We start from the raw sequence: 65,507 nt of genomic DNA, 5'->3' as shown, positions 1-65,507 counted from the left end.
TCCCACACTCTCTCTCTGTCTCTCTTTTTATCCCTCTCTTTCCCTCTCTCTCTGCTTCTCTCTCTCTGTCTCCCTCTGTCTCCACTTTGCTTAAAAATAGTTATCCATTAAGAGTGGCTTGCATGCACTTTAATTTGTCCGACTCATGTATTATTTAGTGATAGTTTGTCCCATTGAGCATCACGGTAGATATTGTGTCTCTTTCGCTCTCTTCTGTGTCTTGGCCCTTGGTGAACTGTTACGATTATGTCACGGACTGCATTAGAGTTCAGGAAGAAAAATATTTTCATATGCTACGTGTAATTGGAGTGTCTATTTGCCTATTTGTACCAGGTGCAAATTGCAACCCGACCCAACTTAATTAAAAGCAGGTAGTGGCATCATAAAATCCTGAAATTGATATTAGTCAGAAACTAATCACATCATTCAACATGTGGCCAGCACCATGCAGTTGCTTTAGGATGTGCTGATTGCCATTTTTGATGAGGCAATAAAATGAACACTTTATGGGTGACAAGTCAGGGCAGTGATTGGTTGGTATTCATGAGAGACTGTCATTCAGTTTCCTGCCCTTGTCTCATGTCTCACTACAATGTGATGCCCTTAGAATGGATTGATAGGAGACCTTGGCGATGACTGGTGGGAGTCTGAGAGATTCTGCTGTCGGCAGTGTGGGTGCCATCCTCCTGCATCTATAAGCAGGGTAACACTAGATCAGAAAGTCATATGACTTTAGTACTATAGAATAAGTAGTAGTGAAATAATAAGTAATAACAAAATAATAATATATACCATTTAGCATGGTGTGTTAATATATTGTAGAAATAATATAATATAATTCTACAATATATTTACACACCATGCTAAATGGTATATATTATTATTTTGTTATTACTTATTATTTCACTACTACTTATTCTATAGTACTAAAGTCATATGACTTTCTGATCTAGTGTTACCCTGCTTATAGATGCAGGAGGATGGCACCCACACTGCCGACAGCAGAATCTCTCAGACTCCCACCAGTCATCGCCAAGGTCTCCTATCAATCCATTCTAAGGGCATGTTCCCTTGAGCTCATTTACTTGATTCCAGCCTTCCTCCTTTGAATTGCGTGAATGTACAACTATGGGGTCTGCTGCTGACCACAGAGGAACTTGATTCAAGTCTGTCACAATGGGGTCATCAGGAGGAGGATGTGAGGACTGATACAGATGGGGTCATCAGGAGGAGGATGTGAGGACTGATACAGATGGGGTCATCGGGAGGAGGATGTGAGGACTGATACAGATGGGGTCATCGGGAGGAGGATGTGAGGACTGATACAGATGGGGTCATCGGGAGGAGGATGTGAGGACTGATACAGATGGGGTCATCGGGAGGAGGATGTGAGGACTGATACAGATGGGGTCATCGGGAGGAGGATGTGAGGACTGATACAGATGGGGTCATCGGGAGGAGGATGTGAGGACTGATACAGATGGGGTCATCGGGAGGAGGATGTGAGGACTGATACAGATGGGGTCATCAGGAGGAGGATGTGAGGACTGATACAGATGGGGTCATCAGGAGGAGGATGTGAGGACTGATACAGATGGGGTCATCAGGAGGAGGATGTGAGGACTGATACAGATGGCATAATCCAAACGTGACTAGATCAAATCAAAGACTCTCACCTGACCAGATACACTACATAACCAAAAGTATGTGGACACCTGCTCATCGAACATCTCATTCCAAAATTATGTGCATTAATAGGGACTTTTAATACTATAACAGCCTCCATTCTTCTGGGAAGGCTTTCCACTAGATGTTGGAACATTGCTGTGGGGACTTGCTTCCATTCGGCCACAAGAGCATTAGTGAGGTGATTAAGCCTGGCTCGCAGTCGGCGTTCCAATACATCCCAAAGGTGTTCGATGGGGTTGAAGTCAGGGCTCTGTGCAGGCCAGTCAAGTTCTTCTACACCAATCTTGACAAACCATTTTCTATATGGACCTCACTTTGTGCACGGGGGCATTGTCATGCTGAAACAGGAAAGGGCCTTGCCCAAACTGTTGCTGCCACAAGTTGGAAGCACAGAATCGTCTAGAATGTCATTGTCTGCTGTATCGTTAAGATTTCCCTTCACTGGAACTAAGGGGCCTGAACCATGAAAAACAGCCCCAGACCATTATTCCTCTTCCAATGAATGAGATCACACCTCAAGTTGTGTCTGAATGAGATCACACCTCATATTGTTTCTGAATGAGATCACACCTCATATTGTGTCTGAATGAGATCACACCTCATATTGTGTCTGAATGAGATCATACCTCATATTGTGTCTGAATGAGATCACACCTCATATTGTGTCTGAATGAGATCATACCTCATATTGTGTCTGAATGAGATCATACCTCATATTGTGTCTGAATGAGATCATACCTCATATTGTGTCTGAATGAGATCATACCTCATATTGTGTCTGAATGAGATCACACCTCATATTGTGTCTGAATGAGACCACACCTCATATTGTTTCATGCGTTTCTTCTCTAGATGAAAACATAAGAAGTGGTTGATTGGAGGAACCGGTTAGCCCTGCTGTGCCAATTCAGTTGGAACTAATAGTCATACAGAAACAGTTAGAAGCTTTCCGTCTCTGATGCCTCAGCGTGTAGTCCTGACCTGTGTATATGAGTGGTTCAAGGGCTAGGTGTACCTCAGCACTTTAAACCTCATATTCAACACCAATACTTTGTCAACATATGTGAAAAAGGCTGCTACAGAACCGTTTCCAAGTATGTAAACATGCACTGGTATGGTGTTGGAGATAATAAATATTAGGCAAAAAAAAAGGGAAGTACAAAACATGCCTTCACTCACCATTGTCCTGGGCCTGTTTGCATAAAATATTTGAAATGTTTCCCTTGAGGATTTACCTTAAGTAATAATTTACCCTTACCTGAGGGAATTGTTAAAGGGCGTTGCATAGAGTCCCTCAAACATTTCCTTAGGTAAGGGCATACTTAAGGAGTTTTATGGTAGTTTGAAGGCATGTATGGCAGAAACAGTCTCTGGTTACCATGGAGATGACCTTCACTGACTGAATTTGTCATTGAAGAGATCAAAATTATTTTGTGAGATTCTAAAATAGAGAAACAAATTGATTCAGAAGATAATAAAACATGTTTCTTTTAGTAATTATTTTTCTCAAATTGTTTCTGTCACTTTCTAGTACATCAAAGCTAACTTACAGAGTAGGTAGCTAGCTAGCCAGCTAGCTTTGTAGGCATGGATTGTGTACCTTCTACTGCTTAGCTAAGTAGCTAGCTATACAGTATATCTACATTTTATAACCAGGGCAGAAGAATGAAAATTTGATAACATTTTATGCTCTTTACATTGATATCCATAGGAAGGAAATAGTCAAGGGACCTCAGGGAAATTAACTTAAGAGGTTTTATACAACCGGACCCTGGCCGTTGGAATTTTTTTTCTTCAACTTCTTAAGACTTAATGTGCTTTTAGTCATACTATCTATTTGATTTCGTTTATCCCATTCTATTTTTAAATGCATTAGTCTCTCATGTCTTCTGTTATTTTATTATTGTTTTACTATTTTAATTTGTCTCTGAGAAAACATATTGTGTTTTTATTTTTCTCACTTTTTATTATTTTATTTGTTAAGCACTTTGAAATGCATCCTCTGTAAGAAACGTGCTCTATAAATAAAGTTTGATGACGATGATGATGACGATGATGATGATGATGTACTCTCTCCTCAGGCAGAGATATACAGTACACTCCAGGGCTTTGACCTTTGTAATTCCCTGTCGGTATGTTTTTCACTGAAAACTTGCCCCAGCTTTTTAGTACTGATTTTACACTTGAATGTTTGTTTGACCCAGAACCAAGTCTGTGTAGTAACTGCTGTGAAACACATGTGAGCATACAGTATCTCGCAATCTAGAGGGTCATCCAATCAAAATGCAGACTTACTGTAGGCTATCTCTGTAGGCTATCTCTGTAGGCTATCTCTGAAGGCTATCCCTGAAGGCTATCTCTGTAGGCTATCCCTGAAGGCTATCTCTGTAGGCTATCTCTGAAGGCTATCTCTGAAGGCTATCCCTGAAGGCTATCTCTGTAGGCTATCTCTGTAGGCTATCTCTGAAGGCTATCTCTGAAGGCTATCTCTGAAGGCTATCCCTGAAGGCTATCTCTGTAGGCTATCCCTGAAGGCTATCTCTGTAGGCTATCTCTGAAGGCTATCCCTGAAGGCTATCTCTGTAGGCTATCTCTGTAGGCTATCCCTGAAGGCTATCTCTGTAGGCTATCCCTGAAGGCTATCTCTGTAGGCTATCCCTGAAGGCTATCTCTGTAGGCTATCCCTGAAGGCTATCTCTGTAGGCTATCCCTGAAGGCTATCTCTGTAGGCTATCCCTGAAGGCTATCTCTGTAGGCTATCCCTGAAGGCTATCTCTGTAGGCTATCCCTGAAGGCTATCTCTGAAGGCTATCTCTATCTTTGCATCTGTTGTGACATTCAACGATGTTATTAACACTGTCATTCATTAATTTGTTGAGAAATTGTTTACAGTGGAATTTTACTTTTTTGAATGTTTTCTGAATAGTTCATCTCACCTTTTAGATTCTGAAAAAGACAGATTTCTGGGTGCGTAATATAGCTAATTAAATTGACCTGATCTGAAGAAAGAATTTATCCTGTATGAAAATGTTTGTCATTTATCAGACACCCTTATCCAGGGAGACTTACAACCAGTTCATTCAACTAAAGTAGGTAAGAAGTCAACCACATATCACAATCTTTGCAAGTTAAATCTTTTAGGAATGATCACACCTGGAAACATGAGAGGTAACATGTTTCATGAATATTACATTTGGTAAACTACAAATACTATTTGCAACAAGCAAATTCTACATGTATATTTATGCCTACATGTCAAAACTTCCAGTGGAGAGGGAACGAGAGTAGGAAGTGCCTAAGAACAAAAAGCTATTTACAGTAACAAGAATAATCAATATGAATATTTACACAGTATCACAGCTGACTGACATGCAGTAGGGGATATGAGTGAAAAGACAAAGTGAGATGTCTGTTGTCTTATGAAATACCTCCGATCCTGACTTAATCATGTTCTAGGACAGGTGTGGCCTGACTTAATGATGTTCTAGGACAGGTGTCGCCTGACTTAATCATGTTCTAGGACAGGTGTTGCCTGACTTAATGATGTACTAGGACAGGTATAGTCTAACTTAATGATGTACTAGGACAGGTGTAGTCTAACTTAATGATGTTCTAGGACAGGTGGAGTCTAACTTAATGATGTTCTAGGACAGGTGTGGTCTAACTTAATGATGTTCTAGGACAGGTGTCGCCTGACTTAACGATGTTCTAGGACAGGTGTCGCCTGACTTAACGATGTTCTAGGACAGGTGTAGTCTAACTTAATGATGTTCTAGGACAGGTGTAGTCTAACTTAATGATGTTCTAGGACAGGTGGAGTCTAACTTAATGATGTTCTAGGACAGGTGTAGTCTGACTTAATCATGTTCTAGGACAGGTGTATTCTAACTTAATGATGTTCTAGGACAGGTGTCGCCTGACTTAACGATGTTCTAGGACAGGTGTATTCTAACTTAATGATGTTCTAGGACAGCTGTAGTCTAACTTAATGATGTTCTAGGACAGGTGTAGCCTGACTTAATCATGTTCTAGGACAGGTGTATTCTAACTTAATGATGTTCTAGGACAGGTGTCGCCTGACTTAACGATGTTCTAGGACAGGTGTAGTCTAACTTAATGATGTTCTAGGACAGGTAAAGTCTAACTTAATGATGTTCTAGGACAGGTGTTGCCTGACTTAATGATGTTCTAGGACAGGTGTAGTCTGACTTAATCATGTTCTAGGACAGGTGTATTCTAACTTAACGATGTTCTAGGACAGGTGTAGCCTGACTTAACGATGTTCTAGGACAGGTGGAGTCTAACTTAATGATGTTCTAGGACAGGTATGGTCTAACTTAATGATGTTCTAGGACAGGTGTAGCCTGACTTAACGATGTTCTAGGACAGGTGGAGTCTGATTTAATGATGTTCTAGGACAGGTGTGGTCTAACTTAATGATGTTCTAGGACAGGTGGCGCCTGACATAATGATGTTCTAGGACAAGTGGAGTCTGATTTAATGATGTTCTAGGACAGGTGTAGTCTAACTTAATGATGTTCTAGGACAGGTGTTGCCTGACTTAATGATGTTCTAGGACAGGTGTAGTCTAACTTAATGATGTTCTAGGACAGGTAGCGCCTGACATAATGATGTTCTAGGACAAGTGGAGTCTGATTTAATGATTTTCTAGGACAGGTGTAGTCTAACTTAATGATGTTCTACGACAGGTGTTGTCAAATCATTTTATCCTCCTAACTCTATTAGATTTCCCTTTATATTGTTCTTCTTTTTACCCGGAGCTAAAGGGAACAGGATGCCACTTGGGACAAAAGTACCTATTGTCTTGTTTACCCTTCCTGCCAATAATAGACCTCACCAAAATACAGAGGGCGGGTAATGCAATTGAAATAATGGGAAACTTGGCAGCCATCCCTGTAGTGAAGAAAGACTCTTCAGAAGAAGGCTATCCTGTATATAGGTGCTGCCACTCTTTTGAAAAACAACCTGCTCAGAGGAAATGCTGAGCTTGTCAGTGCATTATTACTGCTAACCTCCCCATCTAATGGATAATGTCAGAAACTCTCTAAACACCACTGGTCCTGCATCAGGGAGTAAGAGAGAGAGATTACTCATGTAGCCACTATGCATTTATCCCAGGCTGGGTTTCTGGGAAGAAAACAGAAACCAGGGTAAATCAAAGTGTGTTGTCACTGTGTGATCATTATACACCTCAGTCCATCCTCAGTCCATACTTTATCCCCTCTCTTATATACCTCAGTCCATACTTTATCCCCTCACAAAACAAAGTTACCAAAAATATCTTCTACCACTGTACTCCAACACCAGTATACCTTTTCATTGGCTAGATAACCAGTCTATCGTCATTGGTTAGATAACCAGTCTATCATCATTGGCTAGATAACCAGTCTATCGTCATTGGCTAGATAACCAGTCTATCATCATTGGTTAGATAACCAGTCTATCATCATTGGCTAGATAACCAGTCTATCATCATTGGCTAGATAACCAGTCTATCATCATTGGCTAGATAACCAGTCTATCGTCATTGGCTAGATAACCAGTCTATCATCATTGGCTAGATAACCAGTCTATCGTCATTGGCTAGATAACCAGTCTATCGTCATTGGTTAGATAACCAGTCTATCATCATTGGCTAGATAACCAGTCTATCATCATTGGCTAGATAACCAGTCTATCGTCATTGGCTAGATAACCAGTCTATCCTCATTGGCTAGATAACCAGTCTATCATCATTGGCTAGATAACCAGTCTATCATCATTGGCTAGATAACCAGTCTATCGTCATTGGCTAGATAACCAGTCTATCGTCATTGGCTAGATAACCAGTCTATCGTCATTGGCTAGATAACCAGTCTATCGTCATTGGCTAGATAACCAGTCTATCATCATTGGCTAGATAACCAGTCTATCGTCATTGGCTAGATAACCAGTCTATCGTCATTGGCTAGATAACCAGTCTATCGTCATTGGCTAGATAACCAGTCTATCGTCATTGGCTAGATAACCAGTCTATCGTCATTGGCTAGATAACCAGTCTATCGTCATTGGCTAGATAACCAGTCTATCATCATTGGCTAGATAACCAGTCTATCATCATTGGCTAGATAACCAGTCTATCATCATTGGCAAGATAACCAGTCTATCGTCATTGGCTAGATAACCAGTCTATCATCATTGGCTAGATAACCAGTCTATTGGCTAGATAACCAGTCTATCATCATTGGCATTAAGGAGACTAGGACGATTAGGATGATTTCCCCATCAGAGTAGAAGATTAAGGTGTGTGTTGATGATCTTTAGTCAACATGAAAACACTGACTGTTACCTGGTTCCCAGTTTGTGTTGTTTAACCTGGTCCCAGATCTGTTTGTTGTCTTGTTTAACCTGGTCCCAGATCTGTTAGTGCTATATTACCACTCTGAGACCAGGTTAAACAAGACAGCATAAACAGATCTGGGACCAGGCTAGACTCGGTCTGGGCTTTGGAAATTAGGTGGTCCGTCACACTGACCTGAGGTGAAATACAGCTATTTAATAGACCACCAGTTACACACACACACACACACACACACACACACACACACACACACACACACACACACACACAGACACAGACACAGACACAGACACACACACACACACACACACACACACACACACACACACACACACACACACACACACACACACACACACACACATTATAAAGCGTGCCAGACAGGAATGATAGATGGGTCCAATTTGAGCCAGTAGTGTCTTTATCCTGATGGAATGACTACAGCACAGCATTGCCTAAAGTGCCCAAAGTGAGACGACAGGGGAGTGTTTGTTTGTGTGTGTGTGTGTGTGTGTGTGTGTGTGTGTGTGTGTGTGTGTGTGTGTGTGTGTGTGTGTGTGTGTGTATTGAGACGCAGAGGAGGGATACAGTAGAGTAGACAATACAGACACAGTTTACAAATAAACGCCTGGTGTACACAGTCACCTCTTGTTTACTAGTCTACCTCTAGTTTACTAGTCTACCTCTAGTTTACTAGTCTTACCTCTAGTTTACTAGTCTACCTCTAGTTTACCAGTCTACCTCTAGTTTACTAGTCTACCTCTAGTTTACCAGTCTACCTCTAGTTTACCAGTCTACCTCTAGTTTACTAGTCTACCTCTAGTTTACTAGTCTACCTCTAGTTTACCAGTCTACCTCTAGTTTACCAGTCTACCTCTAGTTTACTAGTCTACCTCCAGTTTACTAGTCTACCTGTAGTTTACCTCTAGTTTACTAGTCTACCTCTAATTTACTAGTCTACCTCTAGTTTACTAGTCTACCTCTAGTTTACCTCTAGTTTACTAGTCTACCTCTAGTTTACTAGTCTACCTCTAGTTTACCAGTCTACCTCTAGTTTACCAGTCTACCTCTAGTTTACTAGTCTACCTCTAGTTTACCTCTAGTTTACTAGTCTACCTCTAGTTTACCAGTTTACCTCTAGTTTACTAGGCTACCTCTAGTTTATTAGTCTACCTCTAGTTTACCAGTCTACCTCTAGTTTACCAGTCTACCTCTAGTTTACCAGTCTACCTATAGTTTACTAGTCTACCTCTAGTTTACTAGTCTACCTCTAGTTTACTAGTCTACCTCTAATTTACTAGTCTACCTCTAGTTTACTAGTCTACCTCTAGTCTACTAGTCTACCTCTAGTTTACCAGTTTACCTCTAGTTTACTAGTCTACCTCTAGTTTACCAGTCTACCTCTAGTTTACTAGTCTACCTCTAGTTTACTAGTCTACCTCTAGTTTACTAGTCTACCTTCTTTACCAGTCTACCTCTAGTTTACTAGTCTACCTCTAGTTTACTAGTCTACCTCTAGTTTACCAGTCTACCTCTAGTTTGCCAGTCTACCTCTAGTTTACCAGTCTACCTCTAGTTTACCAGTCTACCTCTAGTTTACCAGTCTACCTCTAGTTTGCCAGTCTACCTCTAGTTTACCAGTCTACCTCTAGTTTACTAGTCTACCTCTAGTTTACCAGTCTACCTCTAGTTTACTAGTCTACCTCTAGTTTACCAGTCTACCTCTGGTTTACTAGTCTACCTCTAGTTTACTAGTCTACCTCTAGTTTACCAGTCTACCTCTAGTTTACTAGTCTACCTCTAGTTTACCAGTCTACCTCTAGTTTACCAGTCTACCTCTAGTTTACCAGTCTACCTCTAGTTTACCAGTCTACCTCTAGTTTACCAGTCTACCTCTAGTTTACTAGTCTACCTCTAGTTTACCAGTCTACCTCTAGTTTACCAGTCTACCTCTTGTCTACTAGTCTACCTCTTGTCTACTAGTCTACCTCTTGTTTTACACACAGCCCAGTGGTACCAGCAGTTTACTTTGTGGAAATAGCTTTGGAAAACTCTGTAGTTCAGAGCATTTGTATGCACATCAAACAACATCCAAAGAGTAGGTTCTAATATTGTGTGAAGGCTTAGAATATTCACTAGCTGGCAGCTGCAGAGGTGAGTTTAATCAATGTGAACACCTTGCTTATACATGAATACTCTCACATGAATATGCTAATGAACCAGTCAAGGCATTGACCATCTCACAATTACACACAGTAGCACCTTGGCTTCGCTCAGACACACACACACACACACACACACACACACACGCACGCACGCACTTGGAGGTATTCTGATCTGCAGTGGGGATGTACTCACATAAGGGATAAACTAACTCCCTGTGTCGAAGGCCATGAGTGTTCACATCACATTACATTACATCACATCGTCACTACTAACACAGTCTGTTGTCTGTTGAAGGAATTGTCAATCCTATACTGCTGTTCTTGTGGCTCTGTTCCAAACGGAACACTATTCCCTTTTTTCTGCACTACTTTTAACCAGAGCCAATAGAGAATGGGGTGACATTTGGGATGTAACCGCAGTAAAAGCTTTGGAGCTTGAATACCGGAACTCCTGAACGGCCACATTGGTTTAATTCTGACTGACTCGTAGCTTTGCCCAGAGAGCCTCAGATCCCATACAAACCTTCTCTGCAGGACTCCCACATGCTGCCTCATAGGGACATCCATGGGCTGTAGCAAAGTGGAACTCTGACGTCTCGATCCACTAACACCACCTGTTATGTTAGAAAGGATTTGGTTTAGTTATGGTCATTACATCCTATGTTTCCACTAGTAATAACCCTCATTTCACCATCCTTTTATTTTCCCTTTTGTACTTTAACTATTTCCACATCATTTCAACACTGTATATAGACATAATATGACATTTGAAATGTCTTTATTCTTTTGGCACTTTATGAGTGTAATATTTACTGTTCATTTTTTATTGTTTATTTCACTTTTGTTTATTATCTATTTCACTTGCTTTGCCAAGGTAAACAAGGTTTCCCATGCCAATAAAGCCCTTAAATTAACTTAAATTGAATTGATTTGAGAGAGAGAGAGAGAGAGAGAGAGAGAGAGGGAGAGGGAGAGAGAGAGAGAGAGAGAGAGAGAGAGAGAGAGAGAGAGAGAGAGAGAGAGAGAGAGAGAGAGAGAGAGAGAGAGGGAGAGGGAGAGGGAGAGAGAGAGAGAGAGAGAGAGAGAGAGGGAGAGGGAGGGGGAGGGGGAGAGAGAGAGAGAGAGAGAGAGAGAGAGAGAGAGAGAGAGGGAGAGGGGGAGAGAGATAGAGAGAGGGAGAGAGAGAGGGGGAGAGGGAGAGGGAGGGGGAGAGAGAGAGAGAGAGAGGGGAGAGAGATAGAGAGAGGGAGAGAGAGAGAGAGAGAGAGAGAATAATCACACTGGAGAGAAATGCTCTCTTAGTATTTTCACTAGAGCAGTGTCATCTATTTTGTGGGGTGTTTCCTATTCAGTAGCCCCAACACACACACACACACACACACACACACACACACACACACACACACACACACACACACACACACACACACACACACACACACACACACACACACACACACACACTCCTGCCCCCTCTCTGAACAACAGTCAAGACACTACTCTTGACTCACAGCAGGATTAATGAGCTGCATGAGCTTCATCTGTGCTGCTGTAATTGAAAAATGCATAGCCTAGTACTGAACTATTAGATTTGTAGCTGTTGCCGTGGAAACAGACATGTGTTACGCGTCCCTAAATGTGCAGCTAGGCACGGTTAGGATACGTGCATACATCATACATCATACCACTGCTTTCTCGCCACAATAGCATTTACTCAAAGGCTTTGTGTGGAGCAGGATAGTGATACATGGAGCAGGATAGTGATACATGGAACAGGATAGTGATACACGGAACAGGATAGTGATACACGGAACAGGATAGTGATACATGGAACAGGATAGTGATACACGGAACAGGATAGTGATACATGGAACAGGATAGTGATACATGGAACAGGATAGTGATACACGGAGCAGGATAGTGATACACGGAGCAGGATAGTGATACACGGAACAGGATAGTGATACATGGAACAGGATAGTGATACACGGAGCAGGATAGTGATACACGGAACAGGATAGTGATACATGGAACAGGATAGTGATACATGGAACAGGATAGTGATACATGGAACAGGATTGTGATACACGGAGCAGGATAGTGATACACGGAGCAGGATAGTGATACATGGAGCAGGATAGTGATACATGGAACAGGATAGTGATACATGGAGCAGGATAGTGATACACAGAACAGGTGAGCATCAGTGAGCATCACACTTGGAACACCCAGAACAGTGAGCATCACACCTGATCCCTGAATTAAAATATCATCCCCTAATCTGGCATCAAATTATAATCTGTAATCAAATTATTGCAAGGTATAGTATTATTCAGAAAACCTGGCTTGATCGACCAGCTCTATTTATCTCTTCCCCCCGAATCACACAAACAGGCATATGAACCCTGTGTGCTCCCTCCCTCCACACACACACACACACACACACACACACACACACACACACACACACACACACACACACACACACACACACACACACACACACACACACACACACACACACACACACACACACACACACACACACACACACACACACACACACACACACACACACACTGCTGCAGATAGCCTAGCGGTTAGAGCGTTGGGGCTTAACCCCGAAAGGTTACTGGGCGAAAACAAATCTGTCAATCTGACCTTGAGCAGGGCACTTAACCTTAATTGCTCCAAGGTCGCCGTCAATAATGGCTGATCCCTGGCCGTGGCCCCCCTCTCCGAAGGTGTCTCAGGGAGAGTGGGATGTGCAAAAGAGTACATTTCCATTTCACACAACAAACTTCTACAGGTTTACAAGACCTTCGACACACACATCCAATCCATAGCAAGAATAATGCATTTCACAGATCCTAATGACTAATCTCCATGAATTATGACGCTTCATTATACAGCCCCCGCACGCACAGAGAGAGTGACACTCTGACTGAACCAATATGTTGGTTGACTCTGGCGTATAATTCCCTGAGGATCAATATGAGTTGATAGCAGCTGAAGAATGATGGATTAAGAGGAATTATACCATGATGAAGAGTAATTACAACATACCGTTCTGACTAGTGAAGAGGAATTATTAAAACGTTTGTCGTTTAGCAGACTGTCTTATCCAGAGCAATTACAGTTTAAGCGCTTCGCTCAAGGGTACATCACCAGATTTCTAATCTATTCGGCTCGGGGATTCAAACCAGCATCCTTTCAGTTACTGGCCCAATGCTCTTATCCACTAGGCTATTTAATCTATTCGGCTCGGGGATTCAAACCAACATCCTTTCAGTTACTGGCCCAATGCTCTTATCCACTAGGCTATTTAATCTATTCGGCTAGGGGATTCAAACCAACATCCTTTCAGTTACTGGCCCAATGCTCTTATCCACTAGGCTACCAACAAGAGCTGCTAAATAGTGTATTCATTATCACACCAGTGAGTATGATTCTCAACAGGATAAAGTTTTCTGATGCTTTATGAGTTAATGCATGTAAACACTACACATCTAGTTCAGGTAGGCCTCTGCGCCTCAGCAAACAACACAAAGTGCTCAAGGTAAACAGTAAACCGGTCAGATAATAATAACAATAATAATAATACAGTTAAATACTGTGCATCCAGAAAGTATTCAGAGCCCTTGACTTTTTCCACATTTTGTTACATTACAGCTTTATTCTAAAATGTATTAATTTAATGTTTTGCCACATCAATCTACACACAATACCCCATAATGAAAAAGTGAAAACAGGTTTTCAGAATTTTTGCAAATGTATTAAAAATAAAAAACAGAAATACCTTATTTACGTAAGTATACAGACACTTTGCTATGAGACTCGAAATTGAGCTCAGGTGCTTCCTGTTTCCATTGATCATCCTTGAGATGTTTATACAACTTGATTGGAGTCCACCTGTGGTAAATTGAATTGATTGGACATGATTTGGAAAGGCACACACCTGTTTATATAAGGTCCCACAGTTGACAGTGCATGTCAGAGCAGAAACCAAGCCATGAGGTTGAAGGAATTGTCCGTAGAGCTCCAAGATAGGATTGTGATCTGGGGAAGGGTACCAAAAAATGTCTGCAGCATTGAAGGATCTGTAGCGCTGTCAGGTCAGAGTTAATTAATCTGAAGTGCTGTCAGATCAGAGTTAATTAATCTGAAGTGCTGTCAGGTCAGAGTTAATTAATCTGTAGCGCTGTCAGGTCAGAGTTAATTAATCTGAAGTGCTGTCAGATCAGAGTTAATTAATCTGAAGCGCTGTCAGGTCAGAGTTAATTAATCTGAAGCGCTGTCAGGTCAGAGTTAATTAATCTGAAGAGCTGTCAGGTCAGAGTTAATTAATCTGAAGCGCTGTCAGGTCAGAGTTAATTAATCTGAAGCGCTGTCAGGTCAGAGTTAATTAATCTGAAGCGCTGTCAGGTCAGAGTTAATTAATCTGAAGCGCTGTCAGGTCAGAGTTAATTAATCTGAAGCGCTGTCAGGTCAGAGTTCATTAATCTGAAGCGCTGTCAGGTCAGAGTTCATTAATCTGAAGCGCTGTCAGGTCAGAGTATCCATCTGGCCTGCACACCATCATAACCTTTGTCTCTGTGTTTTCTACCATCTTGTTGTTTTCGTTGCTAAACAACAAGGAAATGACAGTGATCAGAGGGGTGTACTACAGCGTAGGATCAAGGAGTAAAGCCAAATAAACAACCAGAAATATAGATTTTTCTCGTTCATTAAGAACGTTCAATGTAGGTATGTGTTTTCAGACCAGGGATGGGCAACTGGCGGACCCTGTTTTTTAGGCCCGTGGATCCGTTTCCAAAGACTAGGATGGGTCGGGGTCATAACTTACAGTTGAGAGTTAGAACAGTACAATACACAAGGTGCAATTTCCTCTTGTTATGTCAGTCACTGACAGTCCCTCAATTAGTCATGTCAGCTGACATTTTTTAGATCAGTGAGTTAGTCTTGCAGACAGCTATTTAAACCTGTAGTAATCATGGTCGAATTACCAACCCAGGGGATCGCCATTGATTTTGTTAGTCACTCTCAGTAAGGTATCATATTAAAAACAGCAAACATTTCTCTTCACCCTATGGCAAACTGTGTAGAATTGCAGGAAATTAGCTGTAAAATGGAGAGAGAGAGGGAGAGAGAGAGAGAGAGAGAGAGAGAGAGAGAGAGAGAGAGAGAGAGAGAATCAAATTCACAGCTGCTAAATAGGAAAAGGCCAACAGAGCACACCACTGCACAGTACCGTAATTTCCGGACTATTAAGCGCACCTGAATATAAGCTGCACCCACTGAATGAAATTTTTTTATTTTATTTTGAACATAAATAAGCCGCACATGTCTATAAGCCGCAGGTGCCTACCGGTACATTGAAACAAATTAACTTTACACACGCTTTAACGAAACACGGCTTGTAACAAAAATAAATAGGCTTTAACGAAACACGGCTTGTAACAAAAAATTAAAAATTTGCAGTAAGCTTTAGTTGTCTTTTTGCACTGAGTCAATTCCTCACGCTGCTGTTTCCAAGGTCTTATCATCGACTCATTAAGACCAAGCTCCCGTGCAGCAGCTCTATTTTCTTTTCCAATAGCCAGATCAATCGCCTTCAACTTGAAAGCTGCATCATATGCATTTCTCCGTGTCTTTGCCATGATGAGGGTGACAAAATGACTACCGTAATCAGAATGATGGGAAGTTTGAGCGCGCTCAATTTAATCTAAACAGTAAACAAAAAAGTTGTTTGACCTTAACCCGTTCGGCAATTTCATTGGTCTAATGAAAGCTTCATGCCGCCAAAAAACTGAGCACGTCACAGAATGTGTTTTTTTGGAGAAAAAAAAATTGAAAGCGGGAAAAATCCATATATTAGCCGCGTCATTGTTTAAGCCGCGAGGTTCAAAGCCTGGGAAAAAAGTTGCGGCTTATAGTCCGGAATTTACGGTAACCAGCCAATAGTACGATCACACTCCTCTGATCAGCCAGCCAAGTGTACACATCATCACCCTCCTCTGATCAGCCAACCAAGTGTACACATCATCACCCTCCTCTGATCAGCCAACCAAGTGTACACATCATCACCCTCCTCTGATCAGCCAGCCAAGTGTACACATCATCACCCTCCTCTGGTCAGCCAGCCAAGTGTACACATCATCACCCTCCTCTGATCAGCCAACCAAGTGTACAAATCATCACCCTCCTCTGATCAGCCAGCCAAGTGTACACATCATCACCCTCCTCTGATCAGCCAGCCAAGTGTACACATCATCTCCCTCCTCTGATCAGCCAGCCAAGTGTACACATCATCACCTTCTTCATTCACACTAAAGCAAATTGAGCTTCATGGACTGTGAGCTGTTTCTGTCACATTATGTGGCATTTGTCTGAGTACCAAATGCAACCCTATTACCTACGTGGTGCACTACTTTTGACTAGAGCCCATAGGGTTGCCATAGGCTATCATATGGTTCTCATACGGCTCTCATAGGGCTCCCATAGGCTATCATATGGTTCTCATACGGCTCTCATAGGGCTCCCATTGGGTTATCATAGGGCTCCCATAGGGCTATCATATGGTTCTCATATGGCTCTCATAGGGCTCCCATTGGGTTATCATAGGGCTCCCATAGGGCTATCATATGGTTCTCATATGGCTCTCATAGGGCTCCCATTGGGTTATCATAGGGCTCCCATAGGGCTATCGCAGGGTTATTATGGGGCTCCCATATGGTTATCATGGGACTCTCATAGGGCTATCATATGGCTATCATGGGGCTCCCATAGGGTTATCGTGGGGCTCCCATAGGGTTATCGTGGGGCTCCCATAGGGTTATCGTGGGGCTCCCATAGGTTTCCCATAAGGATATCATGGGGGCTCCCATAGGGTTATCATGGGGGCTCCCATAGGGTTATCATGGGGCTCCCATAGGGTTATCATGGGGCTCCCATAGGGTTATCATGGGGCTCCAATAGGGTTATCATGGGGCTCCCATAGGGCTTTCCCATAAGGATATCATGGGGCTCCCATAGGGTTATCGTGGGGGCTCCCATATGGTTATCGTGGGGCTCCCATATGGTTCTCGTGGGGCTCCCATATGGTTATCGTGGGGCTCCCATAGGTTTCCCATATGGTTATCATGGGGCTCCCATAGGGTTATCATGGGGCTCTCATAGGGTTATCATGGGGCTCCCATAGGGTTATCATGGGGCTCCCATAGGGTTATCATGGGGCTCTCATAGGGCTATCATATGGCTATCATGGGGCTCCCATAGGGTTATCGTGGGGCTCCCATAGGGTTATCATGGGGTTCCCATAGGGTTATCATGGGGGCTCCCATATGGTTATCATGGGGCTCCCATAGGTTTCCCATAAGGTTATCATGGGGCTCACATAGGGTTATCATGGGGCTCCCATGGGCCTCCCATATGGTTATCATGGGGCTCCCATATGGTTATCATGGGGCTCCCATAGGGTTATCATGGGGCTCCCATAGGTTTCCCATAAGGATATCATGGGGGCTCCCATAGGGTTATCATGGGGGCTCCCATAGGGTTATCATGGGGCTCCCATAGGGTTATCATGGGGCTCCAATAGGGTTATCATGGGGCTCCCATAGGTTTCCCATAAGGATATCATGGGGGCTCCCATAGGGTTATCATGGGGGCTCCCATATGGTTATCGTGGGGCTCCCATATGGTTATCGTGGGGCTCCCATATGGTTATCGTGGGGCTCCCATAGGTTTCCCATATGGTTATCATGGGGCTCCCATAGGGTTATCATGGGGCTCTCATAGGGTTATCATGGGGCTCCCATATGGTTATCATGGGGCTCCCATAGGGTTATCATGGGGCTCCCATAGGGTTATCATGGGGCTCTCATAGGGTTATCATGGGGCTCCCATAGGGTTATCATGGGGCTCCCATAGGGTTATCATGGGGCTCCCATATGGTTATCATGGGGCTCCCATAGGTTTCCCATAAGGTTATCATGGGGCTCACATAGGGTTATCATGGGGCTCCCATGGGCCTCCCATATGGTTATCATGGGGCTCCCATATGGTTATCATGGGGCTCCCATATGGTTATCATGGGGCTCCCATGGGCCTCCCATATGGTTATCATGGGCCTCCCATATGGTTATCATGGGGCTCCCATTGGGTTATCATGGGGCTCCCATTGGGTTATCATTATCATGGGGCTCTCATAGGGTTATCATAGGACTCCCATAAGGATCTCCACAAAAGGCTCACATAGGGCTTTCATAGGGTTATCATGGGGCTCCCATAGGGCTATCATATGGCTCTGTTCAAAAGTGGTGCAATAAGAAATAGGGTGCCATTTGTGATGCTGCCTCTGTTTGTTGTGTCTGTTCTGTTTGTTGTGTCTGTTCTGTTTGTTGTGTCTGTTCTGTTTGTTGTGTCTGTTCTGTTTGTTGTGTCTGTTCTGTTTGTTGTGTCTGTTCTGTTTGTTGTGTCTGTTCTGTTTGTTGTGTCTGTTCTGTTTGTTGTGTCTGTTCTGTTTGTTGTTGTTCTAAAAAATCTAAACCAAAAAAATAAAAACGTGCTGATGAATGCTCCTTGTAACTAAGCAACATGTCAAGCCTCTTGTCTTGTTATTTGACCCATAGAGATACAACAATATGGTGGCATAGCCTACTATAATTAGTGTCCTATTTAGTTCAGTGGCTGAACCTCTGTGAAATAATGAATCAAAGCAGGATGTTAACCTGTTCTCCAATAACGGGAACAGTTGGCTGTTGAAAATACTGATTTTCCACGTACCCCAAATCAATCAATTATTCACTGCAGCACCATACAAAATCAGGGCAGCATCAATATTTCAAGGCCTGGTTTATCTTTAACATATCTCGGTTTCAAGGCCCGGTTTCCCGATAGCAATGGAACTAAGGCTTAGCAGTGTTTAAACGATGCATATTTCCTACAAAAGCCGAAGATGTAACATGGGATTCCCAAAACAACACGCAGAAAATGCGTCGTTGGAGCATTTTGTCGATACTGATAGGATCGAAAGAAAGGACGCGCTGTTCTCGGGTCCGCTTTCTCAATTCAAATCTTACTTTAACATTATAATTATTTCACAATACTGACGACGGATCAGCTCTTAGAGAGCTATTATCACCTACGGCTGCAAATATTGAGGCGGCGTATTCTAACGCTTTCCCAATAAAAATGCACTAAATCACCGATGTGGCACGTCATTGCGAGCATGTTAGGCTACACATCATGAGATATGTTGTGACAAATTACAGGCAGTAGCCCACAAGTAGCAAAAATATAATTCATTTATTGAACATTAAATGTATTTCAATATTATTGAAATAGGCCTATAGCGTACTGTATTCATATTTTAATGCAGTCATTTCAATTTTCATATGAAGCATGATATTAGTCGCTTGTTTGTATCAATTGCAAAGCCATTAGCAACTTTGTATTAGCAGTCAACTTTGTTCTGAAGTTATCAGTGGTCAGAGAGAGACGATAACTCATGTGATTCTATGTTTAGCGGAGATCAGCGGGGTGGTGGCACTGGAATCCTCATCTCTCCCAAGTGGACATTCTCTCTTTCTCCCCTGACCCATCTGTCTATCTCCTCATTTGAATTCCATGCTGTCACAGTTACCAGCCCTTTCAAGCTTAACATCCTTATCATTTATCGCCCTCCAGGTTCCCTTGGAGAGTTCATCAATGAGCTTGACGCCTTGATAAGTTCCTTTCCTGAGGATGGCTCACCTCTCACAGTTCTGGGTGACTTTAACCTCCCCACGTCTACCTTTGACTCATTCCTCTCTGCCTCCTTCTTTCCACTCCTCTCCTCTTTTGACCTCACCCTCTCACCTTCCCCCCCTACTCACAAGGCAGGCAATACGCTTGACCTCATCTTTACTAGATGCTGTTCTTCCACTAATCTCATTGCAACTCCCCTCCAAATCTCCGACCACTACCTTGTATCCTTTTCCCTCTTGCTCTCATCCAACACTTCTCACTCTGCCCCTACTCGGATGGTATTGCGCCGTCCCAACCTTCGCTTTCTCTCTCCCGCTACTCTCTCCTCTTCCATCCTATCATCTCTTCCCTCTGCTCAAACCTTCTCCAACCTATCTCCTGATTCTGCCTCCTCAACCCTCCTCTCCTCCCTTTCTGCATCCTTTGATTTTCTCTGTCCCCTATCCTCCAGGCCGGCTCGGTCCTCCCCTCCTGCTCCGTGGCTCGACGACTCACTACGAGCTCACAGAACAAGGCTCCGGGCAGCCGAGCGGAAATGGAGGAAAACTCGCCTCCCTGCGGACCTGGCATCCTTTCACTCACTCCTCTCTACATTCTCCTCTTCTGTCTCTGCTGCTAAAGCCACTTTCTACCACTCTAAATTCCAAGCATCTGCCTCTAACCCTAGGAAGCTCTTTGCTACCTTCTCCTCCCTCCTGAATCCTCCTTCCCCTCCCCCCCCTCCTCCCTCTCTGCGGATGACTTCGTCAACCATTTTGAAAAGAAGGTTGACGATATCCGATCCTCGTTTGCTAAGTCAAACGACACCGCTGGTCCTGCTCACACTGCCCTACCCTGTGCTTTGACCTCTTTCTCCCCTCTCTCCAGATGAAATCTCGCGTCTTGTGACGGCCGGCCGCCCAACAACCTGCCCACTTGACCCTATCCCCTCCTCTCTTCTCCAGACCATTTCCGGAGACCTTCTCCCCTTCCTCACCTCGCTCATCAACTCATCCTTGACCGCTGGCTACGTCCCTTCCGTCTTCAAGAGAGCGAGAGTTGCACCCCTTCTGAAAAAACCTACACTCGATCCCTCCGATGTCAACAACTACAGACCAGTATCCCTTCTTTCTTTTCTCTCCAAAACTCTTGAACGTGCCGTCCTAGGCCAGCTCTCCTGCTATCTCTCTCAGAATGACCTTCTTGATCCTAATCAGTCAGGTTTCAAGACTGGGCATTCAACTGAGACTGCTCTTCTCTGTGTCACGGAGGCTCTCCGCACTGCTAAAGCTAACTCTCTCTCCTCTGCTCTCATCCTTCTAGACCTATCTGCTGCCTTTGATACTGTGAACCATCAGATCCTCCTCTCCACCCTCTCCGAGTTGGGCATCTCCGGCGCGGCCCACGCTTGGATTGTGTCCTACCTGACAGGTCGCTCCTACCAGGTGGCGTGGCGAGAATCTGTCTCCGCACCATGCGCTCTCACCACTGGTGTCCCCCAGGGCTCTGTTCTAGGCCCTCTCCTATTCTCGCTATACACCAAGTCACTTGGCTCTGTCATATCCTCACATGGTCTCTCCTATCATTGCTATGCAGACGACACACAATTAATCTTCTCCTTTCCCCTTCTGATAACCAGGCGGTGAATCGCATCTCTGCATGTCTGTCAGACATATCAGTGTGGATGACGGATCACCAGCTCAAGCTGAACCTCGGCAAGACGGAGCTGCTCTTCCTCCCGGGGAAGGACTGCCCGTTCCATGATCTCGCCATCACGGTTGACAACTCCCTTGTGTCCTCCTCCCAGAGTGCTAAGAACCTTGGCGTGATCCTGGACAACACCCTGTCGTTCTCCACTAACATCAAGATGGTGACCCGATCCTGTAGGTTCATGCTCTACAACATTCGCAGAGTACGACCCTGCCTCACACAGGAAGCGGCGCAGGTCCTAATCCAGGCACTTGTCATCTCCCGTCTGGATTACTGCAACTCGCTGTTGGCTGGACTCCCTGCCTGTGCCATTAAACCCCTACAACTCATCCAGAACGCCGCAGCCCGTCTGGTGTTCAACCTTCCCAAGTTCTCTCACGTCACCCCGCTCCTCCGCTCTCTCCACTGGCTTCCAGTTGAAGCTCGCATCCGCTACAAGACCATGGTGATTGCCTACGGAGCTGTGAAGGGAACGGCACCTCCATACCTTCAGGCTCTGATCAGGCCCTACACCCAAACAAGGGCACTGCGTTCATCCACCACTGGCCTGCTGGCCCCCCTACCTCTGAGGAAGCACAGTTCCCGCTCAGCCCAGTCAAAACTGTTCGCTGCTCTGGCACCCCAATGGTGGAACAAGCTCCCTCACGACGCCAGGACAGCGGAGTCAATCACCACCTTCCGGAGACACCTGAAACCACACCTCTTTAAGGAATACCTAGGATAGGATAAAGTAATCCTTCTAACCCCCCCTTAAAAGATTTAGATGCACTATTGTAAAGTGATTGTTCCACTGGATATCATAAGGTGAATGCACCATTTTGTAAGTCGCTCTGGATAAGAGCGTCTGCTAAATGACTTAAATGTAAATGTAAATCTTCTGTGTATAAGGTGACGCGGAAGGGCAAAAAAAATAGAATCTAACGACGGACGCACTTAGCTGTTTTACGAGTGGTCTGAGGCATGTAGATGACGAGCAAGTGCGACGTTAATAACGATGGTTATGGGAAAGAGCTCAGAGATTTATCGATGCTCCTACCAAGGTTCTAGCTAGGAACGCCCTTCATACTGTGTCCTGTATTAAAGTAAATTAGAAGTAATTTTGCAAGCCAATAACTGGAAGTCTATGGATATCTGCTAGCATGCAATTCAACATCGCAATTAGGATATGTCTAAAAATACTTGAATCAGTTATAGAACCCATTGCCCTATATGGTTGTGAGGTGTTGGGTCTGCTCACCAACCAAGAATTCACAAAATGGGACAAACACTAAATTGAGACTCTGCATGCAGAATTCTGCAAAACCATCCCCAGTGTACAACGTAAAACACCAAATAATTAATGGAGAGCAGAATTAGGATGATACTCACTAACTATCCAAATCCAGAAAGGAACCTTTAAATTCTACAACCACTTAAAAGGAAACGATTCCCAAACTGTCATAACAAAGCCATCACCTACAGAGAGATGAACCTAGTGAAGAGTCCCCTAAGCAGGCTGGTCCTGGGGCTGTGTTCACAAACAGACCCTACAGAGACCCAGGACAGCAACACAATTAGACCCAACCAAATCATGAGAAAACAAAAAGATAATTACTTGACACATTGGAAAGCATTAACAAAAATACATAGCCAACTACACTGCTATTTGGCCCAAACAGAGAGCACACAGTGGCAGAATACCTGACCACTGTGACTAACCCAAAATTAATGAAAGCTTTGACTATGTACATGTAACCGATGTGAAATGGCTAGTTAGTTAGCGGTGGTGTGCGCTAATAGCGTTTCAATCGGTGACGTCACTCGCTCTGAGACCTGAAGTAAGGTTTCCCCTTGCGTTGCAAGGGCCGCGGCTTTTGTGGCGCGATGGGTAACGATGCTTCGTGGGGTGTCAGTTGTTGATGTGTGCAAGGGTCCCTGGTTCGAGCCCAGGTTGGGGCGAAGAGAGGGACAGAACCTAAACTGTTACATACAGACTCAGTGAGCATAGCCTTGGTATTGAGAAAGGTCACCGTAGGCAGACCTGGCTCTCAAGAGAAGACAGTCTATGTGCACACTGCCCACAAAATGAGGTGGAAACTGAGCTGCACTACCTAACCTCTTGCCAAATGTATGACCATATTAGAGACACATATTTCCCTCAGATTACACAAACCCACAAAGAATTTGAAAATAAATATATAATTTTGACAAACTCCCATATCTATTGGGTGAAATACCACAGTGTGCCATCACAGCAGCAAGATTTGTGACCTGTTGCCACAAGAAAAGGGCAACCAGTGAAGAACAAACACCATTGTAAATACAACCCATATTTATGTTTATTTATTTTCCCTTTTGTACTTTAACTATTTGCACGTCATTACAACACTGTAATAATATGACATTTGAGTGTAATATGACATTTGAGTATAATAATTACTGTACATTTTTTATTGTTTATTTCACTTTTGTTTATTATCTATTTCCCTTGCTTTGGCAATGTTAACATATGTTTCCATGCCAATAAATCTCCTTTAATCGAATTGAGAGAGAGAGAGAGAGAGAGAGAGAGAGAGAGAGAGAGAGAGAGAGAGAGAGAGGGAGAGAGAGGGAGAGAGAAGTGGGGGAGGGGTTGTCTCTTCCCACAGTCACGATAGGGGAAGAGGCTATTGTTGTGTTCTCTGTTGCCATGGAACATCCATGGACCGTTTTAACACCATTATGAAACAATTTCCTTTCTTATATTACCATCTAGTGGACGATTGGAGTTAGTGGACATATTTATCATAACATTAGGGAAAGGGAAAGGGAATACCTAGTCAGTTGCACAAATGAATGCATTCAACCGAAAAGTGTCTAATGCATTTAACCCAACCCGATGGAGTGAAAGTTTCATTACTGAACTTATTTTCCCTCCTGAGAGGTTCCTCCTGTATTGTTCTCTTATTATTTCTAAAGATTTATTCTAAACTCAGCAAAAAAAAGAAACGTCCCTTTTTCAGAACCCTGTCTTCCAAAGATAATTCGTAAAAATCCAAATAACTTCACAGATCTTCATTGTAAAGGGTTTAAACACTGTTTCCAATGCTTGTTCAATGAACCATAAACAATTAATGAATATGCACTTGTGGAACGGTCGTTAAGACACTAGCAGCTTACAGACGGTAGGCAATTAAGGTCACAGTTATGAAAACTTAGGACACTAAAGAGGCCTTTCTACTGACTCTGAAAAACACAAAAAGAAAGATGCCCAGGATCCCTGCTCATCTGCGTGAACGTGCCTTAGGCATGCTGCAAGGAGGCATGAGGACACAGATGTGGCCAGGGCAATAAATTGCAATATCCGTACTGTGAGACGCCTAAGACAGTGCTACAGGGAGACAGGACGGAAAGCTGATTGTCCTCGCAGTGGCAGACTACGTGTAACAACACCTGCACAGGATCGGTACATCCGGACATCACACCTGCGGGACAGGTACAGGATGGCAACAACAACTGCCCGAGTTACACCAGGAACGCACAATCCCTCCATCAGTGCTCAGACTGTCCGCAATAGGCTGAGAGAGACTGGACTGATGGCTTGTAGGCCTGTTGTAAGGCAGGTCCTCACCAGACATCACCGGCAACAATGTTGCCTATGGGCACAAACCCACCATCGCTGGACCAGACAGGACTGGCAAAAAGTGCTCTTCACTGACGAGTCGCGGTTTCGTCTCACCAGGGGTGATGGTTGGATTTGCGTTTATCATTGAAGGAATGAGCGTTACACCGAGGCCTGTACTCTGGAGCGGGAGCGTTTTGGAGGTGGAGGGTCCATCATGGTCTGGAGCGGTGTGTCACAGCATCATCGGACTGACCTTGTTGTCATTGCAGGCAATCTCAACGCTGTGCGTTACAAGGAAGACATCCTCCACCCTCATGTGGTACCCTTCCTGCAGCCTCATCATGACCTGACCCTCCAGCATGACAATGCCACCAGGCATACTGCTCGTTCTATGCGTGATTTCCTGCAAAACAGGAATGTCAATATTCTGCCATGGCCAGCGAAGAGCCCGGATCTCAATCCCATTGAGCACGTCTGGGACCTGTTGGATCGGAGGGTGAGGGCAAGGGCCATTCCCCCCAGAAATGTCCGGAAACTTGCAGGTGCCTTTGTGGAAGAGTGGGGTAACATCTCACAGCAAGAACTGGGAAATCTGGTGCAGTCCATGAGGAGGAGATGCACTGCAGTACTTAATGCAGCTGGTGGCCACACCAGATACTGACTGTTACTTTTGATGTTCACCCCCTCTTTGTTCAGGGACACATTATTACATTTCTGTTAGTCACATGTCTGTGGAACTTGTTCAGTTTAAGTCTCAGTTGTTGAATCTTGTTACGTTCATACAAATATCTACACATGTTAAGCTGAAAATAAACGCAGTTGGCAGTGAGAGGACATTTCTTTTTTTGCTGAGTTTAGATGTTAGATGGTGGTGTGTAATAGTGGTATATAGGTGGTGGTGTGTAATAGTGGTATATAGATGGTGGTGTGTAATAGTGGTATATAGATGTTAGTTGGTGCTATGTAATAGTGGTATATAGATGGTGGTATGTAATAGTGGTATATAGGTGGTGGTGTGTAATAGTGGTATATAGATCGTGGTGTGTAATAGTGGTATATAGTTGGTGGTGTGTAATAGTGGTATATAGTTGGTGGTGTGTAATAGTGGTATATAGATGGTGTTGTGTAATAGTGGTATATAGTTGGTGGTGTGTAATAGTGGTATATAGATGGTGGTGTGTAATAGTGGTATATAGATGGTGGTCTGTAATAGTGGTATATAGATGGTGGTGTGTAATAGTGGTATATAGATCGTGGTGTGTAATAGTGGTATATAGTTGGTGGTGTGTAATAGTGGTATATAGTTGGTGGTGTGTAATAGTGGTATATAGATGGTGTTGTGTAATAGTGGTATATAGTTGGTGGTGTGTAATAGTGGTATATAGATGGTGGTCTGTAATAGTGGTATATAGATGGTGGTGTGTAATAGTGGTATATAGATGGTGGTGTGTAATAGTGGTATATAGATGGTGGTATGTAATAGTGGTATATAGGTGGTGGTATGTAATAGTGGTATATAGATGGTGGTATGTAATAGTGGTATATAGATGGTGGTGTGTAATAGTGGTATATAGATGGTGGTGTGTAATAGTGGTATATAGATGGTGGTGTGTAATAGTGGTATATAGTTGGTGGTGTGTAATAGTGGTATATAGATGGTGGTCTGTAATAGTGGTATATAGATGGTGGTGTGTAATAGTGGTATATAGATGGTGGTGTGTAATAGTGGTATATAGATGGTGGTGTGTAATAGTGGTATATAGATGGTGGTGTGTAATAGTGGTATATAGATGGTGGTGTGTAATAGTGGTATATAGATGGTGGTATGTAATAGTGGTATATAGGTGGTGGTGTGTAATAGTGGTATATAGATGGTGGTATGTAATAGAGGTATATAGATGTTAGTTGGTGGTGTGTAATAGTGGTATATAGATGGTGGTGTGTAATAGTGGTATATAGATGGTGGTGTGTAATAGTGGTATATAGATGGTGGTATGTAATAGTGGTATATAGGTGGTGGTGTGTAATAGTGGTATATAGTTGGTGGTGTGTAATAGTGGTATATAGATGGTGGTATGTAATAGTGGTATATAGGTGGTGGTGTGTAATAGTGGTATATAGATGGTGGTGTGTAATAGTGGTATATTAATGGTGGTGTGTAATAGTGGTATTTAGAGGGTGGTGTGTAATAGAGGTATATAGATGTTAGTTGGTGGTGTGTAATAGTGGTATATAGATGTTAGTTGGTGGTGCAATTCTTTCCTTTCCCCCTTCGTGGTTAGAGTGTTGGGCCAGTAACCGAAAGGTTGCTGGATCGAATCCCAGAGCTGACAAGGTAAAGATCTGCCATTCTGCCCCTGAGCAAGGCAGTTTAACCCACTGTTCCCCTGGCACCAAAGACGTGGATGTCGATTAAGGCAGCCCCCCCCCCCACCTCTCTGATCCAGAGGGGTTGGATTAAATGCGGAAGACACATTTCAGTTGAAGGCACTCAGTTGTACAACTGACTAGGTATCCCTTTCCCTTTTTTTATTTTTGTATCACAAAATGTAACGTGATTGAATACAAGCAAACGCACAGTAGGTGGCGACATACACAAACAAAATGTGCAAATGCCTTGATACCAAAAAAGAAGAAGAAGAAGAAGAAGAAGAAGAACCTTACCGCTCTTTTTTTCTAAAAGGTGGGAACGGCGTGTGTCACGTTGTCAGGAACACATTCACAACAATGTGGCAGGATCTTTGAAATTGGAACTAACAGTCCTGTGAGTCCAAGTGTTTACACTCCGTGTTGCTAAATATAATAGAAATGCAACACACATGGCAGAATGCAGTGTTCAGTAGCTTGCTATAGCTAACGTTAGTTGTCTTGATTTATCTATTGTAGCTACCGGTAGCCCATTCGACACTTTGGTAGTTAATTGAATGCACAGGTAAGCTGTTGACTAACTAATGTATTCGTTTCCTTTGGCTGTTCCGCTTGGCTTGTCCATGTCTTGTTATTAACTAACTAACTAGCTAGCTAACGTACGTAGCTGAAGTGATACCGTTTTTGTCTCGTTCTTTGTGCAACACTATGTGTAACGTTCGCTGGTTAGTCAACCTCAAAAATGGCTTAATTAATGTCAAAATGAGTTAGCTCTCAGTTTATTTATCTAATGAACATAACAAAAAATGAGCCCTTATGCCGTGACATTGTGAATTCGCAATGCCGTGACCCGGATTCGAACCGGGGTTGCTGCGGCCACAACGCAGAGTACTAACCACTATACGATCACGGCGAGCTACCGGGGCCGTGTGTGAGGAGGGGATATTGAGCTACTCAAACGTGCACATATTGCCACGCAGTGACGTGTACACGCTAGTTAAGCGGGTTCTCTTTTTTTCTTCTTCAAAGGCTCGTTCACGGATGTGTAGGAACCGGTATAATTTGCTCGTTTTTGTTAATTAGCCGGTTCAAATCAATCAATGGGATTTTGAAAGATTAGGATGAACAGTTTCGGAGTCCGCAGTATGTATGTATGAGATGGGATGTATAATCATTATGACAGTAACGTTTTTTGTCGATACTATATATAGTATATCTAAAGAATACGTGGATATAATAGTATATGTAACATTACAGCAATAGTGGAATAGGATGGCTTTGACTAGAACACAGTGTATATTCATATGAAACGGGTACAACAATATGTAAACATTACATTGACCAGGGCTGCAGTCTCTACGGTGCAGGGTTGAGTAACCGGCTAGTGACAGTGGCTAAGTTTAGCTAAACAAACATTTTGTTTTTAACCAGACCTATAGTTATCTAGGAGGGGAGAAAAAAAATGACCCATTTGCCGTGACATTGTGTATCGCAATGCCGTGACCCGGATTCGAACCGGGGTTGCTGCGGCCACAACGCAGAGTACTAACCACTATACGATCACGGCGAGCTACCAGGGCTATGCGTTCAGGAGGAAGAATTAGGTTTTTAACTGAAGCCTGCAGTGACGTGGACAAGCGCAGCCATTTCATTTGCTTTAGGCTGTGCATGCAGGTAATCACATTGTTAGTTGTCCAAGCCGGTGTAATATTTCACTCAATGTAATTGATTTGGTTTTGAAATATATATTCTGCTACTATGCAAACAGTATAGTTTATTGACAAACTATAATGTTTGCATAGCTAACGTTAGCTAGTACTAGCAAAAATATATATTTACATTTTATTTGTTTATTTAATCTCTCTTTTATCATACTGAGTCCTACTGAGACCAATATCTATTTTACAGATGAGCCCTAAATTACAGAAATACACACATCAAAATACAAATGCAACGCATCCAGAAAGAAAAACATGGTCATAAATAAACATATTCATCCGTAATAAGGTCCTCAATCAGCTTTCTGAATTGCCCTGCCAAAACATCCAATTGAAGAACCATTAACAACTAAAAGCAGTTTCACTTAACTCAATAGAGACGGAAGGAATTTCCAATGAGCCATCCCTGAGACCAGGGTGTGGTCTTACATGCAGCCTGGTCTAGGCCCATTGAAGAAAGCCTCTGAATTACAGCTGAGTGATCAACACTATTGAAGTCTTTTGTCAGGTCAATTAGAGGGCAGGACAATGTTGCCTTTATCCATACAATTAACACACAATTTACACATTTCATAGCAACACTAGCGAATATATATATATATATCTATATATATATATATATATACACTGCTCAAAAAAATAAAGGGAACACTAAAATAACACATCCTAGATCTGAATGAATGAATGGCTGGATGGCACATCAATGCGAGCTGTGGCAAGAAGGTTTGCTGTGTCTGTCAGCGTAGTGTCCAGAGCATGGAGGCGCTACCAGGAGACAGGCCAGTACATCAGGAGACGTGGACGAGGCCGTAGGAGGGCAACAACCCAGCAGCAGGACCGCTACCTCCGCCTTTGTGCAAGGAGGAGCAGGAGGAGCACTGCCAGAGCCCTGCAAAATGACCTCCAGCAGGCCACAAATGTGCATGTGTCTGCTCAAACGGTCAGAAACAGACTCCATGAGGGTGGTATGAGGGCCTGACGTCCACAGGTGGGGGTTGTGCTTACAGCCCAACACTGTGCAGGACGTTTGGCATTTGCCAGAGAACACCAAGATTGGCAAATTCGCCACTGGCGCCCTGTGCTCTTCACAGATGAAAGCAGGTTCACACTGAGCACGTGACAGACGTGACAGAGTCTGGAGACTCCGTGGAGAACGTTCTGCTGCCTGCAACATCCTCCAGCATGACCGGTTTGGCGGTGGGTCAGTCATGGTGTGGGGTGGCATTTCTTTGGGGGGCCGCACAGCCCTCCATGTGCTCGCCAGAGGTAGCCTGACTGTCATTAGGTACCGAGATGAGATCCTCAGACCCCTTGTGAGACCATATGCTGGTGCGGTTGGCCCTGGGTTCCTCCTAATGCAAGACAATGCTAGACCTCATGTGGCTGGAGTGTGTCAGCAGTTCCTGCAAGAGGAAGGCATTGATGCTATGGACTCGCCCGCCCGTTCCCCAGACCTGAATCCAATTGAGCACATCTGGGACATCATGTCTCGCTCCATCCACCAATGCCACGTTGCACCACAGACTGTCCAGGAGTTGGCGGATGCTTTAGTCCAGGTCTGGGAGGAGATCCCTCAGGAGACCATCCGCCACCTCATCAGGAGCATGCCCAGGCGTTGTAGGAGGTCATACAGGCACGTGGAGGCCACACACACTACTGAGCCTCATTTTTACTTGTTTTAAGGACATTACATCAAAGTTGGATCAGCCTGTAGTGTGGTTTTCCACTTTAATTTTGAGTGTGACTCCAAATCCAGACCTCCATGGGTTGATAAATTGGATTTCCATTGATTATTTTTGTGTGATTCTGTTGTCAGCGCATTCAACTATGTAAAGAAAAAAGTATTTAATAACATTATTTCTTTCATTCAGATCTAGGATGTGTTGTTTAAGTGTTCCCTTTATTTTTTTGAGCAGTGTATATATATATATATATTCGCTAGTGTTGCTATGAAATATGTAAATTGTGTGTTAATTGTATGGATAAAGGCAACATGTATTTTATTTATTTATTTATTTATTTCACCTTTATTTAACCAGGTAGGCTAGTTGAGAACAAGTCCTTTATTTAACCAGGTAGGCTAGTTGAGAACAAGTTCTCATTTACAACTGCGACCTGGCCACGATAAAGCAAAGCAATTCGACACATACAACAACACAGAGTTACACATGGAATAAACAAAACATATAGTCAATAATACAGTAGAACAAAAGAAAACAAAAGGTCTATATACAGTGAGTGCAAATGAGGTAAGTTAAGGCAATAAATAGGCCATGGTGGCGAAGTAATTACAATATAGCAATTAAACACTGGAATGGTAGATGTGCAGAAGATTAATGTGCATGTAGAGATACTGGGGTGCAAAGGAGCAAGATAAATAAATAAATACAGTATGGGGATGAGGTAGATTGGATGGGCTATTTACAGGTGCAGTGATCTGTGAGCTGCTCTGACAGCTGGTGCTTAAAGCTAGTGAGGGAGATATGAGTCTCCAGCTTCAGTGATTTTTGCAGTTCGTTCCAGTCATTGGCAGCAGAGAACTGGAAGGAGAGGCGGCCAAAGGAGGAATATGTATATTTATATATATATTCAATCTATCTATCTATCTATCTATCTATCTATCTATCTATCTATCTGCTATTTGGCATACAACTAACATTGGTATATACACACACACATATCTATCTATCGATAGATAGATATGTGTGTGTGTATATACCAATGTTAGTTGTATGCCAAATAGCTGTTTTATAGTAGTTTGAATGGTTAACCGTGGCTTTTTCTCAGGAGGATACTCCAGAGCTGTGATAATGAATGGAAAACTCATCCCTCATACTCCACTGGCTGTGGACTTCTGGCAGGTCAGGAAGTGTCCGCATGTCCGCCTGTTCTTCCTGTCCCATATGCACAGTGACCATACTGTGAGCCTGACCTCGACCTGGGCCAACAGACCCATCTACTGTTCACCGGTTACTGCCACGCTGCTCAAACTCAAACTACAGGTGTGAAACACAAAGTATCAATTATGTTCTACATTAAACACAAAGCAACATGAGGAATGTAGATATGGGATAATTGTTTAAACTATTCTTGCTTGCCTATTACCAATTCTTGAGCTAGCTATTGAAATATGAATGACTGTATACACCATAGCATCAGTGGAGGCTAGTGAAGTGAGAACGGCTCATAGTAATAGCTGGAATGGAGCGATGGAGACCATTTATTTGGTGTATTTGAACCCGTTCCACCTATTTCGCTCCAGCCATTACCATGAGCCCGTCCTCCACAATTAAGGTGCCACCAACCTCCTGTGCGTAGCATCTACTTTTTATTTGCAAAAGTGTTGATTAGCTTTTAGGTGCTCTATACTTCGGTTTGTGATAAGGCCTTCTCTCCTCTTCCCTGTGTTCAGGTCAGAGAGAGATGGATCCATCCTCTGGAGTTGGGGGAACCCAACATATTGCCTCTGGATGGTATAGGCAAGGAGAGGTTGACCGTCACTCTCATGGATGCTAACCACTGTCCAGGGGCGGTCATGTTCCTGTTCCAAGGATACTTTGGCACCATACTCTACACTGGTGACTATTCTACATGCCATACGCTACACTGGTGACTATTCTACATGCCATACTCTACACTGGTGACTATTCTACACGCCATACTCTACACTGGTGACTATTCTACACGCCATACTCTACACTGGTGACTATTCTACATGCCATACTCTACACTGGTGACTATTCTACACGCCATACTCTACACTGGTGACTATTCTACATGCCATACTCTACACTGGTGACTATTCTACACGCCATACTCTACACTGGTGACTATTCTACATGCCATACTCTACACTGGTGACTATTCTACACACCATACTCTACACTGGTGACTATTCTACATGCCATACTCTACACTGGTGACTATTCTACACGCCATACTCTACACTGGTGACTATTCTACACGCCATACTCTACACTGGTGACTATTCTACATGCCATACTCTACACTGGTGACTATTCTACACACCATACTCTACACTGGTGACTATTCTACACACCATACTCTACACTGGTGACTATTCTACACGCCATACTCTACACTGGTGACTATTCTACACGCCATACTCTACACTGGTGACTATTCTACACACCATACTCTACACTGGTGACTATTCTACATGCCATACTCTACACTGGTGACTATTCTACACGCCATACTCTACACTGGTGACTATTCTACATGCCATACTCTACACTGGTGACTATTCTACACACCATACTCTACACTGGTGACTATTCTACACACCATACTCTACACTGGTGACTATTCTACACACCATACTCTACACTGGTGACTATTCTACACGCCATACTCTACACTGGTGACTATTCTACACACCATACTCTACACTGGTGACTATTCTACACGCCATACTCTACACTGGTGACTATTCTACATGCCATACTCTACACTGGTGACTATTCTACACACCATACTCTACACTGGTGACTATTCTACATGCCATACTCTACACTGGTGACTATTCTACACGCCATACTCTACACTGGTGACTATTCTACACACCATACTCTACACTGGTGACTATTCTACACACCATACTCTACACTGGTGACTATTCTACACGCCATACTCTACACTGGTGACTATTCTACACACCATACTCTACACTGGTGACTATTCTACACGCCATACTCTACACTGGTGACTATTCTACACGCCATACTCTACACTGGTGACTATTCTACACGCCATACTCTACACTGGTGACTATTCTACATGCCATACTCTACACTGGTGACTATACACGCCATACTCTACACTGGTGACTATTCTACACGCCATACTCTACACTGGTGACTATTCTACACGCCATACTCTACACTGGTGACTATTCTACACGCCATACTCTGCACTGGTGACTATTCTACACGCCATACTCTGCACTGGTGACTATTCTACACGCCATACTCTACACTGGTGACTATTCTACACGCCATACTCTACACTGGTGACTATTCTACACGCCATACTCTACACTGGTGACTATTCTACATGCCATACTCTACACTGGTGACTATACACGCCATACTCTACACTGGTGACTATTCTACACGCCATACTCTACACTGGTGACTATTCTACACGCCATACTCTACACTGGTGACTATTCTACACGCCATACTCTGGTACTGGTGACTATTCTACACACCATACTCTGGTACTGGTGACTATTCTACACACCATACTCTGGCACTGGTGACTATTCTACACACCATACTCTACACTGGTGACTATTCTACACGCCATACTCTACACTGGTGACTATTCTACATGCCATACTCTACACTGGTGACTACTACACGCCATACTCTGCACTGGTGACTATTCTACACGCCATACTCTACACTGGTGACTATTCTACACACCATACTCTACACTGGTGACTATTCTACACGCCATACTCTACACTGGTGACTATTCTACACGCCATACTCTACACTGGTGACTATTCTACACGCCATACTCTACACTGGTGACTATCTACACGCCATACTCTACACTGGTGACTATTCTACACGCCATACTCTACACTGGTGACTATTCTACACGCCATACTCTACACTGGTGACTATTCTACACGCCATACTCTGGTACTGGTGACTATACACGCCATACTCTACACTGGTGACTATTCTACACGCCATACTCTACACTGGTGACTATTCTACACGCCATACTCTACACTGGTGACTATTCTACACGCCATACTCTACACTGGTGACTATTCTACACGCCATACTCTACACTGGTGACTATTCTACACACCATACTCTACACTGGTGACTATTCTACACACCATACTCTACACTGGTGACTATTCTACACGCCATACTCTACACTGGTGACTATTCTACACGCCATACTCTACACTGGTGACTATTCTACACACCATACTCTGGCACTGTACTTCACAGTCTCTCTCTCTAACTAGTCAACTTTGGCAATTAGCCAGCAAAATGAAGCAACACACAGATTGTGCAATATTAGGAGGCAATATACTGTCTGTCTGTCTGTCTGTCTGTCTGTCTGTCTGTCTGTCTGTCTGTCTGTCTGTCTGTCTGTCTGTCTGTCTGTCTGTCTCAGCAAAAAAAGAAATGTCCTCTCACTGTCAACTGTGTTTATTTTCAGCAAACTTAACATGTGTAAATATTTGTATGAACATAACAAGATTCAACAACTCAGACATCAACTGAACAAGTTCCACAGACATGTGACTACTACCCGCAAGTTCCCGGACATTTCTGGGGGGAATGGCCCTAGCCCTCACCCTTCGAGCCAACAGGTCCCAGACGTGCTCAATGGGATTGAGATCCGGGCTCTTTGCTGGCCATGGCAGAACACTGACATTGCTGTCTTGCAGGAAATCACACATAGAACAAGCAGTATGGCTGGTGGCATTGTCATGCTGGAGGGTCATGTCAGGATGAGGCTGCAGGAAGGGTACCACATGAGGAAGGAGGAGGTCTTCCCTGTAACGCACAGCGTTGAGATTGCCTGCAATGACAACAAGTTCAGTCCGATGATGCTGTGACACACCGCCCCAGACCATGACGGACCCTCCACCTCAAAATCGACCCTGCTCCAGAGTACAGGCCTCGGTGTAACGCTCATTCCTTCAACAATAAACGCGAATCCGGCCATCACCCCTGGTGAGACAAAATCGCAACTCGTCAGTGAAGTGCACTTTTTGCCAGTCCTGTCTGGTCCAGAGACGGTGGGTTTGTGCCCATAGGTGACGTTGTTGCCGGTGATGTCTGGTGAGGACCTGCCTTACAACAGGCCTACAAGCCCTCAGTCCAGCTTCTCTCAGCCTATTGAGGACAGTCTGAGCACTGATGGAGGGATTGTGCGTTCCTGGTGTAACTCGGGCAGTTGTTGTTGCCATCCTGTACCTGTCCTGCAGGTGTGATGTTCGGATGTACCGATCCTGTGCAGGTGTTACACGTGGTCTGCCACTGCGAGGACAATCAGCTGTCCGCCCTGTCTCCCTGTTGTGCTGTCTTAGGTGTCTCACAGTACGGACATTGCAATTTATTGCCCCGGCCACATCTGCAGTCCTCATGCCTCCTTGCAGCATGCCTAAGGCACGTTCACGCAGATGAGCAGGGACCCTGGGCATCTTTCTTTATGGTGTTTTTCAGAGTCAGTAGAAAGGCCTCTTCATACGTACATACATACGTACATAAATACATACATACATACATACATACATACATACATACATACATACATACATACAGTTGAAGTTTACATACACTTAGGTTGGAGTCATTAAAACTCGTTTTTCAACCACTCCACAAATTTCTTGTTAACAAACTATAGTTTTGGCAAGTTGTTTAGGACATCTACTTTGTGCATGACACAAGTCATTTTTCCAATAATTGTTTACAGACAGATTATTTAACTTATAATTCACTGTATCACAATTCCAGTGGGTCAGAAGTTTACATTCACTAAGTTGACTGTGCCTTTAAACAGCTTGGAACATTAAAGAAAATGATGTCATGGCTTTAGAAGCTTCTGATAGGCTAATTGACATCATTTGAGTCAATTGGAGGTTTACCTGTGGATGTATTTCAAGGCCTACCTTCAAACTCAGTGCCTCTTTGCTTGACATCATGGGAAAATCAAAAGAAATCAGGCAAGACCTCAGAAAAAATGTTTACCTCCACAGGTCTGGTTCATCATTGGGAGCAATTTCCAAATGCCTGAAGGTACCACGTTCATCTGTACAAACAATAGTACGCAAGTATAAACACCATGGGACCACGCAGCCGTCATACCGCTCAGGATGGAGACGTGTTCTGTCTCCTAGAGATAAATGTACATTGGTGCGAAAAGTTCAAATCAATCCCAGAACAACAGGAAAGGACCTTGTGAAGATGCTGGAGGAAACGGGTACAAAAGTATCTATATCCACAGTAAAATGAGTCCTATATCGACATAACCTGAAAGGCCAGTCAGCAAGGAAGAAGCCACTGCTCCTAAACCGGCATAAAAAAAGCCAGACTACAGTTTGCAACTGCACATGGGGACAAAGATCGTACTTTTTGGAGAAATGTCCTCTGGTCTGATGAAACAAAAATAGAACTGTTTGGCCATAATGACCATCGTTATGTTTGGAGGAAAAAGGGGGAGTCTTGCAAGCCGAAGAACACCATACCAACCGTGAAGCACGGGGGTTGCAGCATCGTGTTGTGGGGGTGCTTTGCTGCAGGAGGGACTGGTGCACTTCACAAAATAGATGGCATCATGAGGGAGGAAAATTATGTGGATATATTGAAGCAGCATCTCAAGACATCAGTCAGGAAGTTAAAGCTTGCTTGCAAATGGGTCTTCCAAATGGACAATGACCCCAAGCATACTTCCAAAGTTGTGGAAAAATGGCTTAAGGACAACAAAGTCAAGGTATTGGAGTGGCCGTCACAAAGCCCTGACCTCAATCCTATAGAAAATGTGTGGGCAGAACTGAAAAGGCGTGTGCGAGCAAGGAGGCCTACAAACCTGACTTAGTTACACCAGCTCTGTCAGGAGGAATGGGACAAAATTCACCCAACTTATTGTGGGAAGCTTGTGGAAGGCTGCCTGAAACGTTTGACCCAAGTTAAACAATTTAAAGACAATGTTACCAAATACTAATTGAGTGTATGTAAACTTCTGACCCACTGGGAATGTGATGAAAGAAATAAAAGCTGAAATAAATCATTCTCTCTACTATTATTCTGACATTTCACATTCTTTAAATAAAGTGCTGACTCTAACTGACCTAAAACAGTGAATTTTTACTAGGATTAAATGTCAGGAATTGTGAAAAAACTAAGTTTGAATGTATTTGGCTAAGGTATGTAAACTTCTGACTTCAACTGTATATAAATATTTACCATAGGCTACAGTAGCAACTAAGTAACATTTCCAGAGGCACACTGACTCACCTAATGATGAAGCCATAGGCTACTCACAGGGATGGCTACTCATCTCAAAGTGAGCTACATTGAAAAACAGTGTTGCTTTTAGCTCCAAATTGGGACTTGTTGAGAAAATATGTTTAGGTTCTACAGACAGATTATCGGCAGTAGGCATTTGCTTTCCAAACTGTACGTTTTCCCCGTGATTGTATTTTGAAATCTGCAAAAGGCAAACCGACAGCTGCAACCAAACATAGACATATAATCCAATAGATGGTGGTTCCCATTTAAGTCAGGACTGGCATTCATTACTAGTGTACCCATGATGTTAACATTCAAATTGTATGAGTAAGAGGTTACAAACCCCTTCTAAGGATTATATGTCTATGGCCATAACTCAACAAGCTGTAGCCCATATTTGACCCACATGCTGCCCAAACTGTGGTGTTCCCTACTGTAGATATACCTGTAACTGCCAAAATGAAGGAAACACTTTAATTAACCAGGAATACAAAGTATATGTTATGGTGTGGGGTGCATGTTCCTGGCATGGTTTAGGTCCACTTGTAAAATCTATGCCAAGGAGCATTGAAGATGTTCTGGCAGCTTGTTCAACACCCTAAAAGACACTTTATGTTGGTGTTTCCTTCATTTTGGCAGATACCTGTATGTGCTTGTGATAAAACTTAATAATTTGTGATATTTTTTTTTATAAACTTACTACCCTCTGCCTAAATTACACTCTCTGGTGTATTTTGAACATTGACAGTAGGCTCCTGTGGTTGGATAAAAAAAAAGTATTATGATTTTTTTATTTAAAAACCATACTTTTATGTTAATTTTTTGCGTCTTGGGCCGAGCTCCTGACTCACATAATGGACCAGTCACCTTTTATTTATTATGCATTTTTATTTTCTTTTTTATGAATCAGTTACCCAATCAAGGCAGGGCCCTCCCAGTTACCCACGTGGGCCCCCTACCTCCTCTTCTCCCCCATCTGATGAGTAGCAGAGTGGCAGGAGGCAGCAGCAGGCTGTCTACACTCATTGAGAGCGGGTTCCTGAGTCCTCCTGTAGTTGGCGGTTGCAGTGAAAAACTCTTAAATATATTGTGTACAATATATACACTACACTGCTGCTATAACAGCCTCCACTCTTCTAGGAAGGCTTTCCACTAGATGTTGGGACATTGCTACAGGGACTTGCTTCCATTCAGCCACAAGAGCATTAGTGAGGTCAGGCACTGATGTTGGGCGATTAGGCCTGGCTCGCAGTCGGTGTTCCAATTCTCGACAAACCATTTCTGTTTGGCCCTCGCTTTGTGCATGGGGGCATTGTCATCCTGAAACAGGAGAGGGCCTTTCCCAAACTGTTGCCAGAAAGTTGGAAGCACAGAATCATCTAGAATGTCATTGTATGCAGTATTGTTAAGATTTCCCTTCACTGGAACTAAGGGGAATAGTTCTTATGTTGACGTTTCTTCCAGAGGCAGTTTGGAACTCGGTAGTGAGTGTTGCAACCGAGTACAGACAATTTTTACACGCTTCAGCAACTTGGCGGTCCCGTTCTGTGAGCTTGTGTGGTCTACCATTTCATGGCTGAGCCGTTGTTGCTCCTAGACGTTTCCACTTCACAATAACAGCACTTACAGTTGACCAGGGCAGCTCTAGCAGGGCAGAAATTTGACAAACTGACTTGTTGGAAAGGTGGCATCCTACGATGGTGGCACGTTAAAAGTCACTGAGCTCTTCAGTATAGACATTTCTACTGCCAATGTTTGTCTATGGAGATCGCATGGCTGTGTGCTCGATTTTTATAGACCTGACAGCAACGGGTGTGGCTGAAATAGCCAATTCCACTCATTTTTGAAGGGGTGTCCACATACTTTTGTGTATATATAGTGTATGTAGTATCTGTGGCTGAAATGTAATAAAATATATGTGTTGTTTTCTCACCTTAATTCTAAAGAGTATGTACCTTCTCTGTATTTCCAGGAGATTTCCGCTACACCCCGTCCATGCTGCGTGAGCCGTGTCTAAGGACCAACACCACTATAGATGTCCTGTATCTGGACAACACTAACTGTGACCCCACACGCACCCTGCCCTCCAGGCAACGAGCCACTCAGCAGATCAAAGAGATCATCCGTAGCCAGCCCAAGCACAATGTTGTCATTGGTGAGACAGAGGCTTTTAACTGTTAAGCTACTCGTTTTTGTGTAGGTTGTCTGTGAACTGTAGTGGTGTGTGTGGGGGGTGGGTATGATACTGCTTGTCTTGCCTTGCTACAAGTCCTGGTAGCTCGCCGTTTCTCGTATAGTGGTTAGTGCGCTGCGTTGTGGTCGCCGAAACTCTGAAATCGTTAGCTGGCTATAATCAAACTGTAACCAAAAATACTGATAACTATTCATCTGTCCTTTAACTTGAACTGGCAGTGACCGCGTGCTTGAGTATGTCCTTATATTTCCCATCAGTCCTGGTAGCTCGCCGTGATCGTGTAGTGGTTAGTCGTCTGCGTTGTGGCCGCATCAACCCCGGTTCGAATCCGGGTCACAACATTGCCTAGTTAAATAAAGGTAAAACCTTTTTTTTGTTAATTGCGATGCAACAATGAGTAGTAGCTAACTAATTAACAAACTATCTGACTCTTTATAGTGTGTGTGTGTGTGTTTTTCACATGTGTAAATGGTTTTTAAAAGCTTCAATGAGTTAGAAAACAAATTTAAATCCAGTTTCTTCGTGGCCATGGGCGTCAGTTGGGTATGGCAGGGGGCGTAGCCTGTCTCAAGAACAAACATGTAAAAGTAGGCTACAAAAAAGTTTCACACTTTCACATTGATGTCGTCATAGTTGGCCTGTCCAATAAGCTAGGGGAAGATTCGCCTAATGTAAATTGATTTAAAATGTACCAAGTGTCTGTTTTGCTAACAGTGATCGGGTTATATTATTAGCCTAAATTATAACTATGCAATCTACTCATCATATTAAGAATGGTATGCTATCTTACATTAGTCTAGAAATGCTATGATAGATGCATTCCCTAAACTTGAAACTCGCGCTCCACCTACGCATGTCGGCATTTGAAGTCGGCCATGTTGTGATTTGATCATGTGTATTATGAGTCTATTTCATGTTGCACTGAATGTGCCGTTCCACAAGTAAATGAGACAGTATATGATGAGGTTGAGTAGTGGTAGACGTTGTATATGTCGTTCCACTAGTAAATGAGACAGTATATGATGAGGTTGAGTAGTGGTAGACGTTGTATATGTAGTTCCACTAGTAAATGAGACAGTATATGATGAGGTTGTGTAGTGGTAGACGTTGTATATGTAGTTCCACTAGTAAATGAGACAGTATATGATGAGGTTGAGTAGTGGTAGACGTTGTATATGCCGTTCCACTAGTAAATGAGACAGTATATGATGAGGTTGAGTAGTGGTAGACGTTGTATATGTCGTTCCACTAGTAAATGAGACAGTATATGATGAGGTTGAGTAGTGGTAGACGTTGTATATGTCGTTCCACTAGTAAATGAGACAGTATATGATGAGGTTGAGTAGTGGTAGACGTTGTATATGTCGTTCCACTAGTAAATGAGACAGTATATGATGAGGTTGAGTAGTGGTAGACGTTGTATATGTCGTTCCACTAGTAAATGAGACAGTATATGATGAGGTTGAGTAGTGGTAGACGTTGTATATGTCGTTCCACTAGTAAATGAGACAGTATATGATGAGGTTGAGTAGTGGTAGACGTTGTATATGCCGTTCCACAAGTAAATGAGACAGTATATGATGAGGTTGTGTAGTGGTAGACGTTGTATATGCCGTTCCACTAGTAAATGAGACAGTATATGATGAGGTTGAGTAGTGGTAGACGTTGTATATGTCGTTCCACTAGTAAATGAGACAGTATATGATGAGGTTGAGTAGTGGTAGACGTTGTATATGTCGTTCCACTAGTAAATGAGACAGTATATGATGAGGTTGAGTAGTGGTAGACGTTGTATATGTCGTTCCACTAGTAAATGAGACAGTATATGATGAGGTTGAGTAGTGGTAGACGTTGTATATGTCGTTCCACTAGTAAATGAGACAGTATATGATGAGGTTGAGTAGTGGTAGACGTTGTATATGTCGTTCCACTAGTAAATGAGACAGTATATGATGAGGTTGAGTAGTGGTAGACGTTGTATATGTCGTTCCACTAGTAAATGAGACAGTATATGATGAGGTTGAGTAGTGGTCGACGTTGTAATATTGCAGTGATAATGAATGGTTGGGGTATTTTTTGTTTGTTTTTGCTGTTCTCCAAATAGTATTTTAGAGTTTTAAAATTGTGTAGAAATGCAGTAAATGAGCCTCAACTTACAAAAAAGTCCCCACTTTGTCATATCCTGTTTATCTGAACTGAACCCCCCCCATATCCTGTTTATCTGAACTGACCCCCCCCCCATACTCTAGGTTTATCTGAACTGACCCCCCCCCATACTCTAGGTTTATCTGAACTGACCCCCCCCATACTCTAGGTTTATCTGAACTGACCCCCCCATGCTCTAGGTTTATCTGAACTGACCCCCCCATATCCTGTTTATCTGAACTGACCCCCCCCATACTCTAGGTTTATCTGAACTGACCCCCCCATACTCTAGGTTTATCTGAACTGACCCCCCATACTCTAGGTTTATCTGAACTGACCCCCCCCCCCATACTCTAGGTTTATCTGAACTGACCCCACTCCTGGTGGTATAGAGATGCAGTATATCATGTTTATTTATATAGATATATAAATATCTATATGTTTGTGTATGTTGTATGTTGTATTGTAATTGTATTTCTATGTCTGTGTGTTGTCTGCAGGCCTCTACACTCTGGGTAAGGAGTCTCTATTGGTACAGCTGGCCATGGAGTTTAAGACCTGGGTTGAAGTGTCCATCGAGAGACTAAAGACTCTCAGAGCCCTGGAGCTACCAGATGTCTTCACCACTGAGCCAGGAGCGGGTCGGATCAGGGCCGTGGACCAGTCAGAGATCCGCTCCACCAACCTCCTCCGTTGGAACAGGGAACACCCCACCTTGGCCATCCTGCCCACCAGCAGACCCCTGGTCTCCTTCCACCCTAACGTCTACGTGGTGCCTTACTCTGACCACTCCTCCTACCAGGTAGGGATGAGTTCAACATTGACCACTCCTCTTACCAGGTAGGGATGAGTTCAACATTGACCACTCCTCTTACCAGGTAGGGATGAGTTCAACATTGTAGTAAAATAATAAGTAACTCTTTCACATTATAACATTTATCAATACTGTACATTTTTCGGTTTGACAACTTTTGAAAAAAGTTCTGTAGTTTTTGTATAACCTAGTTAAGGAGTCCAGCTGGCCATGGAGTTTAAGACCCGTCCCAAAAGGTGTCATACCGAAACCATGACAATAGATGTTCAGAGGTCAAATCAAATATGCAGGAGTTATCGTAATTGTTCATACAGTGTTGAACTCTACACCAGATACGATAAACCATAGCAGTGTTGAACACTACACCAGATACGATAAACCATAGCAGTGTTGAACACTACACCAGATACGATAAACCATAGCAGTGTTGAACACTACACCAGATACGATAAACCATAGCAGTGTTGAACACTACACAAGATACGATAAACCATAGCAGTGTTGAACACTACACAAGATACGATAAACCATAGCAGTGTTGAACACTACACAAGATACGATAAACCATAGCAGTGTTGAACACTACACCAGATACGATAAACCATAGCAGTGTTGAACACTACACCAGATACGATAAACCATAGCAGTGTTGAACACTACACCAGATACGATAAACCATAGCAGTGTTGAACACTACACCAGATACGATAAACCATAGCAGTGTTGAACACTACACCAGATACGATAAACCATAGCAGTGTTGAACACTACACCAGATACGATAAACCATAGCGGTGTTGAACACTACACCAGATACGATAAACCATAGCAGTGTTGAACACTACACCAGATACGATAAACCATAGCAGTGTTGAACACTACACCAGATACGATAAACCATAGCAGTGTTGAACACTACACCAGATACGATAAACCATAGCAGTGTTGAACTCTACACCAGATACGATAAACCATAGCAGTGTTGAACACTACACCAGATACGATAAACCAGAGAATAGTACCGGGGCGGCAGGTAGCCTAGTGGTTAGAGTGTAGGGGCGGCAGGTAGCCTAGTGGTTAGAGTGGAGGGGGGGCAGGTAGCCTAGTGGTTAGAGTGTAGGGGCGGCAGGTAGCCTAGTGGTTAGAGTGTAGGGACGGCAGGAGCCTAGTGGTTAGAGTGTAGGGGCGGCAGGTAGCCTAGTGGTTAGAGTGTAGGGGCGGCAGGGAGCCTAGTGGTTAGAGTGTAGGGGCGGCAGGGAGCCTAGTGGTTAGAGTGTAGAGGCGGAAGGTGGCCTAGTGGTTAGAGTGTAGAGGCGGCAGGTGGCCTAGTGGTTAGAGTGTAGGGGCGGCTGGTGGCCTAGTGGTTAGAGTGTAGGGGCGGAAGGTGGCCTAGTGGTTAGAGTGTAGGGGCGGCAGGTGGCCTAGTGGTTAGAGTGTAGGGGCGGCTGGTGGCCTAGTGGTTAGAGTGTAGGGGCGGCAGGTGGCCTAGTGGTTAGAGTGTAGGGGCGGCAGGTGGCCTAGTGGTTAGAGTGTAGGGGCGGCAGGTAGCCTAGTGGTTAGAGTGTAGGGGCGGCACGTAGCCTAGTGGTTAGAGTGTAGGGGCGGCACGTAGCCTAGTGGTTAGAGTGTAGGGGCGGCAGGTAGCCTAGTGGTTAGAGTGTAGGGGCGGCAGGTAGCCTAGTGGTTAGAGTGTAGGGGCGGCAGGGAGCCTAGTGGTTAGAGTGTAGGGGCGGCAGGTAGCCTAGTGGTTAGAGTGTAGGGGCGGCAGGTAGCCTAGTGGTTAGAGTGTAGGGGCGGCAGGGAGCCTAGTGGTTAGAGTGTTGGACTTGTAACTGAAAGGTTGCAGATCGAATCCCTGAGCTGACAAGGTACAAATCTGTTGTTCTGCCCCTGAACAAGGCAGTTAACCCACTGTTCCTAGGCTGTCATTGAAAATAGCAATTTGTTCTTAGCTGACTTGCCTAGTTAAATAAAAGTAATTCATCCCTGGATTACACAGTCACGTTTCAATTCATTCAAAAATAACCCTTATGCTATGACATTGCAATGCCTTGACCCAGATTCGAACTAGGGTTTCTGAGGCCACAATGCAGAGTATTAACCACTATACGATCACAACAAGCTACCAGGATTGTACACTTGTGGGAGATATTAGGTTTAATAGCTCAAGCCTGCAGTGGTTTAACCTTTGTATGGCTCTGCATGCAAGGAGTGTTCCAAGACAATTTTAAGATATTAAACTGGTTCTGTCTTGATATCCCATCGAGAAACTACAGTACAGACACCCTTGATTTAATTGAAATGTATTTATGTAACTCATCCCTCCTTCCTACCAGGAACTGGAGGACTTTGTCTCGGCCCTGCAGCCCACCTCCCTGGTCCCCATCGTGGGCAGGCTAACCTCTGGCATCCCCTCCTTCTCTGCCCTGCTGCCTAGGAGAAAACACCACGAAGTCCTGGTTCCCGAGTCAGTCCGGCACTACATGAAGGGCCGGCCTGAGTTGCCGGTTCAAGACCCTGGTCAGTCCAGCTTCCCGGGTTACAGTAACCTGCTGCGGAGGCCTATCCGACCCCCTCCACCCAGAGGGGTGGTGTTTGAGTCCCCCCCTAAGGCCCCCTCCAGAGACTCCAGGCCTGGGTCGGTGGTGGACGAAGCCTGGGAGACAGGGTCCATGGAGCATCCTCATCAGGAGGAAGAGATGGACACAGAGATGGATGCAGATAAAGATGGAGAAGATTCAGACTGTATACTGATGGATCTGAGTAAAGACCACAGCCCTACCAAAGACATAGGGCCCAGATCCAGCCCCAGCCTGACCAGAGACCCCAACCCCAGCCTGACCAGAGACCCCAACCCCAGCCTGACCAGAGACCCCAACCCCAGCCTGACCAGAGACCCCAACCCCAGCCTGACCAGAGACCCCAACCCCAGCCTGACCAGAGACCCCAACCCCAGCCTGACCAGAGACCCCAACCCCAGCCTGACCAGAGACCCCAACCCCAGCCTGACCAGAGACCCCAACCCCAGCCTGACCAGAGACCCTAACCCCAGCCTCAGCAGAGACCCCAATCACAGCATCAGTAGAGACAGAGCCCCATGGAGCCTGAATCTGGTCCACAGGGTCTCAGAGAACCTGGATTTGGAGGAGAGTATCCCTTTCAGTCAATTCACCCAGAGTAACTTCACACCCATGGAGGTCCTGAGAAACACTGCAATTTCACTGAGGCCCAGAACTGTGAGAGAGGAGACCCATCCTCGTTATTTGCCTCGTGACAATGACAATATGGCCGCCATAAACTGTAACTTAAACGCAGCATCAGTTAACATAACCAGTTCCCACAATGGACACCCAGACCAGGAGATAGAACGTCTTCCATTACCTCTTCTAAGCCTGAGCACCTGTTCAGGTGACAGTACCTGTGTGAACACTAGTGACCCCACTGAAACACATACACAACCTGAACCTACAGAAGACTGTGAGATGTCTCTTCTGCTGTCTCTCCCTTTCTCTGAGGAGGACGTGTCCGTCTCTGGCTGCTATAGGAACACTCTTCTTGACCGGAGCTTTTTGGAAAAGTTCAGCCTCTCTCCTTCAGATTTAGAGTAGGGTTAAGTTGCCCAAGCCTAGACACTGATCTCAGGTCAGTTTTGCAATTTCCCCCATTAATGGCTAAGGGTATGATTGGGAGAGGTGAAACTGATCCTAGGTCTGTACCTAGGGGGAGCTGATCCTAGATCTGTACCTAGGGGGAGCTGATCCTAGATCTGTACCTAGGGGGAGCTGATCCTAGATCTGTCTGTACCTAGGGGGAGCTGATCCTAGATCTGTCTGTACCTAGGGGAAACTGATCCTAGATCTGTCTGTACCTAGGGGAAACTGATCCTAGGTCTGTACCTAGGGGAAACTGATCCTAGATCTGGACCTAGGGGAAACTGATCCTAGGTCTGGACCTAGGGGAAGCTGATCCTAGGTCTGGACCTAGGGGGAACTGATCCTAGGTCTGGACCTAGGGGAAACTGATCCTAGATCTGTACCTAGGGGGAACTGATCCTAGATCTGTACCTAGGGGGAGCTGATCCTAGGTCTGTACCTAGGGGAAACTGATCCTAGGGGGAACTGATCCTAGATCTGTACCTAGGGGAAACTGATCCTAGGGGGAACTGATCCTAGATCTGTACCTAGGGGAAACTGATCCTAGATCTGTACCTAGGGGGAGCCTTCCAGTGAGGGAATAGCAGTCTTCAGTTCCACTCTGCTGTGGAGAGGTACCTTAGCTGCTAATGCCAGACAGAGACAGAGGACAATGTGAATACTAACGTATCAACGTTCTTTCCTCCACATTCCTTAAGAAGACTTGTACAGTTTTTTTTTTGTTGCTATGTCAGATGGAGATTTTCCATTTAAGTTTGTTTTGGGATTCAGGACTAGGCTTAATCTGTGTCCGGGAAACTGGCCCGTTATGTTGACTTTAAGTGAAGTGCATATTTCACTGTGTAATTTAATTTCTGACATGATTGGTATTTATACAGGTGCAGTATTTACTCAGCCCTCACCTACTCTATGTTATGGCTAGGTTGTAGGTTGCATGGATTCATTTCATTTCCTGTAATGTGCCACAGTGATTGAACCATGTTTTAAGGATTCATTTCCCGTAATGTGCCACAGTGATTGAACCATGTTTTAAGGATTCATTTCCCGTAATGTGCCACAGTGATTGAACCATGTTTTAAGGATTCATTTCCTGTAATGTGCCACAGTGATTGAACCATGTTTTAAATGTGACTCATTAGTGAAAGACTACATCCTGTAGCCCATGTGTTCTATGTATTTTAACGCTTCTCACAGTATGTAATGTATGTATGTATGTATGTATGTATGTATGTATGTATGTGTGTATGTATGTATGTATGTGTGTATGTATGTATGTATGTATGTATGTATGTATGTATGTATGTATGTATGTATGTATGTATGTATGTATGTATGTATGTATGTATGTATGTATACCCAAACATTAGGAACACCTTCCCCCGACTGGTGTCAAGCTCCCTGCCATCCAGGACCTATATGTCAGACAGAGGAATGCCCGAAAAACTGCCAAGGACTCCAGCCACCAAAGGCCATAGACTGTTCACTCTGGTACCGTCTGGCAAATGGTCCTGGTGCATCGGCTCCCATACCAACAGGCGCTGAGACAGCTTCTACCCCCAAGCCATTAAACTGCTAAATAGTTCATTAAATGGTTGACACCTACTGGCACCTACTACCATACCCCGCTCAAAGGCATTTAAATGTTTTGTCTTGCCCATTCACCCTCTGAATGGCACACATACACAATCCATGTCTCAATTGTCTCAAGGCTTAGACATTTTACATTTTAGTCATTTAGCAGACGCTCTTACCCAGAGCGACTTACAGTAGTGAATGCATACATTTCATACATTTTTTTCCCGTACTGGTCCCCCGTGGAAATCGAACCCACAACCCTGGCGTTGCAAACACCATGCTCTACCAACTGCTCCTTCTTTATTCTCCTCCCCCTTCATCTACACTGATTGACGTGGATTTAACAGGTGACATAAATAAGGGATCATAGCTTTCACCTGGCTTTCACCTGGATTCACCTGGTCAGTCTGTGTCATGGAAAGAGGGGGGTCCTTAATGTTTTGTATACTCAGTGTATATTACCACAGTTTACTGTTGATTAAAATGTGTTACCTTTCTCACAGTCACTGTTCATTTAAAAAAAAAAGTATTGTTACCATGGAATTGAAATATATGTCAAATAAAGTTTAAAATGTTGATGTTGGCATTTAATTGCTGTTTGTGGCTGCTGTACAAAGTTACTCAGTCAAACACTGTAGTTTCCAGTGCTGATGGAAAGCTTCTCCCAGTAGCTTGTAATTGCAACATTTGGCCAGAAGGAGGCAGTAGATTGCCGATAGATTTAATATGTTCTGGTGTTTCCCATAGAGGAGCTCAAACATTGACTCTAGTGAATTGAAAATGAATAGGGTTCAGATGGAGTTTCCATGGGTGAATATATAAAGAATTTGAAGAGAATAGATTATATAGATATCAATCAATAACATAATCTAAATTCTAGTTCATACCTACTACCTACAGTATTTTTTTAAATGTATTTTTGGATTTCACCTTAATTTAACTAGGTAGGTCAGTTGAGAACAAGTTCTCATTTACAACTGCAACCTGGCCAAGATAAAGCAAAGCAGTGTGAAAAAAACAACACCACAGAGTTACAGAAATAAACAAACCTACCTCAGTTACACATAAACAAACCTACCTCAGTTACACATAAACAAACCTTCTACCTCAGTTACACATAAACCTACCTCAGTTACACATAAGTATAATCTACCTCAGTTACACATAAACAAACCTTCTACCTCAGTTACACATAAGTATAATCTACCTTAGTTACAAGAGCTGATGATAATCTAATCTGAGATGTGACAATAGTGGTGATGGATGTACAGGGTTATGAGAGGGGTGGGGTTCCACCTCCATCCATATACCGATGCAAACCTGGGATCAAAATCGCTTGTCTTTTTCTTTCAACTATTCTCTGTATCTGTATGTAATGTACCTGAAAGGAAACAAATACTATTTGAACCCAGGTCTGTTACACTACAGAGCTGTGGCTCTTATTTCATCCACAGCAGGTTTACCATATAGGCGGGAATCGAGTGCTAAACTATTTGGGATGCAGGCTATGCTTCTCTGTGCCCTTTCCATTGCCCCAGGGCGCCACACAGAGAGAAGCTCATCCTCCAACCGCTAATGGAACATGTGACCTTTGACTTTTACACTGTCAGCTGCACTGAGCAAAAGGGGCTGGGCTGGTAGAGGAGCCAGGAAGAGGTGGACTGGAGAATTAGAACCAGATTCAGAGAGACCGGAAAATAATAGGTATTCTGTGTGTCTCTATGGATTTTAAATGTATGATCATTATTTATTACGCGATATGTTTATTATGCTATATAAATGGTTGAGATACTGACAAATGTGCTCCAATTGGCAGGAGGAGGCGTACTGGAGAGCAGGCACCAGAAAGGTGCCAGGGAGAAACAGGTATCTGCTGTATATCTCTCTGTGGACGTATTGGGGGAAATTATGATTCATTTATTATGGAATATTTACATTTTGGTCCTTTTAGGCGCTGAGCAAGAGGACCTGGTTAGGAGGAGGAGGTGAACTGAGGAAGTGAGACCAGAGAGACCAGGAAGGAACAGTTATACTGTATGTCTCCATGGATCTGTAAGGAAAACTCATAATTTATTGTCTGATATGAATATGATATGATAGTCTTACCAAGCCGCTCTATACGTACTATATACTTTAGTTGACTTTCTGTTGGAATCTGTATGAATCATATCATTGAGAACAACAGATGGTCCTAGGCTCTCGGGAAGACTGTACCAAATACTGTGTACAGTTTCTTCCATTCATTCTGTTATCTGTGGGATTCAACTGTCAGAGAACTGACAAACTGAGGCTGGCTAGAGCCGTCTTCCTTCTGCCTTCCCAATCCCAGTTCCACTAATCCAGACAGCTTCACATCTCTACTGTATTGATTCTATACAGTCTACAGTCTTTTCAATTTTCCTTTCGTTCTGTGGGATTCTAATGCTATCGGGGAAATGACCAACTGAAGCTAGTTTGTCTTCCTCCTGCCTTCCTTCTCTCTTCCTCCTGCCTTCCTTCTCTCTTCCTCCTGCCTTCCTCCTCCTACCTTCCTTCTCTCTTCCTCCTGCCTTCCTTCTCTCTTCCTCCTGCCTTCCTCCTCCTACCTTCCTTCTCTCTTCCTCCTACCTTCCTTCTCTCTTCCTCCTGCCTTTTCTCCTCCTGCCTTCCTTCTCTCTTCCTCCTGCCTTCCTCCTCCTACCTTCCTCCTCTCTTCCTCCTGCCTTCCTCCTCTCTTCCTCCTGCCTTCCTTCTCTCTTCCTCCTGCCTTCCTCCTCCTGCCTTCCTTCTCTCTTCCTCCTGCCTTCCTCCTCCTACCTTCCTCCCCTCTTCCTCCTGCCTTCCTTCTCTCTTCCTCCTGCCTTCCTCCTCCTACCTTCCTCCTCTCGTCCTCCTGCCTTCCTTCTCTCTTCCTCCTGCCTTCCTTCTCTCTTCCTCCTGCCTTCCTCCTCCTGCCTTCCTTCTCTCTTCCTCCTGCCTTCCTCCTCCTACCTTCCTTCTCTCTTCCTCCTGCCTTCCTCCTCCTACCTTCCTCCTCTCTTCCTCCTGCCTTCCTTCTCTCTTCCTCCTGCCTTCCTTCTCTCTTCCTCCTGCCTTCCTCCTCTCTTCCTCCTGCCTTCCTTCTACCTTCCTCCTGCCTTCCAAGCTCCATCTAGACAGCGTCATGCAGTGACATCACAGTATTGTCTGAACGTTGTCAGAGAGATGTTTAATTCCAGTAGAAACCTCTTTAGGAGCCTCTGAGAGGTCTCTCTTTGTCTCTGTTGTCTCCATACTGGATGAATGACTGGGCTGGCTCCACCACGCTGGGGAACAGGGACAGGGTACACAGACTCTGCATGCATAACTGAGGGAGGATGTTGAGACAGGGACAGGATTAACAATCAGCCAGGGACTCAAATGGCCCTATAGGCCCTAGTCAAAAGTAGTGCACTATATAGGGATGATGTTTTAGGAAGCAGACATTGACTCTACCACAGAGACAGGGACGTGGTCCCTGAGGGATGAAACTGAGGGATGCCTGTGGGATGAGACTGTGGGATGGGACTGTGGGATGAGACTGAGGGATGAGACTGAGGGATGGGACCGAGGGATGGGTCTGAGAAATGCCTGAGGGATGAGTCTGAGGGATGAGACTGAGGGATGGGACTGAGGGATGGGACTGTGGGATGAGACTGAGGGATGAGACTGAGGGATGGGACTGAGGGATGGGTCTGAGAAATGACTGAGGGATGAGACTGAGGGATGAGACTGAGGGATGGGACTGAGAGATGACACTGAGGGATGAGACTGAGGGATGAGAATGAGTGATGAGACTGAGGGATGATACTGAGGGATGAGACTGAGGGATGAGACTGAGGGATTGGACTGAGAGATGACACTGAGGGATGAGTCTGAGGGGTGACACTGAGGGATGAGACTGAGGGATGACACTGAGGGATGACACTGAGGGATGAGACTGAGGGATGAGGCTGAGGGATGAGACTGAGGGATGAGACTGAGGGATGAGACTGAGGGATGGGACCGAGGGATGGGTCTGAGAAATGCCTGAGGGATGAGTCTGAGGGATGAGACTGAGGGATGGGACTGAGGGATGGCACTGTGGGATGAGACTGAGGGATGAGAATGAGTGATGAGACTGAGGGATGATACTGAGGGATGAGACTGAGGGATGAGACTGAGGGATGAGACTGAGGGATGACAATGAGGGATGAGACTGAGGGATGGGACTGAGAGATGACACTGCGGGAAGGGACTGAGGGATGAGACTGAGGGATGAGTCTGAGGGATGACACTGCGGGAAGGGATGGAGGGATGAGTCTGAGGGATGAGTCTGAGGGATGACACTGCGGGAAGGGATGGAGGGATGAGTCTGAGGGATGAGTCTGAGGGATGAGTCTGAGGGATGAGTCTGAAGGGTGTGTCACGACTTCCGCCGAAGTCGGCTCCTCTCCTTGTTCGTTCTGCGGTCGCCGCCATGGCCGCTCCATTTTTTTCATTGTTCCATTTGTTACGCGCCAGGCTGGTTTTTCCCCTGTATTCCGTGGTATTTCACGAGGATGTTTAATTGTTAAACATTTGCTTATTTTTGTGACTGTTTCGTGACTGTTTTATTGCCTCTGCCTCAATAAAGTGTGCGCCTGTTCACAACTCTCTGCTCTCCTGCACCCGACTCCTCCACCAGTAGCGCACAACCTTGACAGGATGAGACTGAGGGATGAGAATGAGGGATGAGACTGAGGGATGAGATTGAGGGATGAGACTGAGGGATGAGAATGAGGGATGAGATGAGGGATGAGGATGAGGGATGAGACTGAGGGATTAGAATGAGGGATGAGAATGAGGGATGAGACTGAGGGATGAGAATGAGGGATGAGAATGAGGGATGAGAATGAGGGATGAGAATGAGGGATGAGAATGAGGGATGAGACTGAGGGATGAGAATGAGGGATGAGAATGAGGGATGAGAATGAGGGATGAGACTGAGGGATGAGACTGAGGGATGAGAATGAGGGATGAGAATGAGGGATGAGAATGAGGGATGAGAATGAGGGATGAGAATGAGGCAGGACTAACAACCAGCCAGGGGTTCGATGACTCCATTCCTCCAGAACCCGATGCTGATCACGTCTCCTCAGTCCTCACGACCAGATGGTTGACTGGAATCCAAACTTCACATGATTCCACAAATGTTATTTCTCACATAATACAATATTGTGATAAAGCTGACTAATCTGTGTAAGGTAAAAGTCCATGTAGGAAAGTTAAAACAAGGTAAATCATGTGTTTTCCTGTAAATGTAGCAGCATCTGTGTTGTCACCTCTGGAGGTGTCAGTCATTGTTGTTCATCCAAACAACAGGTTCACACACTACCTTCATCCTATGCCAGGTTTAAACAGAAAACAGAAAACCGCCGACCAAGCCTTACTCAGTCCTGCTTAGTGTAGCCACTGGTGTATTAGGCTTTAGATCATGTGCCAAAGCCATAGGCTAAGTGGCTGTTAGTTCTCTAATTGACAGAATAGAATAGGCCCGAACCAATGACTGTATAAATAGAGGTCCAGACACTGGGCTATCTCCCAAATGACACCCTATCCCTTATATAGTGCACTGCTTCCCTATGGGCTCTGGTAAAAAGTAGTGCACTAAATAGGGAATAGTATTCCAGACTGTTATTCCTTTTGTGTTGGGCCCAGTGGAGGTCTCCCATCAGTCACATTGATCCTTGCTTCTTGTTAGGGAACAGAATGATACTCCACTTGACATTCAGTTCAGTCAGCCATCCCCTATCAGTATGATGAGGTGTTATAACATGGGGCTAGCTGCCAGCTCTGTCCGTATGATGAGGTGTTATAACATGGGGCTAGCTGCCTAGCTCTGTCAGTATGATGTGGTGTTTTAACATGGGGCTAGCTGCCAGCTCTGTCCGTATGATGAGGTGTTATAACATGGGGCTAGCTGCCTAGCTCTGTCAGTATGATGAGGTGTTTTAACATGGGGCTAGCTGTCCAGCTGTCTAGCTCTGTCAGTATGATGAGGTGTTTTAACATGGGGCTAGCTGTCTAGCTGCCTAGTTCTTTCAGTATGATGAGGTGTTTTAACATGGGGCTAGCTACCTAGCTCTATCAGTATGATGAGGTGTTTTAACATGGGGCTAGCTGTCTAGCTGCCTAGCTCTGTCAGTATGATGAGGTGTTTTAACATGGGGCTAGCTGTCCAGCTGTCTAGCTCTGTCAGTGTGATGAGGTGTTCTAACATGGGGCTAGCTGCCTAGCTCTGTCAGTATGATGAGGTGTTTTAACATGGGGCTAGCTGCCTAGCTCTGCCAGTATGATGAGGTGTTTTAACATGGGGCTAGCTGCCTAGCTCTGTCAGTATGATGAGGTGTTTTAACATGGGGCTAGCTGCGTAGCTCTATCAGTATGATGAGGTGTTTTAACATGGGGCTAGCTGCGTAGCTCTGCCAGTATGATGAGGTGTTTTAACATGGGGCTAGCTGCCTAGCTCTGCCAGTATGATGAGGTGTTTAACATGGGGCTAGCTGCCTAGCTCTGCCAGTATGATGAGGTGTTTTAACATGGGGCTAGCTGCGTAGCTCTGCCAGTATGATGAGGTGTTTTAACATGGGGCTGGCTGCCTAGTGCCTAGCTCTGTCACATTATAATCCACACACTCTAACCCTTATATATCCCAGGCCATTATTTCTCCTGTATAGTCAACCACCTGAGCCAAAGATCAATACAGACACTGTAATGAGCTTAACGCCTCTGCTTTAAACCAATAACCTTCAAGTTATTGGTATCTTTATTTATTATCTGTGTTTACTCCAGTTGCATTAACTTTAACGATTAATATAATAAGGACTGTGTGTTTGATTACCAAAGGCCTGGTTGAGTCCCAAAGGGCACCCTAGTTTTTAAACGGTGGACTACTGGTCAACAGTAAGGTACTAAAAGTAGTGCACTACATAGGGAATACAGTGGCATTTGGGATGCAGCCTCAGTAGTGGGTATAGCAGGCATTGGGTTTGGCTGACCAATCAGAAATAGGTAGGCAGACACTGGTATCTCATTAAAACCCCTGTGGTGTGGAGAGATTGTCTCTTCTTAGATCAATGGTCTTCTCTCTCTCTCTCTCTCTCTCTCTCTCTCTCTCTCTCTCTCTCTCTCTCTCTCTCTCTCTCTCTCTCTCTCTCTCCTCCTATCCACCCCAGTCTTCATCTTCTCTAACCCCTGACCCCCAGAACAGGGATTTATCTCCATCATTATGGCATTACAGCTTCAAAGTCAGTCAGCATGCGGTGTGTGTGTGTGTGTGTGTGTGCATGTGTGTGTTTGCCCTGAGATCAATTTACTTTCATCCCATTTCTGTCTCTGTCAGGCTGTTCCTGTCTTCCAGTGAGGGAAGAGGTTTCCATTTGGGAAGCAGACCCGGACAGCAGGCACTTTCAGACTTTCCTTATTCTGGATCCAAAAAGAAAGATGCTAAGTTTTCCCTCATGGGCTATGCAGAAACACCTAGTTGGGCCAGAAGCATCAAGCACTGCAGGAGAGAGGATGAGTGGTTGAATAGTTTGTTTGTCTGGGTTTGTGGGGTTTGTGTGGCAATGTAGAGTTCGTAACCTACATTATTTTATATTTGGCAGTGAGATAGAATAAGAAGACGATTCCACAGTTTAGTCAGGGTCTAGTTCATAAGAAACACCCATTTTTTAAGTTTTTCAACACAAAATATTTTCAAACGTTTTCCATTGCATGCCCTAATGAAAATGACTGTGTTTTCTCATTCCATATGGAGAGGTGTCCTGTGAAGCGAACATGTCATGAACCATGCTTCTCCAAAAGAGGGCAGTGTGACATTGAAATGTAATGGGTGAAATAGATAGCGAGCCAGATTATTAGAAGGCCACGAAGAAGATGGATTTCGAATGTATTGCAGACATCTTAGCTCACTGAAAGAAACACTTAGCAAAAAGGTAGAATATCTATATTCATCCATAGTTGTAGTAAAAACAATTACTTCATTGGTTATTACAGTGTAACTATTAATTGACTATGTCATTTCTTAGTAAATGCCTGGTTATTTCTGTACCATGAAATGAAGTGCTACCACTCTCTCTCCTATTGATGGTGTAGTGAAGGTGTCTGTTGTCTGACTGGCTGGCTGGCTGGCTGAGTCTTCTCTTTGTTGTCTGACTGGCTGGCTGAGTCTTCTCTCTGTTGTCTGACTGGCTGGCTGGCTGAGTCTTCTCTCTGTTGTTTGACTGGCTGGCTGGCTGGCTGAGTCTTCTCTCTGTTGTCTGACTGGCTGGCTGAGTCTTCTCTCTGTTGTCTGACTGGCTGGCTGAGTCTTCTCTCTGTTGTCTGACTGATTGGCTGGCTGAGTCTTCTCTCTTTTGTCTGACTGACTGATTGGCTGGCTGAGTCTTCTCTCTGTTGTCTGACTGATTGGCTGGCTGAGTCTTCCCTCTGTTGTCTGAGTAGCTGGCTGAGTCTTCTCTCTGTTGTCTGACTGATTGGCTGGCTGAGTCTTCCAACTGTTGTCTGAATAGCTGGCTGAGTCTTCTCTCTGTTGTCTGACTGATTGGCTGGCTGAGTCTTCCCTCTGTTGTCTGAGTAGCTGGCTGAGTCTTCTCTTTGTTGTCTGAGTGACTTTCTGGGCAGAGAGCCCAGTCTGTGATGTGCTCTCTCTCTCTCTCTCTCTCTCTCTCTCTCTCTCTCTCTCTCTCTCTCTCTCTCTCTCTCTCTCTCTCTAGTTGCTCCTAGTAACCCTAGTTAACCCAAAGGGCACTGGCACAGTGCAAGAGGCGTCACTACAGTCCCTGGTTCGAATCCAGGCTGTATCACATCCGGACGTGATTGGGAGCCCCAAAGGGTGGCGCACAATTGACCCAGCGTCGTCCGTGTTTGACAGAGGGAAGGCCATCATGGTAAAATAAGAATTTGTTCTTAACTGACTTGCCTAGTTAAAATAAAGGTTAAATTTAAAATAAATTTTAAAAAGAGCATCTAGTAAAATGTAAATGTCTCTGCCTCTAGACACTGAAGTCTTCTAAAACAGGAGCCTCATGTCAAGGCTGCTAGGGAGCTAGCCTCATGTCAGGGCTGCTAGGGAGCTAGCCTCATGTCAGGGCTGCTAGGGAGCTAGCCTCATGTCAGGGCTGCTAGGGAGCTAGCCTCATGTCAGGGCTGCTAGGGAGCTAGCCTCATGTCAGGGCTGCTAGGGAGCTAGCCTCATGTCAGGGCTGCTAGGGAGCTAGCTGTCCCGTAGCATGTTAAGTTAAGCCCCGGTCCTCCAAGGTTGTGATTGCATCCTTGTGATCTAAGGTTTGATGACTTGAGATTTACATCTCATCATTAAAGGCATAGAGGTAAACCGCAACTGTGTGCCATTCAGTTACCTCAGAGGCACAAATCCCTCTAATTATGAGGGCTCTGCACTTTTGACATGCCATTACTGTACTTTGTCCATCATCGGTTCTGCATGTACAGTAAAAGTGTATCATGACGACACTGTAGATACACTTATGGTTCTTTTATTAATCCCATTTGGACACTTTTTACAGTAAACTGTCTCCCGTGAACAATATTAGTGTGAGATATGTCTGCACAGTGGCTGCCTGTGCGTCTGTACGGTAGATTGTTATTGCAAAGGTGTGTGGTTTTTTGTTGTGTATCCTCGTCATGCAGAGGTAGGATGGTCCCCTGACAGACAAGTTATACTACAATAGGAATCTGTTAATTGGATGGTGAAAGGAATATTCCTAGTCAGCCTATTCTACACATCCCCACCACATCACTGTTGTTCACACCTATTGTAAGTCCATTGGTTCACTCCTTTGTTTAAGCCATCATACACACGCATGCACTCGTATGAACACAGATACACACACACACATGTATGCACACTAAACAAACACAGGCATGCATGCAGTGCACAAACAAGTACAGATGTGGCAACTTAATTTGAGCAAGAGTGCTACAGGAGAAAATAATGCTGCAGCAACTGGAAACGTGAATTATTATGCAGATTATAATTAACTGACATTTTTGTAGGGGTTGACACATTTTTGAAATCAACATTTCTAAGTGGAAATTACAAACTTCAGAAGCTTTTTTAAACATTATCCTGTAACAGGGTGATAAAATTTAGATCCTACATCTACACACACACACACACACACACACACACACACACACACACACACACACACATTGTCCGTCTGTCAGTGTTATTTTCTGTATGTCAGTGTTATTGTCTGTCTGTCAGTGTTAGTGTCTGTCTGTGTTAGTGTCTGTCTGTCTGTGTTATTGTCTGTCTGTCAGTGTTATTATCTGTCTGTGTTAGTGTCTGTCTGTGTTAGAGTCTGTCTGTGTTAGTGTCTGTCTGTCAGTTATTGGTGTCTGTCTGTGTTAGTGTCTGTCAATGTTAGTGTCTGTCTGTGTTAGTGTCTGTCTGTGTTAGTGTCTGTCTGTCTGTGTTAGTGTCTGTCTGTCAGTGTTAGTGTCTGTCTGTCAGTGTTAGTGTCTGTCTGTCAGTGTTAGTGTCTGTCTGTGTTAGTGTCTGTCAGTGTTAGTGTCTGTCAGTGTTAGTGTCTGTCTGTGTTAGTGTCTTTCTGTGTTAGTGTCTGTCTGTGTTAGTGTCTTTCTGTGTTAGTGTCTGTCTGTGTTAGTGTCTGTCTGTCTGTGTTAGTGTCTGTCAGTGATGTCAAATGTCAAAAACATGTCATGAATATGCAGACGTGGGTGGATGAGGTGTCTCCATTAGCGAGCAGCACCATACACTGAGTGTACAAAACATTAGGAAAACCTGCTCTTTCCATGACAGACTGACCAGGTGAATCCAGGTGAAAGCTATGATCCCTTATTGATGTCACTTGTTAAATCCACTTCAATCAGTGTAGATGAAGGGGAGGAGACAGGTTAAAGAAGGATTTTTAAGCCTTGAGACAATTGAGACATGGATTGTGTATGTGTGCCATTCAGAGGGTGAACAGGAAAGACAAAAGTGCCTTTGAACGGGGTATGGTAGTAGGTGCCTGGGGCACCGGTTTGAGTGTGTCAAGAACTGCAATGCTTCTGGATTTTTCATGCTCAACAGTTTCTTGTGTGTATCAAGAGTCGTCCACCCCCCAAAGGACATCCAGCCAACTTGACACAACTGTGGGAAGCATTGGAGTCAACATGGGCCAGCATCCCTGTGGAACACTTACAACACCTTGTAGAATTCACACCCCAACAAATTGAGGCTTGTCTTGAGGGCAAAGGGCGGTGCAACTCAATATTAGGAAGGTGATCCTAATGTTTTGTACACTCAGTGTATAGTCTTGTGAGTGTGCATAGAGTCAGTACAGATAGTCCGGGTAACCATTTAATGAACTATTTAGCAGTTTAATGGCTTGGGGGTAGAAGCTGTCTCAGCGCCTGTTGGTATGGGAGTCGATGCTCCACTACCGTTTGTCGGACGGTACCAGAATGAACAGTCTATGGCCTTTGGTGGCTGGAATCTTTGGCAGTTTTTCAGGCCTTCCTTCCATAGATGTCCTGTATGGCAGGGTGCTCAACACCAGTGATGTACTGGGCTGTCAACACCACCTTCTGTAGCTTTCCTTTACGGTCGAAGGTGATGCATTTGCAATACAAAGCAGTGATGCAGCCAGTCATGCTCTCGATGGTGCAGCTGTAGAACTTTGAGGATCTCAGGGCCAATGCCAATGTAACATGTGGGATATGAACTCTGGTCTCCCACGGGAGCAACCAGCGTCTCAGCCTCCTTAAACGTTACCCTAACCATTCTGAATGAATGCCTAAACTTAAGTTTTAGATTCCCTTTTGCAGAATTTGACTGACCACATGGCGTAATTAAAACGCTTAATTCTGTTGTTGCAGTTACGCCACGTTTTATTTGGAGATTGAGTTGGCCACAACACACAGTGTATATCTCCATTGCCATCAGCGGCTGGCTGTTATTCCTGGTGTGGTAATGAGGAAAGCCATAATGACATGCTGTGTGGAGTGGAGCTATAGCTCTCAGTGTGAGGAGAACTGGAGGGTATGATGATGGGTACTGTGCTGGTGGGAGGCTTCAGCTGCTGTGTTGAATAGGCCCCCACCTCACGGGCAAAACATTTTTGTGGCCCCCCTTTTGACGGTGGAGAGAGATTTTTTTTTTTTTTAGTTCCTCTTTTGTTAGTTGCCATGATGCATAGAGAAAATGTTAAACCAAGTTTTCTGAAATTATACACATTTTGACATGGGGTGGAGAGAAGATTTTTCCATTTTAATTTCCTGCAATTGTACACATTTTGCTATAAGGTGGAGAGACATTTTTGCAGTTTTATAGCAAATTTTGTCATGACTTATGCCATGTTAATATGATATCGTCTGAGTCGATATCCACGTAATAATAAGGAATTCCCCTCGACCACGCCCACAAATTTGGGGAAAACAAACATTCTTTCCAATGAACCTCCCATTGTAAAAGGGACAACTTTGTCGTCCATTTTTTATTATACAGATATAACAAAACATGTCGACAAGCTGCTGTGTTGTTCAATGTACATGTAACCAGGTGAAAAATCCATACCTACGGTTGGCAATGCTCCCACGAAGGGAAATATTGGCTGCGAGAAGAGCTCTGTGGCTTCAGGCTATTCAACGTGGGAAATGTGGGGACCCGGTGTACAAGTAGACTACATGTGTGTGGATCACCTTTAATCACAGGTATGACATTTAACTTGTTCAGTACTTGTAGTTGTATAGTCTGTTAGTAACTCCACTCACTACTTGTAGTTGTATAGTCTGTTAGTAATTCCACTCACAACTTGTAGTTGTATGTTTGTTTGTGTTGTTGGTCTTGGCTAGCTTAATGTTCCTGTAGGTAGCTAGCTAGCAGTCACTCACGTGGCTGCTAGGACCGTAATGAAAATGGGCATAAGGGAAGCGCTATTTTGTTTTTCTATGTAGTGAGAACACCCGGGGGCAGCCAATGTTGAAAAGTAATCTTTAGACAATTTGTAATTGATTAAAGCAAGCCAATATCAAGAATATGGAGTAAGCTAGGTAACTGCAGGTTGTTTTCCCCACAGGCGGGCAGTGCCGCGACGTTCTATCAAATACCGACTGGGACTATCTGAGTGAGAGTGACTTACAAAATCAATGAGGGCCCCCTAGAGATCAGGGCCCCTGGGCACGTGCCCTGCGTGCCCAGTCGGTAATTCGACCATGATTGCTACAACGTTTGATAACTGGCTAACTGGCCAGTGACTGACATACTGTATCAAGAGAGAAACTGCTGATGCACAACCAAAATTTGAAATTGCACCTTGTATATTCTATTATTTTAAGTTGAGACCTTGACTGAGTTCCTAAAAAACTAGTGGCTGCGGGGCTCTAAGCTGTCACTTATGTCGCTTAGTGGCTAGGGCCGGCCGTGGGGAGAGAGCAAGAGAAAGAGATGGGGGAGAGAGCGAGAGTTTTTTTGGTTTCTTTTCACTTTTGTTTATTGTTTATTTCACTTGCTTTGGCAATGTAAACATATGTTTCCCATGCCAATAAAGCCCCTTTTGATTTGAATTTAATTGAGACAGAGAGAGAAAGAAAGAGATGGGTGAGAGATGGGATTAATATCGGTGAGTAGCACTTAAGTGGTTGGACTCACATTATTAATCAACCTGTCATACATATGTACAGTCCAACTGGAAGACCAGGAGTTCACAGGATTGGATAACAGTATTCTCGAAGTCTTGTCTGTTTTGGTCCATCACCTAAAGTAGAAACTACCTAGCCCAGGAGCCGATACACAGCATGTTGACAATATCCTGGTAAGTCTATGATTATGATTACGGCTACCTATATGATTGTCTTCCTTTGCAGCTGAGCCTTGTTTTCAAACCATTCACCAACACATGAATCTTCCATGTTGAAGCTGATGGATTTGTCCTCTGTGAGCTGTAGGTTGGCTATCCCTCCTTCCTTGCCATCTGCATCACGCATACTGCAGCAGGAGCTTCAATCTTCAATGTAACATTTGCATGAATATAGCTTTGGGAGATACTGTAATGAAAGTCCCTTTACTCCCTCCTCCTTCATGTCTTTCACCCGTGATGAAACCAATCCTAGCTTCTGATCCAGTTATCAGAACCAGAGAGAGAGAGAGAGAGAGAGTATGCATTCCAAATAACACCCTATTCCATATCCACCAACATTTTCAAAAGTTTTTTTAAAACACGGAAGCCAAACGCGGAAACTATTGATACAACTTCCTCTGCGCTCGTACACGATCATAATTCATATGCGTGCCACTAGAAATCCCTGCATTAGCATGTTTCTGTTAGCTGATACAGCATGATAATAAGACACCACCATGTTACTAAAGCTGGTTCTATCTGTGATATTACTGTCCTGCTAATGTGCCTGGACCTTGTAGAAGAAAAAAACCCTGAACTGATCCAAATGGCTGCCCAATCAGGCAGGCTAGATAACGTTATTTAGAAATGATTGGAGGACCAAGACGCAACAGGGAAATGTATACTCATCTTCTCTTTTAATATTGAAGAAGGAGAAACAAATGAAACACGTATACAATTAACGGAAACGACACTAACAGTTCTGTCAGGTGGTGATAAGCACAAAACAGAATACAACTACCCACAATCCACAATACAAACAAACCCCTAATTATAGGACCTTCAATCAGAAGCAATGAGGAGCCGCTGCTTCCAATTGAAGGTCAAGAACAAAACTGCACATAGAAACAGAGTGACTAGAATAAACATAGAAAATGCCCTAACATAGAACATATACCAAACCTCTAGACCACTCTAATCAAACACGCCTTGTCTATACACATAGACTAACAATCCCCTGAAACATATAAACAAAATACCCCCTGCCACGTCCTGACCATACTAAACACTAACAAATAACACCTTTACAGGTCAGAACGTGACTTCACTGTAGTTTTCAGCCTAGAGTTTTGTACTCACTTGAAAAACAATAACATTCTTTATTACGTTGTGTTGTTGTAGCCTACGTAGGATAAATATACTGTCCCTGAAAACGGAAGAAAAACAAATAGGGTAGCTTTTCCAACTTCATACCCAGAGATTGGGAGGGAGCGCACATAGTATTGGCTACCTTTGATCAACTTTTTTTTCTTTCACCGTGTACATTGACGGGATATATTCACAGTAGTATGAAGCCTAACATTGAGCTTATGAAATATGGGTTAATATGCGTACGCTTCTAACATAGACATACTTGAGATGTAGCCTATAGCCTGTCTTCATTTTTCTGTAGTGTAATTACACACCTGGCCTCTCCGCTGCCACAGCTATTTCCTTTTAAATCTTGTGGAGTCCCAGGAAAAGCCAGACTACAAAAGCTTGTTGGACATTTGTTACGACATATTTACTTTAGCCTACTAATAGCCTATAGGATGATAGATGCGCGCCTGCTCTTGCTTGCTGAATGTAAAATATGCTACAGCATTAACGAGTGGAGAGGAAAGGAGAAGCCCATATTTTCTTATAGTAGGCCTATCTTAACACTGGGCTATATCCTTACAAAATAGGCCTACACCATATTTTGGCCTGATAATGTACCTTTCTGGACCTTCTAAACTGTCCAGAATAGACCCAAACTGATCCAAATGGTTGTTGCTTAACCAAGCCTAGACTACAGTAGGCCTATGCATGAAACAAACCAGGACGTGTGAGCTGTTATTCAAATTATCCTAGGCCTATACATCACTGCAGTTTACAGCCTATGGACAATACTTGTGTATTCACTTGATCACAATAATAAATGCCTCATTGCACTGTGTTGTTGTAGCCCAGGTAGATTAATGTTCTTGTCTACAAACGTAGGCCTAGGACTAATCAATAGTGGAGCTTTGCGTGCCCGGGGACCACAGAGCGCAGCCTGGAGGAATGCACTACAGAACTGCCATTTCATAATTTGTTAATACATTTTTCTTGCACTTTGACAGGTAAATATTTCGCCTATAGTCCTAATATTTAGCTATTGAATGGCCTAATATCTAGCTAACGTTGAACTTCTTACTTCGTCTACACATCACTAGCCTCTCTCTTCCAGCTGTTTCCCTGTGCATTCAGGCTATCACTCTAAAACGAAAAGGTTCCTGGAGTATCCTTTAGGGGTTCTTCAAATTGAAACTGTGGGGGAACCCCTATAAGTTCTTTGAAGAACCCTTTAAAATGGTTCTTCAAAGAACTCATGTTAATGGATCCTCGAAGAACCCTTTGAATAACTTTTTGGGGTTCATTTTTTAATTACTCCCCCTGCCCCTTTTATTATTAATAGTAATACGCATAACAATAACAACAATAACACAATATTTCAGTCGTCAGTGTTTATTATGATTTTAGTGGCAAAGCAGAATTAAAACATCGAAAGATAAGGAAAACTCCCACCCGATCCCCAAGTCTAATGGACATATCCTCTGGCGTGTGGAGGTTAATGTGTTGTTCTCCGTATCCATAGCCAGAATGATTTTGCAGTGCATGGTGATTAAACAGGTTTCCTGTAATATTCATCGGAGGTGTAGGGAGGATGAAGACTGAATCCCCACAATGTTTTAATTATACAGATGATTAACAAAGGAGGATCCTACATTTTCTCACCTCTTTGTTGATTTGATATCCATTGAATTGTAAATGTTCTGTGTAAGGTTTACCTATCTTTCCGATTTGGTCCGGCCGTACATACCTACACGTACGCTACGGTCACAAGACGCAGGTCTCCTTACTGTCCCTAGAATTTCTAAGCAAATAGCTGGAGGCAGGGCTTTC

General features: G+C 44.0%; 1 protein-coding gene, 1 long non-coding RNA gene and 2 other non-coding genes across 4 annotated transcripts; 2 read left to right on the top strand and 2 right to left on the bottom strand.

Annotated features, from left to right (window-relative positions):
* Positions 1-28,185: 28,185 nt before the first annotated feature.
* On the top strand, positions 28,186-48,614 carry dclre1b (DNA cross-link repair 1B). Its single transcript, XM_014147286.2, has 7 exons — positions 28,186-29,278; positions 32,110-32,324; positions 32,735-32,900; positions 40,306-40,488; positions 43,173-43,474; positions 45,823-46,722; positions 48,549-48,614. Exons 2-7 carry the CDS (start codon positions 32,133-32,135, stop codon positions 48,612-48,614), a joined length of 1,809 nt encoding a protein of 602 aa, XP_014002761.2. The 5' UTR covers positions 28,186-29,278; positions 32,110-32,132.
* On the bottom strand, positions 28,446-28,517 carry trnah-gug (transfer RNA histidin (anticodon GUG)). The gene has a single exon. It is a non-coding gene; the product is annotated as a tRNA-His (tRNA).
* trnah-gug (transfer RNA histidin (anticodon GUG)) lies at positions 29,100-29,171 on the bottom strand. Its single transcript has one exon. It is a non-coding gene; the product is annotated as a tRNA-His (tRNA).
* A 12,459-nt stretch (positions 48,615-61,073) lies between the features above and the next one.
* Positions 61,074-65,091, top strand: LOC123727367 (uncharacterized). The gene is made up of 2 exons (XR_006759359.1): positions 61,074-61,416; positions 61,782-65,091. It is a non-coding gene; the product is annotated as an uncharacterized lncRNA (long non-coding RNA).
* The last annotated feature ends 416 nt before the right edge of the window (positions 65,092-65,507 follow it).

The sequence above is a fragment of the Salmo salar genome, chromosome ssa15 (genome assembly GCF_905237065.1).
Source record: "Salmo salar chromosome ssa15, Ssal_v3.1, whole genome shotgun sequence".
In the NCBI taxonomy this organism is placed as follows: Eukaryota; Metazoa; Chordata; class Actinopteri; order Salmoniformes; family Salmonidae; genus Salmo; species Salmo salar.
Note: the sequence above shows the minus strand (reverse complement) of the source record. Positions and strands in the feature narration are given on the sequence as shown.

What these genes read in the sequence shown, in the direction of transcription:
- dclre1b (XM_014147286.2), top strand. Translation starts at nt 32,133, where the DNA reads ATGAATGGAAAACTCATCCCTCATACTCCACTGGCTGTGGACTTCTGG. An exon ending in TGGCACCATACTCTACACTG is followed by an intron (nt 32,901 to 40,305) that starts GTGACTATTCTA and finishes CTGTATTTCCAG; the next exon opens with GAGATTTCCGCTACACCCCG. An exon ending in CTGACCACTCCTCCTACCAG is followed by an intron (nt 43,475 to 45,822) that starts GTAGGGATGAGT and finishes CCTTCCTACCAG; the next exon opens with GAACTGGAGGACTTTGTCTC.